At 38.9% G+C, this 70,898-nt stretch overlaps 5 protein-coding genes and 1 pseudogene across 5 annotated transcripts; 4 read left to right on the top strand and 2 right to left on the bottom strand.

Moving 5' to 3' along the window:
- Positions 1 to 123: 123 nt before the first annotated feature.
- LOC104418667 (QWRF motif-containing protein 2) lies at positions 124 to 5,792 on the top strand. Its single transcript, XM_010030069.3, has 6 exons — positions 124 to 2,060; positions 2,467 to 2,586; positions 3,360 to 3,476; positions 3,584 to 3,673; positions 5,202 to 5,309; positions 5,417 to 5,792. The coding sequence occupies exons 1-6, from the start codon at positions 597 to 599 to the stop codon at positions 5,495 to 5,497; spliced, it is 1,980 nt and encodes a 659-aa protein (XP_010028371.2). The 5' UTR covers positions 124 to 596; the 3' UTR covers positions 5,498 to 5,792.
- Positions 5,793 to 21,452: 15,660 nt separating this feature from the next.
- Positions 21,453 to 23,332, top strand: LOC104418666 (probable N-acetyltransferase HLS1). Its single transcript, XM_010030068.3, has 3 exons — positions 21,453 to 21,620; positions 21,806 to 21,990; positions 22,483 to 23,332. Exons 1-3 carry the CDS (start codon positions 21,453 to 21,455, stop codon positions 23,330 to 23,332), a joined length of 1,203 nt encoding a protein of 400 aa, XP_010028370.3.
- An 843-nt stretch (positions 23,333 to 24,175) lies between these two features.
- LOC104418665 (ATP-dependent Clp protease proteolytic subunit-related protein 1, chloroplastic) lies at positions 24,176 to 27,656 on the top strand. The gene is made up of 9 exons (XM_010030067.3): positions 24,176 to 24,478; positions 24,940 to 25,055; positions 25,205 to 25,408; positions 25,541 to 25,645; positions 25,780 to 25,842; positions 26,014 to 26,125; positions 26,675 to 26,736; positions 26,839 to 27,021; positions 27,103 to 27,656. The coding sequence occupies exons 1-9, from the start codon at positions 24,250 to 24,252 to the stop codon at positions 27,187 to 27,189; spliced, it is 1,161 nt and encodes a 386-aa protein (XP_010028369.1). The 5' UTR covers positions 24,176 to 24,249; the 3' UTR covers positions 27,190 to 27,656.
- Positions 27,657 to 27,856: 200 nt separating this feature from the next.
- LOC104420487 (mitotic checkpoint protein BUB3.2) lies at positions 27,857 to 31,656 on the bottom strand. Its single transcript, XM_039301832.1, has 9 exons — positions 31,416 to 31,656; positions 31,194 to 31,324; positions 30,935 to 31,017; positions 30,141 to 30,407; positions 29,836 to 29,911; positions 29,300 to 29,380; positions 28,664 to 28,742; positions 28,448 to 28,548; positions 27,857 to 28,292 (listed from the first exon to the last, which is right to left on the bottom strand). Exons 1-9 carry the CDS (start codon positions 31,533 to 31,535, stop codon positions 28,205 to 28,207), a joined length of 1,026 nt encoding a protein of 341 aa, XP_039157766.1. The 5' UTR covers positions 31,536 to 31,656; the 3' UTR covers positions 27,857 to 28,204.
- Positions 31,657 to 39,480: 7,824 nt separating this feature from the next.
- Positions 39,481 to 41,262, bottom strand: LOC120288470 (annotated as a pseudogene).
- A 4,444-nt stretch (positions 41,263 to 45,706) lies between these two features.
- LOC104418664 (zinc finger protein-like 1 homolog) lies at positions 45,707 to 51,912 on the top strand. The gene is made up of 9 exons (XM_010030066.3): positions 45,707 to 46,032; positions 46,487 to 46,567; positions 47,404 to 47,524; positions 47,647 to 47,741; positions 48,564 to 48,635; positions 50,040 to 50,258; positions 50,398 to 50,506; positions 50,855 to 51,041; positions 51,518 to 51,912. The coding sequence occupies exons 1-9, from the start codon at positions 46,009 to 46,011 to the stop codon at positions 51,603 to 51,605; spliced, it is 996 nt and encodes a 331-aa protein (XP_010028368.2). The 5' UTR covers positions 45,707 to 46,008; the 3' UTR covers positions 51,606 to 51,912.
- Positions 51,913 to 70,898: the final 18,986 nt, after the last annotated feature.

Genomic DNA, 70,898 nt, shown 5'->3' with positions numbered 1-70,898 from the left:
GTTTAATTTGGTAATTGATAAGTATAGGCTAACCGGGGAGGCAGATGAAACACTCCAATCAAGCCACTAAACTAGGTTTAAAAAAAGAAGAAGAAGAAGAAGAAGAAGGAAAACCTCCAAAATGTCAAATAATCAAGGATGGCTTGATAAATCACAAATTAAACCAACACAAGCCTCCCCCCACTGCATCCCCCAAAAAGATTCACAAGAAAAACCCACCGTTTCCCCAAAGAAAACGTCTCTCTCTCTCTCTCTCTCTCTCTCTCACTCTTTGCTACGCACTTTCCTCTACTCTCTCCCAAATCTTCTCCTCTTCTTCACCTGCTCCTCTCTCCCCTCTCTCCCAGCGCCAAATCCACTGCAGACCCGCGCGCACCTCCTTATTCCTCGCAAGATTTCTTGACTCTCCGCGTTCCAAGTTTCTTGATTTTCTTGGAGTTTCTTGGAGTTTCTTGGTGGGTTCTTTTCTTCTCCTGTTTTCTTTCAAGATTCTGGGTGTGAAGTGTGCTGGGGTTTGTGGGGGGAAGATAAACCCCCTTTTTTCTCTTTCTGCAACGCCATGTGAGGGAAGATTTTCGAGGGTTCTTCATTCTCTAATGGTAACTTCCATCTCCGAGAGCATCCGCAAACCGCCCTCGACCCAGGCATCATCCGCAACGCCAGCAACGCCGACACCTCTGCGTTCCGCTCCCGAGAAGCACAATGCCAGACGACCCAGATCAAAGCACGTCCCTTCCAGATACCTCTCGCCCTCTCCTTCGACCTCGAGCTCCACGACGACCGCCACGACGACGACCGCCACCACCACCGCGACCACGGCGACTTCGTCCTCTTCCAGCTCCCGGCGATTCGGTTCTCCGCTCATCTCTCGCTCCACGAACACCGCCCCTTTGCCCTGTACGGCCCCGAAGAGGTCCCAGTCGGCGGACCGGCGGCGACCCAGTCCGGGCCGTCCCGTGACGCCCGGTCCGCAACACGGCGCGGGCGAGCTCTCGGCTGCCGCCAAGCTTCTGGTCACTTCGACGCGGAGTTCGACCAGGAGCTTGTCGGTTTCTTTTCAGGGTGAGGCCTTTTCCCTTCCGATAAGTAAAGAGAAAGCGAATGCGGGTTCTGCGCCCACTAGAAAGGCAACCCCAGAGAGAAAGAGGTCGACGCCAGTGAGGGATCGGGTCGAGAACTCGAAGCTCTCAGATCAACAACGGTGGCCGGGGCGGACCCGGCGAGCGAATCCGGATATGGAAGTCAATTTGTTGTCTAGGAGCATGGATTGGGGTAGTAATAGTATCGATGATGGGAAGAAGTTCGCTGAGTTCGGATCTGGCTTTGCAGGGAAGATGTTAAGGCAGTCGTCAGTTGATGAGTGTAGGAGGGTTTCTTTCGATGGGAGATTGAGCCTGGATTTGGGTCATGCTGAGCTGATGAGTGCGGTTTCTCAGAATGCTCACCCAGACACTAGTTTTGTGAACGAATCCTCTTTGCCCTCTGAATTCACTGCTTCTGATACAGATAGCGTGTCTTCTGGTAGTACTTCTGGTGTGCAAGAATGTGGGAAGCCGAAAAGTGGGCCCCGTGGAATTGCCGGGTCTGCGAAATTTTGGCAAGAGACGAATAGCCGGTTGAGGCGATTGCAAGATCCTGGGTCGCCCTTTTCACCGAGCTCAGGGTCAAGAATGTCTGCTCCAAGTAAATTAGTTCAGTCGAGGCGGTTTAGTAATGAGAATCCAATTGTGTCTCCTAGAACCTTGGCTTCTCCCACACGGGGGGTCGGACGTCCTGCTTCACCGAGTAAGCTTTGGGCTTCTTCAGTCTCCTCTCCATTGAGGGGGATGCAAAGTCCATCTCGGGCTAGACCGGGGTCTGGTGGCTTAAATAGTAACTCTAGCAGTAGTTGTGTGCCTTCGATTTTGAGTTTTTCTGTGGATATTCGAAGAGGGAAAATAGGGGAAGACCGGATTGGTGATGCACACAAGTTGAGGCTTCTCCACAACTGCTACCTACAATGGCGATTCGCAAATGCGAGGGCAGATGCTACATTTATTATTCAGAGGCAAAATGCAGAGGTACTTAACTGTTTCCCAATTTGTATTAAACATATGTACAAAGCATCGTTCCTCATCTTTAATGCGATTCCTTTTTTGGTTAAGATATGTTGTGCTTGAGGTATTCTTGGTACCTATTTGTTTGGATAATATTTTTTAGTCAGGCAAATATTGATGTGGCAGAATTACCTTATTCATGTCCATATTAATCATCTCTAGATGTGAATGCTTAAACTTCCTTTCACTTCCTATACGTTCATTGTAAGTTCTTCATCATGCCCTATTTTCATGTTTATTTCGTTGGTTTACGGTTTCCACAAAAATTTTCTTTACTGGTAGCTCTGGCTGAGTTTACTTGCAAGATTCTTCTGGATGCATGTAATATTACTGTGACAGAGTCTTATTTTATGTTTCTCTGTCTTACCAGAAAGACCTCTGGGGTGCATGGATAACAATATCAGAGCTACGTCACTCTGTCACTGTCAAAAGGATGAAGTTGCTTTTGCTAAAGCAAAGACTCAAGTTGACTTCCATATTGAAGGGACAGGTCAGTTTGATCTTTTGTTGGTTGCATTTGGCTCTCTTACATTTTCAGTCTGTCATTACTTTCAGTATTATGCCTACTTGTGACTGAGAAACTTACTGTTGCCTCGTTGATCAGTACAACATGGATGTTCTTGTTTGTTAAGACCAAACTAGAGGCTTCCACTGGTGTTTACATACCGGTCACATCATAATGAATGTATCTGAGTATAATTTGAATGAGGCTGATCATTTTGATCTCCATTCTAAATTCAATATAAACGAGGAGGTTAACACTTGAGAGTGATATTGTGGTGATTTAGTTTGCATGTGCCCATTGAAGTTGGGGCTTGGCTGTTTAATGTCTAAAATTTGTTAGCATTCTTGAAAAGCACCAGTAAACAATTGCATATCAGTTAGCTTTTTCACCGATATGTGGGCATTCTCTTCTTAAGGTTCTTTTGCCATTGTGCATAGTATTCTTTCAGAATTTTCTCTTTGCTCTCATTTGGATGAGAAAGATTGACGTTTATTATTTGCTTCCTGAGAACTGTTGCTTCTCATGGTCATCACGAAGATGGAGAGGGAAGAAATTTACCTAACTATAGAACATTGAAAGTTTTGAAGGGCCGCATTTTCGGTGAGGCCAAGCAAAATGCATTTAGTGTAGATGAACTCCAGCATCGTTTTTTGCCATTTTTTGTGGCATGTTTTATGTGATGATTATGCAAAGACACATCTTGAATAGTCCCACAGCTATTTTCTTTCATTAAACTGAGCTTCTGGGGGTTAATGTAGATGACCTGCTTGGAAGAATGGTCTATTCTAGAAAGAGATCACTCAAGCTCTTTGCTGGGGGCCACTGAAGCTTTGAGAGCAAGCACTCTTCGTCTTCCAATTGTCGGGAGTGCAACAGTATGCATTTTACTTTTCACATGTGGTATTATTTCAAAGTGTGCAGTTTGTTAAATGCACACTGCAAAGACTTCCCTACCCAACTCTGTATGTTTTTTTCCCATCAGTTTGATATGCAGAACCTGAAGGATGTCATTGGATCAGCTATATCTGTAATGCAGGGAATGGCATCCTCAATATATTCCCTCTCGTCAAAGGTAAGTTATCTCCACATTAGTTTCTTGCTCTATTGTTGCTTCTGTGATCTTGTCTTTTGGATAGTGCCTCCTACTCTTTAAAATATGAACTTGTTGCGGCTTCTCATTGAGGTTTATTGTCATTAATTTTCATATTCAGCACCACCTTTCTTCACGGGCTAGGTCATGCAACATCATCTTCGAATCAAAAAGCTTAAGCCTTGTCACCAAACATAGGAGCCTGCATACTATTCTGGCAATGAAATGAAGAATCTCTTGTCTTAGGATAATTGATTGATGAGTTCTCACCTCATGCCATTCTTGTGGCTAGTCTTGTATATAACAAGGGCACATCAGTGTCATTTCCCGCAGCATCATGCAGCCCAAAGTCTAAATAGGGCATTCCTGTTGCATATGGGGAACAGGGGTGTTCAATGACTCCTTAAGATGCTGTCTGGCAGACGAATTAAAGAACGCTTCCCAGGATTAAAGGATAGATATACTCAAAATGTCCAGTCGATTTCTGTTGCTAAACTTGTCAAGGAATCTAGCACGATAGAATTTTTATGATGAGGCTCTAGTATGCTAAGGAACGAGAGTGATTAGACTTCTTGCGGTTTGTTCAATTTCCTTTATTGGGCGAGTCTATGGCCTAAGGAGCAATGGAGCATGATGTTTTGACATGTGCTGCTTTTGGCATGGAGTGGGTTGTATTTCTGACTCAGGATTCTGGTTGGATTTGTTGAGGATGTGAAGCGGTTCCATTTCAGAATCAGTTTGAGAAGTCAATTATTGCAGGATATCTGAGATAAATTAGCACAGCATATCTGATTGTGGAGATCCATCTCGTTTAGTCTGTAAGATTGGGTTCACTAAAGTCAGCCCGGATAGCTTCCTAGCAACTGTACTATTTTGCTATATGTTCGGTAGCTTGAGGATCCCATTTTCTCCCCTCTTTTATCACTATCCTGTTTGTGGTCTGAGAAGGTAATCAACCTCCACTTTTGGGTCTTTGAGGTTTTTGTAGATATGACTCTAACCTTCGAGGACATGCTCCTCCATACAAATATCGTTTTGGGAGAGTAATTATGGTAGGAAATTTATAGCTCCTCAAATTAATACTTGAGGCTTTTAGTTTGCCGGTGTAGATTTTTGCAAATGGAGGGGTTTAATTTCATCATAATGTAAGGCGGTTGCCTCAATATTCTCTATAACCGTTTGCTATTGTTTTTACTTCCATAGATCAAATAAAATCTCAGCAGCATGCTTAATGCCCTGCAGATTTGCTTGTGACATTGTCCAGCATTCGATAGTCGGATCCTTGTTATTAAAAATTCATTTTTTCATTTTTATATGTTGCTCTCGTCGATGTTTAAATGTAATCTTATCAAAATGTAATGTTACCTTTCTTGACCATTTATTTCCACTAAAAAGGTCTGTGAGTTAAACTTAGTTGTGTTTTCGCGTGCTCATGTCATGATCTTTTACTATTTATTTGATTGACCATGTTTGTTGCAGCAAGACAACTAAAAACTATCTTATCTGACAGGTTGAGGAAATGAACTCCTTGGTAGCTGAACTGGTAGACGCCGCAGCAAAGGAACGGTTTTCCCTTGAAAAGTGTCGAGATTTATTATCCAGCTTAGCAGCCCTGCAGGTAACATTGGTTCTCTCTATTTCTCCTCTCTTCTATCTGCTGCTGGTAAATGATTCTACCCCAAAATCAATATGACCAGTTTGTAACTTGATATTTTCTTTTAACAGGTAAAGGACTGTAGCTTGAGAACACATATACTACAATCTAATCGTGTACCAATTTCCAGTAGCCTGACGACACGTGTGTAGAACTGACTCTTTTTGACTGCTCACCAATCTAACAATTACATCCTACCAATTCTTTTACTACTGGTGGAGGCAGTTCGGCTTCTCATTTGACGCTCCTTGGAATCTATGTTAGTATTTTAGTGTCGATATGTTGTACTCAGTCTATTTTTGTTTAAGGAGGTAACTGATGACGGCATTCGTCTTTACTAATTAGCTGTGTATACCGGATGCTCCTTCATGTTGAAGGGAAAAAAAAACATTGTATATAAGGATCATTTAATGGGCATTTGGTCGTGGAGATTCTGGTCTCATCCCATATTTTTACTCGCAAATGTTTCGTGTAATTACCATTTTTGTCCTCGCTGATATGTTGTGAATTCGTAGATTCTAATTGCTCTGGATGGGATTCGCCTATGCTGATGCAATAGGCTAGAAATTTTTCATTGGTGTGCTTGGTGGCTCTCGCGAAGTTTCTAATTTTTTTTTTTGCTCTTTTTTGTGCCCTTTGTTTCTTTATTTTCCTGATTTCCTGTAATCAATCACCTGGTGTATTGGCACAGTAGAAGCAGCATTTATTTTATCTGTTGCATATGCAGGAATAGTCCATTGTTAATTTTCCCGAAAGGTTATGCTGGACAAGGAAATGTTTTTCCTTAGTGAAATATTGTATTTCCGTCATTTAAAATAAGGGCAGTGAAGTTTGAAGCTTATTCAATACAATGCCGGTCCATGGTATTTCGAGTGTATACAAGCGATCTTATGTGAAAGTGTGCTTTAAGCATGTGTATATGTGTATATAGGAATACCTCAGAGAGATTCTAGTGGATCGGTCTGTTGCTGAAAGTGGCAAGAACTTCTGCACTTGAACTGGAACGACTGCTAGCCACAATCTCTGGCAGAACTGACTTTAATCAGAGATCCAGATCACAATCTCCTGATTTTGCCTCTTCTCCGTACACCATTCCCTTATAAACAAAACTGACCTTAGGCATATGATATTCTGTACTCTGTTGCTCTTAAGTGGTAGTTCCACGAGAGATTCCGATGTCTCTCTTCATCGGGACATAGAAACTCCGCTCGATGGGTCTAGCTCCGGGCATAATGCGTTGCTGGGAAGCACCATCTCCACCACCTTTTGGCGCACGTGCCAGTTCCCCGTGAACAAAAAAGCTCCACCGCTCCTCCGGCCGGATTCATGGTCCTCTCTGCTGCTCCAAATAGTAGAGATTGAAAGAAGACAGCAGGACACAACGGCGCGCAACGGAATTTTGCATTCAGTTACTGACTTTGTCATGTCAGCTATAAGGAAAAAAACTTCCCTATGAAGTTTTTCTCAACTCGTATAGACATTCGTTTTTGTATGCTGTGAAATCCAGTTAAAGAATGAAGACGCAGCATCTAGTCGCTGTTCGGTTCTCGGGCAGGTTTCTGGTAGAGGGCAGGATACGCAGACGGCCAAAGAACATGGCCTTGAAGAGGGTGGCACGAGCTTGAGTGACAGCCAACTCTATCCATTTCGAGCACTTATCAAGCATGCAATTCTCACTGTAAACCTTTTCATAGCTCGGCATCCGCTGCGACTCACGATTTCTTCTTTCAACGATCCTCGAGATCTTCTAGTTTGATGCATGACGAAAGGATTAATTCTCTAGCATCCACAAATCATGTCTACATTCTAAACTATCTAAGAGAAGGTTTTGCACTGAGTGTGCATAAAGAGATTTACATAGTATCACATGAGATGGTATTAGTTAGGCTGAAGTTGATGTGGGCAATTTTAAATAATATTTTATTTTTTTCCCATTTTTTGATTTATTTTTTAAATTTTTTTCTACCGCCAGCGAGGGTCGCCGGAGCTAGCCGGCCACTGGGCAAACCTAAGAAACTGGTGGAAGAGGGGAAAATATTGGTTTATTTGAGAAGAACGCAAACCCAATTAGGCGAGCTCACCCAGTTTATCCCATAACAGCAGTACAAATGGAGGGGTCTTTCTGGACTCGTGACATTGAGGAGGAGATGGTTCCATTTGTGCAGGCTAGTCAGTCCACAGTAGCATCTTTTCCTTCATCGATTCATTTCATACGTCTCCCTTTAGCCCGCGATATTCGTGTAGCATTGGTCTGCTGCCATATGACCTCTCAAACAACTTCACGTCGCAGCTACACGCTCGGTGTCGACATTCTTCATAACGTATCCTGACCAAAAGATGCTGTCTTGATGTTGCTAAGTGGTGGACTGTAAAAGGGCTTCCGTCTTCTCTAAAATAATGCGAGGTCGGTGCTCTCTCTCTCTCTCTCTCTCTTCTAAATGCTTCGGTTTGTCCTCACCTGCGAATTGGAAAGATGCTGCTCTGCTTTGTTCCCATCTGTAAAGCGACCGTTCTGTCTCGTTCGCAAGTTTAACGTCGGCCAAGAACCAAAAGGGTGGATCCAAAATCAGCTGCTCGTCCTGGTATCGCCCGACCAAGGAGGCCAACCGAGGCTGTGATCGAGAAGAAGCGCGGGCGGAGCAACCCGAAGAAGCTGCGCCCGTGGATCGACCTCGTACGAAGAGCTCTCTAACCATGAGCAAATCAAAATTCTAGATAAAAAGTTTCCCTAAACGGGCAGGGCACGCGCTTGCAAATTATTTCACGTCGAACAAACCACCTACCATCTCGTTCTTGCGGTCCGGGCAGAAGTTCCAAATCTCAGCACACGTCTCATCGTCAGCTCGATCGTAAAAATTGGTCGCAGCCAAATTCAACTTGCCGTCAGTAATACCGAAGAATATGAAAGTTGATTGATTTAGAGAATCAACTTTCCATCTCGTAGCTATGGCTTTTCCAAAGCACTTTGTTTAGTAGATACCTTTAGGTACCACGTCAAGTACTCCTAGCGGTATTAGTTAGTAAAAATTTGGAACTGCTCGTTGAAAGTATATTGAGAGGAGGGTCTGACAATACTAAAATGAGTTGCATTTTACTTTTAAAAAACTTAGTTTGCCATCAATATGATGTTTCAAACAAATAATACACAATGACTTTTCTACTGTGAATATTAAAAAGTTTATTCATTTTTATCTCACCTCCTCATGAGTAATTTTATCTGGCCTATATTCCTCTTATATCCGATTTTATCATATCTTAAGTATGCACCATACACAAGATAAGATATCTCGATTATCAAATGTAACTTTATTGGCTTGCTAATTTGGGATATTAAGCACAATTTAAATTACTATCTACAATTTAATATATTATGAAGAAATTCAATTGTAAATTTTCGTGTTAACATTTACGTCTTCCAAAGTTTCTTCATATGGAATCTCAGGTGCGTCATTAATTTTGGGATGAATGGAAAGTGGGAAGGACGATTTTCTGCAATCTTAATCATTGAAGTGCGATTCTTTACGATTAAATTAATAGAGTTTAAGATGTGCATTGATTGTGTAAAGTAGCGATCATTAACCTATTGCCTTGGTACGTGTTGATAGGGATCGATACCCTCTAAAATACGTATTGAATGGTTTTCAAGTTTTAAAATTTAGCGAGTTGAGATTTTCCTAACATTAGTTATTTTCATTAATGACTTTAGGAAGCCCAAAATGTTTTGCTGATTTATTAGTGCTTGAAATGGACACTGACTTTCTTGTTTACGTGATTTACTTAATATTTTGGTAACATAACAAATATTTACTTTGGAAACCACGTAGATGAGCCATTTGTTATTCTTTTAACTTGCACCACCTCCATTCATGCTCAACCAAGCACATGCTCTTGCTACATTGAATCTAGTCTAGCTTTGACGTCATGCATTACTTCACTATCTTAACCTTAACCAATTAATGCTCTTGATAAGCCTAACTCTGGTCCATTCATTTTTATGCCAAGAAGTGCCTCTCCCTCTCTGCTCATTTTTGCACCAATTATCTTTAACCACATTCTATTGTGACATTGAGTCTACATTAGTTTTGAAGTCATACCTCACATCACTAATTTTATCCTTAGCCATTTAATGCCCTCATGAATCATCCTTTTGCTTTGCCAAGAAGGAGTTCTTTACTTGGCCAAGAAGGAACTCTCCCAAGATATCTCCTTGTCGCTAATACTATAAAACCATTTGAACCCTAAGGTTGCGTTTGGCGGTCATGTTGAAATTCGGGATATAATAAAATTTATCCTATCTTGTGTTTGATGTCTGCTCAAAACAGGATAAATGGGGATATATGGGGGATATAGACCAGATAAAATTATTCCATGGGAAATGTGAGATAAATGTGGATATGATTTTTAGCATTCATAATAGAAAAGTTATTTTTCTCGAATGACAGACTTTTAAAATTAACAAAATTAGAATTATGTCTCAATATAAATAATATTTGAATTCTAATATAAGAAATTCAAAATAAAAAAAATAACAATTAGCTATTTTAATTTAATATTATTATTTTTATTTTTATATGTTTGAATTTAATTATTTTTAAAAATAATTTCAATATATAAATATAAATTATTTATTTATTATATATTTTAGGTATTTTAGTTTTTTTGGTTATATTAGTATAATCTACTATTTAATAAAATTTTATTAGAGAATGATGGGAGGGGAAAATAAAACAAAAAAGAAATTAATTAATAAAAGATAGGAAAATAAAATAAAAAAACCAAATAAAATAAAGTACGTAAGAGTGACGCAAGAGATATTATTTTTCTCAAAGGACAAATTTTTTAAATTAACAAAATTAAAATCATATCTTAATATAAATAATATTTGAATTCTAATATAAGAAATTCAAAATAATAAAAATAACAATTTAGTTATTTTAATTTAATCTTATTTTTTATTTTTGTATGTTCGAATTTAATTATTTTTATAAAATAATTTCGATATATAAATATAAATATACATTTATTATATATTTTAGGTATTTTAGTGTTTTGGTTATATTAGTATAGTCTACTATTTAATAAAATTTTATTAGAGAATGATGGGAGGGGAAAATAAGAAATTAATTAATAAAGGAGAGGAAAATAAAATAAAAACCAAATAAAATAAAGTAAGTAAGAATGTTGCGAGAGATTTTTACCATCTCTATTTGTAAAATTTTTGGTTCATTTTTACTAATGTGTTGTTCATACCAAATAAAATACATGGTATGATGTGAATATATACGACTTTATTACTATAATCACCAAATAGTAGATAAAATATATTAAAATCCCATAGATTTCATATCATATACTATCAAATCTTATCCTAATTGAAATTTGGACGATCGAACGTAGCCTAACTACTTATTAAGGGTCACTTGAAGCATTTTTGTTGGAACACACAAACCCTCATACTTGTAGGTCTAATAATTTTAAAACAATGATATTTATGTGCCCTGTCTTAACAACTCTTGAGTTTTACCTTGGTTAAATATGTCGGTTTTCAAGCTTCAAAGTGAGAATTTGCACTCCATTAACTTCGAACTACCGACTTTCTTCTTCGATCTTTCGTTTCCAATTCTCGCAAGTAAAAGTAAAGGCCCAACTTTTGTGTTGTTGGAGCTTCTAGTTTTATCTTTTCAAGTGATCACAAGGTGAATTAGGCCTTGTTTGGCAACGTGCCAAACAGTGACTGATTCTGATTTTTTGTTCCCAGAATCAGTTTGGGAGAAGATTTGAGAATAAAAAAACAGTTGATTCTGCGTCCGAGAATCAAAAAAAGAATCAACACAATAAGGCTCCGTTCGTTTCGCGGAAAACAACTTCCAGGAAAATGTTTTCCGAAATTTCCGGTGTTCGGGTGGGCGGAAAATACATGGTCAAAGAAAACATTTTCCAGTCAATATAAAATTCCCTCTTGACATTGTGGAAAATGATTTCCTCTTTTGAAAAGAGGAAATCATTTTCCCGGCCTCTCTGCACTCTCTCTCTCTTGCTCTCCCTGCTACAATGGCTTTGACGACGGAGAAGGATCAGCCTCCACCCTCCCCAGCCGCTCTTGCCCGCCTGCTCTGGCCGGGGCGCCGCCGCCGCCGCTGCGCTCCGCTTCCCTGGCGGCTCAAAGCCGCTCGGGAGGATCCGACTCAAGAGGGAGCACCGCCGCGCTCCGCTTCCCCGGCGGCTCGAAGCCGGATCCGGCTCAGAGGATCCGCTTCCCGGCGCTCAAGCCACTCAAGGGAGCTAGCTCAAGAGGAGCACCGCGGCGCGCCGGAGGCTCGCGGGGAGCCCGCCGTCTAGGCCGCTCGTCGTGCGGTGCGAGGCTTCTGGTGGACGGGTGATGCGATGAGGTCGCGGATCTGGTGGCGGAGCTCGCGGCTCGCTGGATCTAGCGGCAGAGCTTGGGCTCCCGATCCAGGCGAGCTCGAGCTCTATCGCTAGATCCGGCGAGCTCGGGTGAGATCGGCCAAGCCTCGAGCTCGCCGGATCTGGCCACCGGCTCTTGGTTGGCCGGGGGCCCGGCCATCGTTAGGCATGAAGGAGGTGGCGGCGGCGGAAGGAGGAGGAAGAAGGAGGAGGAAGGAGGCGACGGCGGAGGAAGGAAGAGGAAGAAGGAGGAGGAAGGAGGAAGGAAAAGAAAAAGAAATAATAAATAATAAATAATAAAAATTTCGATTTTTAAAAATATAAATAAATAAAAAATCATTTTAAAAAATATATAAAATAAATAAAATAAAATTTTTTTAGTCAATTAAAAATATTAAAATTCAATTTTTGACAATTTTTCCGAAACATTAAATGAGCTAACGAATGGTGGAAAATATTTTCCACTCAAATTTTAGATTTTGACCGAACACCGAAAATAGAATCATTTTCCGGAAAATAACTTCCAAGAAAATGTTTTCCGAAACATGATATTTTCCGCGAAACGGACGGACCTAAAACTCTTCTTCTTTCCTTCCCCCATCCCGCAACCGTGCCCGTCGCCGCCCGCCGCCGTCTCGCCACCGCACACCACCGCCCGCCACCGGTGGTCGTCGACCGCCGGTCCGGCAAGCTCGCCTCGGCCGGGGCGAGGTTCGGCAAGCTCGCCGGGCCGGGCGAGGCCCGCCCGGCCACCGGCCGGGCTCGCCAGCTCGACCGTGGCCAGCGGGCCTCGCCCAACCCGGCGAGGCCCGCCCGTCCACCGGCGAGGCTGGGCAAGGGCCGCCCGGCCATTGGCGGGCTCGCCTAGCTTGACCGGTGGCCGGGCGAGGCTCGCCCGCCTTGGCGAGGCCCGCCTCGTCCACCGGCGAGGCCGAGCCTCGGCGGGGCGGGCGAGCCTCGCCCAGCCGCCGGCGAGGCTCGACCGATGAGGGCCGCCTCGCCATGGTGAGGTCACCGGCCCTCGTCCGGCAATCGGCCACAAGAAGAAGAAGAAAATAGGAGAAAAAGGAAAAAAAGAAAAGAAAAAAAATGAAAAAAGAAAAAAAGAAAAAGGAAAAAATAATTTAGAAAAAAAGTAAAATAGTAGAAAAAATAATTTTAGAACAAATCAATAAACACGTTATCAAAAAACGCAATTTGTATATTTGTGACAAAACTATTTTTTTGACCGTGAAAAACTCCAAACCGAATTAGAAATTTTAACTATAAAAATCCTAAAATGGTACATTTATGACAAATTTACCCCAAATTAATTTATTCACGTTTTGTGACTAATTTTTACTCACAAAAATTATAAACTATAACAAATCAGAGTGTAAAATCCCAAATTGAATACCGGTCAATAAAAATAATCATTTTAACTAAAACTCGAATCAATTTGTCCCTTAACAAAGGTAATTGGGGTTTTGGTGGTCAAAAAAATAGTTTAGGGTAAATTTGTCACATGTGTACCAATTTGGGGTTTTTCAAGGTATTAACCCAAAAAATAATCATTTCTTGTCAAAATCAGTTCCCGGGAACAGAATCGTTACCAAACGCGCCCTTATTGTACTTCTCTTCATCTTAACAAATTAGTTTGTTGTTTACAAAGATTAATGGTTATTAATTGGTGTTCTTGATTATTTTGTTTTCAAGGTGTTTAAAGCTTTGATTTGCTCAAGTCATTTTCAAGATAAGTGAAAACTCTAGGGGCTAAGATAGACTTGTCTACTTAGTACTCTTGAGCTTGGTTGCTTGATTGTTTGTTTATTTAGTTTAGATTTTACTCTTGTGTGAGTGAGTTTCAATAATTATATGGTAAGCTATTGTGATTATTGGGCTTGAATTTGAAAGCTTTTCTCATGCCTAGAATGTCTTTGTGAGATTACAAAAATATTTTTTTGCAACTTGTATGGGAAAAATATGAATATGGTAAATCTAGGCAAAAAAAGGGGTATTTTGATAAATTCTTGACAAAATTAGGGGCAATTTTAAAATTTCCAGAACTGAGATGGGGCTGTTAACAGGGTTATTTTATGATTTTTTAGTGTTAATTAGTGGGTTAATTAAACCGGTTAAAAAATGAGTCTAGAAGCTTTAGTAGCAAATTTGTAATTTCACCAACTTGAGGGATAAATCTGCAAAAACTGAAAGTTCTAGGGGCTAATCACAATATGAGGAATTTTATTTTGATAAGCGGTTAAGTTATTTTGAGATATAATTTCTTAATCTAGAAAATGTGCCTGCTAGCGTGGGAATTTTTTTTTTTTTTTTTTTAAAAAGGAAGAAAAAGAGATTAAAATAAAAAAATTAATAAAAAAATTATAATTTTGTTCACCTCTACGCTAGTCATACCGTGTAAAATGATTGGCATTTACATCAATGATTTTTGGCCAAAATTGGCTAGATGGACTTAGTTGTCAAAATGTGAAAATATTTGGGACTCAATTGGCGCAATTGAAATGATTATAACTGAATTGGTAAAAAAGCAATAGATATGAGACTTCTTCCCCAAATAGGCTAACAAATTTGGCAAGAAAAGAATGAGAGTGAAAAAGGAAAGGAAATGACACAGATTATTCTTGAACTTTCGCCTAATGTCCAATGTGGTCCATGAATTTTTGGTACATATTTAATTTAGTTAATGAATTATATAAAAATGTTCGATGTTGTCCCTCATATTAAATTAATAGAATAACGGCATTGAAGATTTTTATATTGTTTAGGAACTACATTTAACATACATTAAAAATCTAGAGATCACATTGAACAAATTAAAATTTTATGGACGACATTTCATTTTTTGTTAAAGTTCAAGGGTCGCATTTCGGGACCTATTGTATATTGACTTAAAATTTATGGATCATTTATGTTTTTATCTTGAAAAAAAGGGCAAATGAGACATAAGAATACCATAATTTTTTTATAATTTTTTTTTTCAATTTCAATTTTACTTTTTTTTTTTGGTAAGGGTAATAATATATAAAGCTAACTAAAGAATACACAAGATTCGGCGCTACAAAACTTACACTCCAAAGACAACAAGTTAAAAATAGTGGAAGGGCACCGAATGTAAAAAGCCTCTAAAAAGGCGGCAAGAAAAGCAGGCAACAACAGCATTGCAAACAACAAAATAAGAAAGAAACCAAAAGAAGCCAGAGCTCACAATGACCCGCATCCAATCCAAGCTTCAAGAATGGCAACAAAGATAATCGAGCGAGCAGACTAAGAAGAAGCAGACGACCACGTCAAAAACCTCCACCCGAAGGACATCTAAGGGCTCGTAGGAGTAGAAGAGAAAATACAAGAATCAATCTCCCATTTACGTTGTAATCTTATATTTCTCGGGTTGTCCTCGACATTCTTGAAAGTTAAGGCCTTGTCTTTAACAACTTTAATGATATAATTTTTTACGGCCGGAATCACCAACATATGGCTTCTAAAAAGGATGTCGTTCTTGAACTTCCAAATGATGTGGCATAAAGCACCAAACGAAAAACGGGCAATTGAGTGATCAAAGTCCTTACCAACAAGAAATTTCATTGCCCATTAAAGATTTTCAGACCAAGTCCCGTTGCGCCATGGAAGATTGCATCTCACCACCCAGAAATCAGCAAAGCTAGTATTGATACAACATCCAAAAAATAGATGATCGATTGAATTCGGAGTCAGCTTACAAAATGCGCAAACTACATTACCAATCCTGCCATATGATAAGAGCAAGGCTTGGGTGGGAAGACGGTTCTTGGTAATAAGCCAGAGATTAAATTAATATCTCGGATGTATAACTTTGTTCCAAATGAAGGAAGCCTAGACAATCCGTAGCCTTTTTCCTTCTAATAGTATGCTACGCTGAGGCTATCAAGAAAAGACCTGAAGAGCTATCTCCCCAAATAAAATGATCCGAAACCTGGGAAAGAAAAGGAAGCGGTTGATTCCATGAATCTAACACTATCCTCATAAACTACCCAGACCGAGAGAAAAGGTTAGCCACCGTAGGCTGCCTAGAAAAACCAGATCTATAAATCATTGAGTTTGAAAAAAGGATATCTAATGGACCTCTTGGGTGCCAGTGATCAAACCAGAAAGAAACTGATTGACCATCCCCTAAAGAAACTGATTGACCATCCCCTATTCTCTAGTAGAAAGATAAATGAAACTCCGTTTGGAGGTGGAGGATTCTCTTTCAATTTTACTTTTTTTCTTTCTTTTTTCTTTTTTTTTTTTTTATTGTTAAGGGCCACAAGGGTCGCCAAGCTGAAATTATATCAAAAGAGTAAAGAAGGAAAAAGAAAAAGGAAAGAAAATGAACAAAAAGAATTGAAACTTATTAATCATTAAATATGTCCACGTTACGTTGACCGTGCCACATAGAATGGCCAATACATTTCAGCGATTTTTTTACCAAAATTGGTTGATGACTCAATTGGCAAAACTTGATAAAGTTTATCACTCAATTTGTAAAGTTAAAATGTTTAGAACTGAATTATTAAAAATACAATAAACTTGGAATTTTTCAAATAATTTTCTCGTGAATAAGTAGCCAACACGAGCACGCGTCCATTGCAGACAGTTTTGGCTGTTCTCCATTCGCGGTCATGATGTAAATGGAAGACTCCTAGTTCTGAGTGTATCTGTCGCTGCAGGAAAATCTAAACCTCGTGGCTCATGCATGATTTTTGTGCGATGCATCGACAGCAAATGCACGGATCAAAGTGACGTCCTCTGTACTCACAGCCAGCGAACCCAAGCAATCAGTGAAAGCAGTCATAATACAGAGAATGCAAAATTCGTTCTCCATACATATTCGATTTCTTCGTATTACTACAGAAGTGCCGGCGTCGGCGTCGGCGTCTGGTGATGGACCGGAAACGGCCATGAGATCGGCGGCTCCAACCATCCGGGGCCCGTTGTTGTCAAGCACGAACAGTTCGTGGCAGAGAGACGCACTTTCCTTTCCCGTTTCGCCCAATCCATCCCTCAAACCACCTGGTCTTTCATGTCCCCTTTCTCCCTTTCAAAATATAAAACGTCGAGCTCTTGAAGAAAACCATTCGTTTCTCCAACGGACCCAAACGCCGCCGGATCTGGTGGCGAAATGTCTCCGGCACCAGAAACATTTAGCTGATGCCACTATGTTGCCGATTTCCTCCAAGAGGTAGTGAACTCCGACTAGATTGTACACTGCAAGTTAGCTTCCTTTACCACGTTGCCTATTCACAATGCAGGTTATATCAAGAAAAGACCAAGAACAATATCAGCAGCATCCTGAGCTACCGCAGTTATGTATCGGTCGATGGGTTCTGTAAAAAGTCGAAGGAATCTAATTGTGGGATGAAGGTAGATCAGGAGCTTTCAGACACGTTTGACAGGTCCGTAAGTTACAAAGATGCTCTTTCTTTCAGTGTGTACTCTCTGTCCCGATGGGAACTTCTTAGAGCATGCACGGCGAGTATGCCTATGAGGTCCAAATTCTAATCAATCTCCCTGATTTCAGACATACATACATACATACATACATACATACATACATAAAAGGAACTTTAGAAGTTAATTATTGTCGTTTCTTTATGCAGTTTATTTTTATTACATCTATCACGATGACTATGCTCTTGCAAACTTGGATGGTAATAGATGTTTATATATTACTACATATAATATGGGCAAAAATGCGAACTATGATTACTGAAACCTGTCTCTAGTGATTAAGAAACCGTTATGCAATGTATGATAAAGTGGGATTATATGAGAATTAAAGTTCAGAATCACATAACGACTGTAGCTTAATGACTTTTAAGTTTAAATTCTAGTCACGCCCATATTTTTCTATTCATCTGAGCCCATGGAATTTTAATAATCAACCTATCCGTTTGCCTTTTGAATTAGCTATTGGGAAATTTCTGTACATCATCATAGGAACTGTCGGATATTAGGGCATCTTGCTTCCCCATGAGCACGCAATTATATGTCATCTCCTCTTATAATACTGGAAGATTCGAGTACATACGAAAGGCTCTTCCAAATAAATTGCATAAAGATATGCCATTTGCTAATCTCAACCCAATAACTTTATAGTGGCAAAAAGGTACCCTTGGCCAGACGTTATTATGATGTTGTGACATGATACTCGTGTTCATCATTAAGGAACGATGGTCCTGCACCTGATAACTTAATGAATCGAAATATGGTACCTCCCACTTAGGAACATCAGCTTTGGACCAAACATCCTATTATTTCTCTTGTATATATATATATAAAGCTTATATATATATATATATATATATATATATAAAGCTTCTCTACCTGTGATAATGATCATCAGTTGTTTAATTTTATGCAACATGATGGCATTAATCCGAGAACTGATTTAGAGGGGGCAGAAGGCATCTTTCATATGTACCAGAAGGAATTGTAATAGAAGAAAAGAAAAGAAACAAACGAAATGGTGTTGACTGTTCTTCACGGGCTTCCATACTTCATCTGCTCATTTATAACCGAACGAGTCTTTTAGCTAGCTTAGGAGCCAACAGAAGAAAGTTCAGGTGCTGCAAAATCTTTCTTTTCCCTCAGAGGAAACAACATAAATTAATCAGGATCAGAGGCGGAATAAATTTGGAACTTTTTACTAATTGATTGACTAATAAAAAATAATTATGTTTGCTTACTTTTTTTTTTTTTTTTTTTTTAAAGTTCTTTTTCCTCGCTGTCTTTACTTCCACAGTAAAAAAATTCCTATTTCTTTAATTAAGTTGAATACTTTAATTCCCTTTTTTTTTTCATTCTTTCACAAATAATTGAGATAAAAGACTAGGAAAATCCTGAGCTTGGCCAAGCATTTATGAACTAATAAAGTTTGGAACGACTGTTCAACCAGAGTTCTGTCAGACTAAAAAATCTCTAATTTGTAAAATAAAGTTATCTAAAAATATCCATAAATCTTGTAAGTGTTCACATAAACCTCTTTATTCCAAAGTGAAATTCTTCTCTAAAGAATGTACACAAATCTTATAATTGTTCACCAAAACAATTAAGGTGGGCTAGAGAATTTACCATTCCTCGTGAATCCTCTATTCACAGAAAATGTATATTAAGACAAACATAAGAATAGTACTATGATATTTCCAGAGCAAATAGTAAATTGTATCTTTTGGTAATATACTAATAGAGATTCTTCTGGAAACGTGCCCCTAATAAAAATACTAAGAAAGCCCTGATTTCATAAGTAAAGAATGGGAAAGGAGCCTTGTCAAAATCGTAATATTTAACAAAAATATCAGATACGTATTTGAACATTGACCATAATCAAGTATCGCCAACTTACCAATTAGCTGGATATTCTCGGATTTTATTCTTCCGTTGGTGGAATTCGAGTTACACGGGCAGTGGACAGCACGATAACTCCACAAGTAAATCATAGAAAAAGAAGAATCAGGACCAAACCTACCTTTCTCTACTTGCCTCAATTGACACGAAGCCCATTTTCTTTTTAACAACTCTCGTGCTACGACGGAACTTGGACTAGGATCCTTGTACTTGTAACTAGCTCTAAGAACAACCTGTTGTCGTGATGTTGCTTTTGGAGTAATAACCCCACTCCACTAATTAACTGCAAACAAAGAAAAGTAAAGAAGGGAAAAGAATAACAAGGGAAGCATTAGAAGCTTTTTTTCTATATTATATAACTCAGGTGCTGATAATTTCTATCTTGCTTTTTGGATTACTAATTAATTTTAATGGCAGGTCTCGCGATTGCTGTCTCTCTTTCTCCAGCAATCATTAGGAAATGGGAAAGATTATTTGCGCAGCCATTTCCACTTATTCTCTCTCCCCTTTGTTAATTGTAAGTTGATATAATTTGATGGGTGGGGGTTCACAATTCATTCGCTTTTTCTTTCTCAGTTATTCTTTCTCGATATCTCCTTTTATTCCAAGTACCGGTCGATTGGATCAAGTATCTGTGATATTTTAGCATAAGTTCATTTAAGTTCATTATCTTGAAATTGCGCAACTCTCTCTGTAAATCTTCCTTATGCAAGTGCATAGTCGCCGATCCATTCTGCCCTTTCATCATAAAGATGCTTGTACCGCGGTTCTTCCTAGCGTACCCTTGTTTATAGGGCAACTAACTAGCATTAACTCCTGATTGAAAAATGTTCCCCAGCACACGAAAGACATCACTGTTTTGAGTCTATATCCCTATGGTTTCTTTCACAGATGCGATGACCTTTTTATATCTTCTGTCGCATGGATTTCATCGAGTGTACACACATCATGTGTGCCGAGAGAAAAGCATGGCCTCAATGATTTCTCAAGTAATTGATGTAGAACAACAAGCAAATATTTTTATGGAAACATTGAAGCGTCAAAGAGCGGGTGGTTCCACAAATTAAAGAGAATTGTGTGATTTTCGAGATTACAAATGTTTCTCTTTGATTCACACGTTTCCCTTTAATTTACGAAATATTTCAAACGCGTTTTGCAGATTTTCTAGTTGCATTTTGATAACTCTCTTTTAACAATATATTTTCCTTAATTTTGTTATTAGATTTCGGTTATTTGGTTATTTTCTAGATGGCGACCTTATTATAAATAGGCGCCTAAAATATTGTAATCTATACTTCTTTATTAGAAAAAAAACACTATGTTTTGGAATTCTTTCCAAGTATAACTTTCTCTACATAAGTAATCTTGTGCATACACGCATAAATGTACTGTGCGATTTAGGAAAACCAAGACCAGTATGTGATACCCAGAACCATAACACGCTCATTTGTCTCTGTTAAAACTATGCAATTACTATTGGTAATTTGTTCCGCCCGTAATGTTCATGAGTCGAGGAACTGGATCTTTCCCATGAATTCTCTCCATGGGGTTTATATATACAAGACCCTGTTCCCAAAAATGTGACCATTATCCTTTCGAGCATTCCCAGAATAAAGAAAAGAAAAGGGCTTGGACTTCACCTTATCAGGGTTTGATTGCATCCCTTGGTAGTGTTAGGCAAGGCGCATAAAGGCACAAACCCTAGGATCAAAGCATTTAAGAGCCCTTCAATTTCGAGAATTCGCTGATCTCTTCTTGGATTTGCTGATGTCTTCTTGCGATGACGCTTGATTGTCGGTTTTAGTGCAACGCCACTGAGGTTTCCTTTTGTCTCAGTCCATGTAATTGCACGTCCAACGTGCTGGTGTTCATTCAGGCGAGTTGACGGTAGTTTCTTGGCCACCTACACCGCAGCTGCACCCGGTAGTCTTGTCACACCTCCATTAAGCTTTGCCGCAGCTGCGCAGCCCCCTTTCGCTGCTCTGGCACTAACTCAACTGTACCGTTCTTGCAGCAATCTCCCAGTGTTATTGTCGCTCCGGCTCTGGAGGTGGCAGACCAGCTTTAACCGACGCGTCCGAGACCACTTGCCGATCTAGTTATTGCTCTTGTTGCAGTTTTTACTATTGCTGGTCCTCCTTGGCCGAGTGCTAATTTAATAGCGTCCTCACAGAGGAGAGTAAAAAGCCCGGTGCAGCCATTAGTTCATCGTTTACTGCACCAAACCTCCGAGCAATACACTTGCTGAGAAGCTTCTGTTGAACTAAAACACACAAGGCCAACAGAGGTCGTCACGCAAACCTGCTTTTGTCGATGGCGGAAAAGAGATCGATGATGGGGATGACGGCCTTTGTGGTGAGAGAATTCGATCCAAACAAGGACTGCAAGGAGGTCGAAGAAGTTGAGAGAAGGTGCGAGGTTGGCCCCGCTGGCAAGACGTCCCTCTTCACCGATCTTCTGGGCGACCCTATTTGCCGAATCCGCCATTCGCCGCCTTATCTCATGCTGGTATGCGCATGTAAATATAACATTTCTCTTCCAGGGTTTCTTGATGAAGGAGGTCCAGTCTTAATGGTCGAAGTTTTCGTTTTGGTCCCATGTGAAATTTGAGATGATGAAGTTTTTTTTTTTTTTTTTTTTGGTCGGTGAGATGATGAAGTTTAATTAGTGTGCTTTTGGATATGATCAAACAGGTGGCTGAGATGGAAGTGGAGGGAGAGAGGAAGATCGTGGGCATGGTTAGGGGTTGTATCAAAACCGTCAGCTGTGGAAGAGGAAGCTCGAACGATGATGGCGAGGATGATTCTACTAAGATCATGACTCCCATCTATGCCAAAGTCGCCTCCATTCTTGGCCTAAGAGTCTGTCCTTCTCACCGGTACTCATCTTCTTCATTACTTATATTGATTTCCGGAGTTCATATTGAAGAAAGGATCCACACGGTTCAGATTTCAGAATCTGTCCTGTAGTACGTACGAATTTAAAGCAAATCAATGTTAGGTAAACCGTCACTCTGATAATAAGCCTCCACAGATTTAATGACATTTTCCTGAGACAAGACCCTAAGATCAATAAATCACTAGGAGGAAAAGCACTGTAATTGACTTCTGTGAGAACCATCAAGTTCAAAAATACTTGGGAGTTTCCTTCATTTGTTAATGGACGGTAGACAACGGGTACTTCTGCGAGAAGATCTTCTGAAAAGCATCAACACCCAAAAAAGAAAGATCTCGTTTGTCCTGTCCTTCCTAGGGTTTCTTGATAACAAGTTAGGATACCACGTCCATGCCCCATAACTTACATGTAATTAACTTCTAATATACAATTATGTATCATAAACTGTAACAAATCTAGGGTTTTGCTTGGGCAGAAGAATTGGCATTGGTTTGGCTCTGGTGAAGAAGATGGAGGCATGGTTCATCCACAGTGGTGCTGAGTACTCTTACATAGCCACCGAGAACGACAACCAAGCCTCACTTAATCTCTTCTTGTCGAAATGCAAGTACACCAAATTCCGAACGCCTTCCATGTTAGTCCGACCTGTTTACGCTCACCGGGTTAAAATCCCTGATCGAGTTGCCATATTCAAACTCGACCACCTGGAGGCCGAGTTGCTTTATCGGGCCCGGTTCTCCACCACCGAGTTCTTTCCTCGCGACATTGATTGCGTCCTAAGTAACAAGCTCAACCTTGGCACATATGTTGCCATGCCAAGTGGGTCATGGCCTAATTCCGGGCGGTTCCTCGCCAGCCCACCTGAGTCGTGGGCAGTCCTCAGCATATGGAATTGCAAGGAGTCGTTCACGTTAGAAGTAAAAGGAGCGTCGCGCACCCTCCAGTGGATCGCCATGGCAACGCGCACGGCAGACCGCTTGCTGCCATTTCTGGGCATACCGTCCGTGCCTCAGCTATTCCAGCCGTTCGGGTTCCACTTCCTGTACGGCCTTGGAGGGGAAGGCCCGCAAGCGGGGAGGATGATGGAGGCCCTCTGCGCGCACGCACACAACCTGGCCAAGGAAATGGGCTGCGCCGTGGTGGCGACCGAGGTGGCGAGACACGAGCCGCTGAGGCCGGCGATCCCGCATTGGAAGAGGTTGTCGTGCGAGGAAGACGTGTGGTGCATGAAGAAGCTGGCGAAGGGTCATGGCGATGATCCGGTTGGGGATTGGACATGTAGCCAACCTGGCTTGTCTATATTTGTGGACCCTAGAGAAGTGTAATCAAGCTTGTTGATCATACTGATTGCAGCTTTCCCTTGCTTTGGTAGCTCATCATTTGGGAACAGAATATTAGCTATATAAATAAGGGGTGTGGTTTTTTTTTTTTTTTTGGTCAGAAAGGGGTGTGGTTTAATCTTGGACATTGTAACAGGTTTTGTGTGGCCTTAAGAATATTGACCAGCAAACGTAAATTTGGTTTTCTTCTGATTACAATGCTAATGTATGTGAATGCATGTTTTTCGATCTTCTTGGTTGTTGCTATAATATCTCTTGAATCGAACCTTTTATGCTTACCACTTGCATGTTAAATGTATGCAACGCAACGTGTGTAAATTTTCACCATTGGTTTTGGTGAGTACGTTATGAACTCTAATGTTGTCATATTAAATAAGGTTGAATCGTTGCTCAAAATTAATTTCCATATTGGTTCCAATCTAAAATATTATTTTTTTTTTTTTTTGCCGAATTGTCTTTATATCTAATTAGCCCACTTGAATGACATAATGTCAACTGAGTGGTTTCAAGGAAAAAAAAAATTGTTAATAAGAAACTTTTGAGTGTCCCTCAGGCAGGGACAGGTCTGGAATCACATCAATGGTATGGAAAATAGCCAAAAAAAAATAATAATAATATTGTTTTAGCTTTTGTCCTCGCGGAAGAACTGGAACGCGTTGGACAAAATCCCACCGTTTGTGTACGCGGCCCGGCCCGGCCTAAATCCCGTGAGCCCACGGGCCATGAACGGGTCCAAGATGGTCCGAAGCCCAGGCCCAAACCGCGGCGTGTCCTCGCAACAGCCACCGCTTTCGCTTTCTTCTTCTTCTTTCTTCTCGGTTCGCTCCTCCTCGCTTCTCGTCCTCAGCTCTTGCTGCAAAGAGGAGAGAGAGAAGAATCTCCATTCTTCTTCTTCTTCTTCAATGGCGACCACCGCAGTGGCATCCATGGCTTCGGCCGCGCCCGCTTCCACGCCTCTGAATCGGGAGCTGAGCCTCCCGAAGTCGCCGTTTTTGCACGGCGCCAAGCTCCTCGCGGCCGCTCCCCCTCCGCCGCTCCCCCGGCTGAAAAGCAGGGGGCGGCGAAGCGGCGTCAGGGCGTCGCTCGACCATATTCCGAAGCAGTTCCGGCAGGAGAACCTGAAAGAAGGATGTGAGTGACTCGCCGGTAGAATTTATTTTCCGTTTCGGGCCGATTGTCATTCGATGGAGTCCAGGAGGAAGTAGATGAGGATGATCGATTGGTCTGTTGGTGGTGTGATTGTTGCTTGCGGATATGGTTTTGCTTGGGCGATTGAAACTGCTTATGGAGCTGAATTGGAGATATTTTTGTGGATTTTTGTTGCTATTTAGTGCAGTTGCCGGAGCTTGATATTAGGTCGAGATTGACTTAAATGATTCCTCTTAAGAATTTTTCCCGATTTGAATATGAGAAAATGAGGTTGGAGATTGGGGGCGGGATTAAATCCTCTCTGGAAGTAAATATGAATACTTAGATAAATCTGGGCCTTTTGATCATGTTATGAATCTACTTGGCCCTTCTCATTCGGGTTTCCATTGGAAGGAAGCACGTTTCTGTTTGAGTGATTTTCGTGTCGTTATTCTCTTTCGCAGTGGCTGAGAACTTCAAGAATGTGCCCCAATATCTTTATGGCCTCTCACCATCCCAGATGGATATGTTCATGACAGAAGATAATCCTGTTCGTCGTCAATCGGAGAAAGTTACAGAGGTTATTAATTTAACTTAGTATTTATCTAGTTCTAGACACTTGAGAATGAGATTTATAAGTTATAATCATATCAGCTACTTTAGACTGCACCTAAGGTCTGCACTCCACAGGAGACTAATTGCCTTTTCCTTCCTGGTCCATCTTCACAGGAAAGTATCTCTTCAGCAAGAAATTATATGGATAACGGAGGCATGTGGAGCCTCTCTGGAGCGCATGACAAGGGTCCCTCTAAATACAGTATGAGTGTAAGCATGTACCGAGGAGGCGCAAGAGGATACGGAAGACCTAGAACTGCTCCCCCTGATTTGCCATCGTTGCTGTTAGATGCTCGCATATGCTACTTGGGAATGCCTGTAAGCCCCTCTTTATATCTCACTGAAATGTTTTCTTTTCCTTGCAAACCATCTAAATGGTGTCTAGTGTTATTACATTTTCTCCTTTATTACATTTCTATATTATTGATAGACTCTGAATGATTGCTGCAGATTGTCCCAGCCGTGACCGAGCTCTTAGTTGCTCAATTTATGTGGCTGGATTATGATAACCCTTCAAAGCCTATATATCTTTACATTAATTCATCAGGCACACAGGTAAGTGAAATGCGCCTTGCCTTGCTCTGGCTTTGGTTATTTCATGAAAGGAATCTTCTCAGACTCCATGAGTTATCGATATGCCATTTCGTTTTCTAGCACCATTTTAGCTTATGTTGGCTTTCCCAATTCAGAATGAGAAGATGGAGACTGTTGGATCTGAAACCGAAGCATATGCGATAGCTGACATGATGGCTGTGAGTATCATGTCTTACCTTATTGCCACTCAATAGATTATCATTAAAGCAATGCTTTCTTTTTAACAAGGTTTATACATGTATATCTGAGCCTTCATTGTTGTTTCCCGTCTTTTGATTTTATTGTCTACTGTGTTTTGAATCTGATTTGCTGTTTCTCGTCATTTCAAGTACTGCAAATCAGATGTTTATACAGTGAACTGCGGAATGGCTTATGGTCAAGCAGCAATGCTGTTATCGCTTGGAACCAAGGGTTTCCGTGCTCTCCAGCCAAATTCCTCGAGTATAGTCCTTCTCCCCTCCCCTTATAGTTTAGAGGACTGTAGTTGTGCATCAATTGGGACTTCTAGGGACTGAACATGCTTGCCTTTTCCCTTATCTTGCCATATACATGTTAATAGCTACTTTGCCATGTATATTTTCCGGTGATGTGTGGCGTGATGTTCAGCCATGACCACTTTGAAAGTCATCTTCACATTATGAATACATTGAAATTGACTGCTTGTAGTTGCCGGGGTAGAGCTTCATATATCTGATACATGCTCAGTCTTTGAGATGGATAACATTTATGGCTCTTCTTCGTGCAAATGTTTCTAAGCATCTCCGAGACCTTTCTAAGAAGAAGCATTTAGCTTCTAATTTCAATGGCATTTCTTCTGTTAAGTAATAAATGATGATAATAGTTTGTGCCTCTTCCTGTCATCAGACTATTGTATATGCTGTTCACATGAAGAACTTACCTCTACCACTTCCTGAAATTCTATTTTAACTTTCTTTGGAGTATTTGATGGCCATTTTTGTCTGATTTGCAATTTTTTACTTTGAAATACAGCAAAACTATATTTGCCTAAAGTGAATAGATCTAGTGGAGCTGTCATAGATATGTGGCTTAAGGTAAGCACTCCCCACACCACCCCCCGAAAAAAAAAAAACCCTTCTTCTTCTCTTCTTTCCCTCCCTCCCTCCCTCTCTCTCTGAGCAGTGAATGTTTCTCAGGCTAAAGAACTCGATGCAAACACTGAGTACTATATTGAGCTGCTAGCAAAAGGAATCGGTAAACCCAAGGAAGAAATTGAAAAGGATATCCAGCGACCTAAATACTTCCGAGCGCAAGAAGCCATAGAGTATGGAATTGCTGACAAGATCATTGACTCGAGGGATTCTGCCTTTGAGAAGAGGGTATGATTGCATCACTTAATTTTTCCTTCCTTCTATTTTAATGAAAAAATTAATTCTAATATTTGTTTCGATTGCAACCAGAATTATGATGAAATGCTTGCTCAGTCGAAAGCTATGAGAAGAGGAGCTGGCGTTGGTCCACAAGCTGCTCCCTCTGGATTTAGGTGATCATCGAACAGTGTAATCCCCTAAGATGTACAAAGCTAGAACTTTGAAGCTACTTTGTTCCCCTGCTACATGGACTGATCTTTAAGGTGTTAGTAATGCACTGCTTCGACAGAAGGTGGCAAATGGTTGGTCTGAGCTCTTTGAGTGGAATGGTTATCCCTTTTGAATTGCAAGTCCGAAACCTGATATTTTGCTTCTGAATGTTCCTATTAAATAGTCTGGCTTTTGTCATACATCACATACCTTAGCCTAGCGCTGTCAGATGTACTTGCTCATGTAGAATGATGTTATGCTTTGTAACTTGGAGAGATTCGGAACTCTAAGCGTACCCCGTCTCTCAATCTTCCCTCAGGCTGCATTTGTGCTACCCGTGCTTATGTAATTGCCCATTAAGGGAGACCAACACACCAAGGCTTCTTTTCTCATATTCTCCAGATAAAATATTAAAGTTAAGATGTTGCTTCCAAGGCATTCTTCAATCGGTTCCGCACTTGCCATCAGATTTGTATGTTAAGTTTTGAGGTTGGAAAGCTGCAACTTATTGATGAACATTCGATCTACTTAAACCTGATTCCTCAGATGAGATTGGATCCTCCAGATGGTTCGTGAGGCCCCAATCCCTTTAATCATTTTCAATTTAGGATGTACAAAGAGATGGAACACAGAAGAAAACGAGAAAACGATCGGCAAATTTTCACGAGAATCCAAAATTTAAATTACAAGACATCACAGAGCATTCCAAATGAGGATCGAGATGAAACTCTTCTAGTATCTCACAGTCGATAAGTTCTGCAACCATCCTTTACTCCTCATTGATGAACAGTTATAGATCGTGGTATTTCCATTGTGTACACTTTTTCTCCAGCTCATCAGGATTAATGGACTGGCAAGCAGACTAGAGGGGCAAAGGATAGCAAAGAACAGCTCTAGCTCATACGGGAAAGACGAGGCTTCCCACGGAATCACATGTCAATTCACAACACTAGCAAGGAGAGCTAATATACCAAACTGCACTTTATGCAGGAGGATTGGGGTACACTTTTGGCTTTGGCTTGACCTCTATCTCGTTTACACTACGCACAAAGATGGCATCGGGTTCATGACTGCAATAAGAACAAGCAAAGTTACAAAAGATGTTGGAAAGGTGTACCAGTAAGGTCGGAAACAGACAAGTGCACCCATGTGGATGCACAAAGTCACTTGCACACGATATATATATCTACGTATACAGAGAGAGAGAGAGAGAGAAGACACATACGGCTTATCTCCCTCTTCAAATGTGTAGCTCGATCCCACTGCCAAGAGACGGCCATCTCTGCTGAACGAGAGTGCTGCAATGCTTGTTGGATATTTTGAGTACTGAAAAAAGAGAACAAAAGTCTGAAAATCAGAGAACCCTTCACGAATGACTGGTAATGAGTATTAAGAACAAAATAAAGATAAGACTGATTGTTTTGAAGGCAATAAACTTTACTTGATACAGCCTTTTCTTGTTATTCCCATCCCAAACATTGACAAAACCATCACAACCTCCTGTTGCAAATGTCCCATAGCTGCAAAATAACATTTCAAGTATTAGAGAATAACAACCAAAACCAGAAGACGCCATTATCATGTATTTAAGGAAACATCTAGCCATTACAAGCTACCAATGCCAGAGCCAGAATTGGGGTAAAAGATATGGCAAGTGAACTAAGCAAGTTTCTAGTGCTTTCACTGGAAAAGACAAACCAACGGCCATAGAATGTTCATTTCTGGGCAAATTCTCGGTCAGATACAACAAATCAGGTGTCTCCACATCCCCAGGAAGAAAAATAGAAAGTTGGTTAGGTTTTGCAGTTAAGTTCCAGATAAGGTTCCTTTTAAAACTATGCCCCTTTAAAAGGCCAGTCTCAGAACAATATTTTTATATGCACTGTTTCTACGCAAGTCAGTCATCACTTTTCCTGACTGGAGTAGAAACATCAGTTGTTGTCCCAGTAATGCAAGTGCAAGAAATATGCCAACATGATTGCAACAGGGTCAAGCCTTCTTTGTTCGAAATCTATGTCTCAGCAAATTATCTGGAACTGATGAGCGGCCTACATCACTAGAATGGTCAAATACTCACATTGGGTGGAATGCAATTGCATTAACTGGGTAGACAATGTCCCTTCCTGCCTCTGATTTTCTGTGACACTTAAAAGCATATCTGCAGCAAGATAAAATTTAGAATAAGTGAAAGAAAGGTCGAGAAAATGCCTTCTACAAAAGCGCAACACCTTGCATGATATCTTATGAGAATAAGAGGCATGGCAACTACAACAAACACTAAGGTTCCATTTGGATTGCCTTTTAATTTCTACTTTTTGCTCAATCAAAATCTTGCCACTCACACAATTTGACTTTCTTTAAATCTGAAACACTTGAAACCTTCACAAATTGTAAATGTTGAGATGTAAATGCATAAATATTTTTAATCATAGTTTTTTAAAATTTTAATAATGTTTTAAATTCTGTTGGGAAACTTTTCTGCTTTTACTTAATCGTAAAAAAAAGGCCCTAAACCACCAGAAAATTTAACTATAAAAAATGTCATCGCATCATGGAAAATTTGAAAATGACAAAAGATGCTCTTTAATAGCAAATATCTGGTGAAATTCTTACTTTTTAGCCTGACTTGCCTCTGAAAGATCGAAAAACTCCATGGCAACTCGTCCCTCCACAGAACTGAGAGCATATCCTGCATAAAAAAGAGGGAGCTAAGAAAAATAACATGGTAATTTACATATATGGTGAGACTATGGATAAGCTCAGAAAGACATATCAAGAAGCCTCTGATAATAACATCTGCCGGTGCAAGTATTGCTTTATATGTAACTTATTACTCCATCCACGAAAGTTGGCACAAGGTGATTGCAAAATAATGATATAGGACTCAAGAAACCTACAGGATAACAAAAGATATATACCTGTTCCATTTGGATAGCACCGCACACATCTGGTTTGATATTTCAGAGAAGACTCCCTACGCTGCTCAGGTTGAGACATGTTCCGTAAATCATATATGTTCACATGTCTTCCAGCTGTTGCTACCACAAGTCGATTTCCAACAAGTGAGAGAGAGTAGACACGTTCAGGCTGTGGATATGTCCCAACAAGAGTGCGATCCTGCCCACTTGCACCTCTAGGATCCCAACATTTCAATGTTTTGTCCCAGCTACCAGTGATGACTTGCCCTGTTGTTGATGATATGCACAGAATTTTGAAAAGTAGCACGCACCAAATGAATCAAATGAAAATAAGAGAATGCAGCTAATATCAAATGTTGTCCCATGAAATGGATTTTGTGCAAGGGTCAATATGTCGATCACAAGCATCTTCTCTGTAACTTGTTCTTAGAATTGAGACCATTTGTTGCATCCCATTTAGGAAACTAGTGAAAGTTAGCATGTCTAGTTATATTTGTGACTATGCCATTAGCTGGTTGCACTAGACATGACAAGAAACTGAGAAACCGACATAGTATAATGCATTTTTGTGATAAGTGTTGACAATCGCAGGCAATATTCTGTCAAGAAAGCTTCATTGATTCTAGCATATATGGACCACTGAATTGAAAATGCTAGAAAGGAATTTCTCTAGGTAAGGGAGACTTGATATCGAGGCAAGAGGCATAAGAGTTATCGTCCAATTTAAAGATCTGAATCATGTTATGAGAGAAGTCACAGAAAATGTTAGTGAAGCAAATTATACTATGACAAACCTGCTGCATAAGAGTACTCAACACAACGTACAGGTGCATCGTGTTTCCCCAAAATATCCTCCTTCCCAGCGTTAAAAACAAGCCTGAAGCACGAAAAACCCAAATATAACTCCATAGCAAAATAGCAGGACTTGTGAAATTGATCTCGACCAAGGCCATGCGCATTCCAAATCAAAAACTCAGCTTCACTCTGATACACACAAACCATCTAACCATTCAAGCGGAAGATTTAGCTAAAAAAGTCGACAAAGTGACGAACCGGCGAACAGCATGATCGGCGCTGGCGCTAAATCCAGAGGAATCATCATGGAAACAGCAGTCGAGCACCGCGCCTCCGTGCAGGAACTCCCCTCTAAGCACGTTGGCGCTGGCGTCGTACAACCGCACGGTCTGAGCATCCACGGAAACGAGGAATATTCAGCTCCGGAGCTCAAGTACGGGGCGCAATCGAGACGAGTTGAAGAGTTTTTCGGCGCGTTACCTTATCCCAAGAGGAGACGAGCAGGTGATCGCTGTGGTTGGAGAACCTGAGGTTGGAGATCCCGTCGGACGGCGGGCTCGAGAGCTCGCGCCCCGGCGCCGGCGGCACGGCGGACGTCATTTCCCGGCGGCCGGCTGGGGGGAGGAGGAGGAGAGCGGGAGATTTTTTAGGGTTTTGGAGATCGGGGCGGGGGGAGAGGGAAGCGAGATTTGAAATCGGGGAGGGCTGATGGCGAGGAGTGGGTTTGAATCGGAATCCAGTTTTGAATTTGAATCGCCGAAGAGGGCCGGAGGCTGTGAAATAACGTCTGAGGTTGGAGGGAGCTAAGAGCCCAAAAAAGTTTTTTGGCCTTACTGATGCACCGCCTGAAATCAGAATTTCAATAGTATGATACTCGAAATTTACTAATTTTGGATGTTAAGTGGTTTCCGCACTGAGTCGGAGGCCCAAAGTTCGATTGGATGAATCTTCAGTGCTGAGATACGAAAATGTATTGTGGACTTTTGTATAAAGAATATTGTGAAAGTAATCGATTGAACAATAGAATTTGCAGAATAAAGAAATAGGTCGAATACCAGATTTTCATGATTTGATCGTAGTCACCTATGTTGATGGAAAGAACGATAACGAGAATTTAATCAACTTCAATATTAAATTTCTCAATGTAATTGCACGACAAAACCAACGCCAAGCACTGGTGTGGAAAACCACCCTTCGAAACTCCTTACGTCAACTGTCAATCAACGCATGAGGTGAGGAAATATAATAATCCTCTTAACCTTGGCCGACTTAAACTAGGAAAGATATCCATAAGAAAATTTGTATACATATTCCCACCGCTTCCAGGGTCCAAATCGAATTGGTCAAAAGGCAGTTGACTTCGGTGTAATTCTTGACGCCGCAATTTGATAAAATACAAAACAATAATCCTTCTGTAACTTGGACCCGTATCGTTGGATCGGAAATCTTAATTTCTGTTGCACACAATTCGATGTTCATAATATTGCAATTTTCACATTTTCCTTTAATTAGTCGGCCTTTTTCATTATTTATCTCAAATCGGATTTCGTCAAACTCAAATTCGAAACAAATTATAATAGAGGATGTCGAGGAGATAAACTTTCAATGGATTTGATGCTTACCGAATGAAACACGATGCTTACATTTAAGCCAAGAACGAAGAGTTTCTTCTTCGATTTTTGCAACTTACTCTTTGACAAGAGTCGATTGATATGACTAGTTGTTGGCCTATGCGTTTGCGTGGACATTTATGAGGATGAATGCTCGAGCAAAAAGTTTAGGCTATGTTTGATAGTCAGGATAAAATTCGTGATAGGATATGATAGATATGATAATCATATCCTAAATTTAGTGCTTGCTCGGGATATGATAAAGTCGAATATAAGGAGATATATAGGGATAAAATTATCTCATGAAAAATATGGAATAAAGGTGGATAGGATTTCTAATGTTCATAATAGGAAAGTTATTTTTCTCAAATAACAAACTTATTAAATTAACAAAATTAAAAATATGTTTCAATATAAATAATATTTGAATTATAATTTAAGAAATTTAAAATTTATTTTTTAATTTAATATTATTTTAATTTATATATTCAACTTTAATTCTATCTTATAATAAACATTATATCTATAAATTATATATTTATATTCATTATATATATTTTAGGTATTTTTGTATTTTAGGTATGTCAAGTACAATTTATTATTTAATAAAATTTTATTAAAGAATGGTGAAAGGGGAAAAAATAAATAATAAAAATGATATGTCGTTTATATTTAAAAAAATGTACATGATATAATGTGAATATATCCGACTTTAATACTGCAATTCACCAAATAGTGGATAAAATATAAAAAAATCCCAAGATTTCATATCCTATCATATTCAGTCATATCCTAATTAGAAATCCGGACAACCAAGCATGGGTTGGGCTTTCTTGCCAATTTGCAATTGAAAGATTTTGGAAGTATTGTGTAATTTGAAGTTCAAGACATATGTATTGCAAAATATAAAAATAAGTAAAAAAATAATAAAATAGAAGTCATTTCAATAAATTAAACAGGAGATCAGTTCTAGATAATAAAACACTTTGGAGATTTGTATTACTATTCGTAGTATGAATTCTAGGATTTTTACAATTATAATTACAAAGTATATTAGCATTGATCAAGAAAAGAAAAGAAAAGGTGAATGTAATAAAATTTAATCGAAGATTATTCCAAGCATGCGAAAATAATTAGAGAGTATATTAAAATTGATCAAGAAAAAGTGAATATGATAAAATTTAATTTCGGATTACTCAAAGAATACAAACAAGAAATATACTAAAAAGGTAATATACAACACTTTGGAGATTTGTATTACTATTTGTAGTATGAATTCTAGGATTTTTACAATTATAATTATATAGTATATTAGGATTGATCAAGAAAAGAAAAGAAAAGGTGAACGTAATAAAATTTAATTGAAGATTATTCCAAGCATGTGAAAATAATTAGAGAGTATATTAAAATTGATCAAGAAAAAGTGAATATAATAAAATTTAATTTCGGATTACTCAAAGAATATAAAAAAGAAATATACTAAAAGATTGATATCATTTCTCAATGTAAAATAACACAAGGCCAAGATTATCTTTTTTATATCATTCCAATTTTATCAAATATCTACCGAGACTCGAACTTTTACCTCCTACTTGGACAATATAAACTGAGGTGCATGTATGCTCTTGGTTAATGTGGGACTCTGCCTGATTTCAACTTATTATAAGACTAGCTGCTGGGTTCTCGTCGCTTTACTCTTCTTTTATTCATATAAGGCCCATATTTACTTCGAAAGTTTGGACATGTGGTCCAAGCAACTTGGCCATTTGAAAAAGAACTATAAGGGCGTGCATGGAAACACTCCAAAAAGTGTTTCCGCACACTTCGTACGGAAAGTGTTCCCGAACAAAAAGGAACAAACGCGTTTGGTTGCGTTTCTTCTTTTTTGTTTTTTTTGTTTCCGAACGAAATAAGAACAAAAAAAACAACAATTTGTTGTTTCTTGTTCCGAATCAAAAATGAAGAAACATTTCCGGCGAGCTTCTTCTCTCTCTTCTTCTTCTCTTCTTTTTTTTCTTTTTTTTTTTTCTTCTTTTCTCTTTCGCCGGTCGCCGGCCTCGGCCATGGCCGGCGATCGGCGTCGAGGCTCGGCCTCGCCGGACTGGCGAGCCCGAGCCGCCGCTCGCCCGGCCAAGGCGAGGCCGAGCCTCGCCCAACCATGGCGAGGGCCGGCGAGCCTCGCCGTGGGCGGGCGAGGCCGGCCCCCCCGTCGGCCGGTCGCGGAGGCCGGTGACCGGCCGAAAAAAGAAAAATAAAAAGAAAGGAAAAAATGAAAATAAAATAAAAATGTTTAAAAAATTAAAAGAAACAAAAAAGAATAAAATTTACCAAATGTGTTTCTTCATTTTTTATTCCCTGACCAAACGTTACCAAACGCGTTCTTTTGTTCAAAAATTGTTCCCCTAACAAACACTTTTTTTTTTTCGTTCCCGGAACAAAAAAGAACAGAAACGTTACCATTCGCACCCTAAATGTTCTGTTTTCTCTCTTTCATGCCTACTTTTCCAAAATTCGTTTTATCTAAAGTAATCTGTATTATATGCCCCTTCTTTAAGTATATAATGCAAGACCTAAGTATCTGCTTTTGTGACCCTTTCTCTTTCAGTGTATTGGGTATAATGTAGTGTCTTACGTATCTTCTTGTCTTCATGGTTCATCTTGACAGAATCATGTTCTGCTGTTATCTTCCACCTTATAGTGCGGTATCTGCACTATAATACACTAGAAGAGTAGATAATGCTTTCCCGCCTTCTCATACTCTCTCATGCTCCAAGGTAGCTTTATCTAAGTAATTTACTTAAGAAAACCATTTGAGTGTTATTATTACGTATAGTCAAGGTAATGCCTTCATCAGTTGCTAACATGGCGAATATTAGAAAGTATATAACTCAAGCTGCCAAACAAACAATAAGCAGTGATGACTTAGGATGCACTCGGAGGCTGATCTCTTGCAAACTTTTAGAGTATGGAATGAGTAGCAACGATGTGTTTGGAGGCGAGTACTAGGTGTTTTTGAGTTTTAGAGGATCGGACTCTTGCCATGGATTCACCAATTGCCTCAACCGTGGCTTGGTGGATGTCACGTTATGTGTTTTTAGAGACAACGATGAATTCCAAGTTGGCAAAAAAATGAAAGAAAACTTCCCTGTGCGATAGAGAATTGCATCATCTACATAGCTTCCAGCCATTTATGCCTCTGCGAGCTCACAATCATGGTGCAACGAACTTCTAAATTGGAGGGGTTGAAAGAGATTCTTCCCATTTTCTGTCACGTGGAACATGAGGATGTCAAATTTAAAACTCCATTCTACCGTGATGCCACATTGAAATTGGAGCAAGAGCAGAAGTTGAGTATTTATGAGATTGAGGCTTGTAGAAAAGCTATTGAAGAAGTCGATGAACTAAGATGGAACTTGAAAATGGATGGCGGGTGAGCTCTTCTCACCTTTTTCTTTTTCATAGAACATGTTCTTGATGAGCAACTTTACCGTCAGGAAAAAAAATTGTAGTAATCAAGATTTCTATTGTTTAGTATACGTGGCGTTTTTGTGTTTTGCTTAGTTTTTGCTGTTTTAACTTCTTCTTTTTTAAAACCCCTAGTCTTTTACTTGGAAAAGTACTAGTAAATAAAGCGAGTACAAAAATGAAGGGATGTAGTATTATGATCTTTTCCCACTAAAATTGGTTTGCAATTAATTGTGACAGCCAAGGAGGACTGATCAAACTGGTCGTTGGGGTGGTTTTGAATAAACCCAAGACAATACACGAGTTTGCAATTGAGCATTTAGTCGAATGGATGATGAAGTGGCAGATATGAGATGAGATAGTTATTATATATCAAAGTAAGTGGTCTCTAGCTGGCCGTAGTTCGTAGAATGGGAGGCATAGGAAAAACAACTCTTGGCGAGGTCATTTTCAATCAATTGTCGCCTCATTTTGGAATGTGCAATAGTTTCCTTGAAGATATCCAAGAAAAAGTCATCAAAAAATGAAGGAATAATCAAGTTGCAAAAAAGGTTATCATAGGATATTGTAAATCTTCTGCGGCGAACAACGTTGATGATATTGGTTATAGAGAGCAGAGGATAGGAGAAACACTCCACAAAAAGAAGGTCCTCATTGTTCTTGATGAGGTAGACAAGAGAGAATAAGTCCATAAATTAGTCAGCAAGTGTACCTTGTGGTTTGGGTTTTAGAGTTATTATAACTAGGAATAAAAAGGTTTCCACAATAAAGAATTAATGTGAGTCGTTCTAGATTATGAAATGGAGGAAATGAGTTTTGATCATGGACTGCGGCTTTTTAGTGGGCATGCCTTCAATAGAGATACTCCTTTAGATGATTGCCACATCCTTTCAAGAGACATTGTCTTCATGACTGGAAGACTTCCTTCGGCTCTTGAAGTGTTAGGTGTGTTCCTTTGTTTGAAAAGGAAGGAGATATGAAAAGAGACAAGACAAATTCAATAAAGTTCCTCACCAAGATACTTTTGGAAAGTTGGAGATCAGTTTGACGCCTTAAGTACCGACTGATGACAAATATTTTTCTAGATATCGCTTACTTTTTCATTGACGAGAACCAGAATAAGGCAATTTTTTTTTTTTTTGGTCAGAGAATAAGGCAATTCACATGTGGAAGGATTGTGCATTTTCTCCAAGAATGGGTCGCCAAGAAGCATGTCCTCAATAAAGGTTTAAAATGATGAGGTGTCCTAGATGGATGACCAACTAAGAGATCTTGGAAGAACAATTGTCCATCAAAAAGCTCCAATAGATCTTGGAAATAAAGCAAAGCAACATCCATCAACACACGTTCTTTTTTTTTTTTTACTAAGCATCTTTCTTTTGATGTGTTTCTTCTTCTCTGTCACATGTGATTGTTGAACAGAGAAGAGGAACTCCAACTCACTGACTAGTTTTTGCTGTCACAAAGGAAATGAAATGTGCAAGCACTCCATCTAGCCTTGAACAGAGGAGGAACTCCAACTCACTGACTAGTTTTTGCTATCACAAAGGAAATGAAATGTGCAAGCACTCCATCTAGCCTGGCATAGTTTTCCAAGATTCCATTTTTTTGTTGGAAATATGGAAGAATTTGGACAACCAAGGTTCCTTAAATTGGACAAAGGAATTTTTCTTGGGGACTTCACCCATTGACTTTCAAACTTAAAGACGGATTTCTTGGGCTTTTCCTCAACTAGATTTTAGGGTGGCCAGTATGCATTAAAGAATAAAGTATGGAGCAAACTTAAGGTATTTTTGGATGGCCAGTATGCCTAATTGTCTCATCTTGTAACACTTTTTTTTTTAGTTGTGTTTCATCTTCTAGTATGTATATATTTTTCTTTCCTTAAGTTATATGATCCTCTATAAGATGATATTTCACTCTTGCAATTCATTGTTCTGTTTCACAGATTGTAAGTTCTATGCTGAAAAATTGTTCTGGCATAACTAAAACTCCAGACTTTTCTAGTTGCTCTCAAGTTTGATGGAAATTGATTGCTCCACTGGAAAACTGAAGTGCTCGACCGACTTAGGTATTGAAAGTTGCAGGCATCTAAAGAGTTGCCTAAAGAAGGTGGAGGGCTGGTGAATCTTAAGCGCTTCTCTTTGAAGGGATATTTTATGGAGAAGAAACTCCTTGACTAATTTGGTAAGTAGCATCATTGAACAAAGTCTTATGTGTGGAACACGGTGATTCGTTGCTTACTAGATCCTATTAGTGGACTAAACTGCTTTGTCAACTCTCAGCATATCACACACGCCACTCATTGAACTTCTGAACTCTATTGAAGGGCTGGTGAAGCTGGAGTACCCATCTTTCTTTCACCAACTTTAGGATACTTTCTAGTTCCATTAGAAACTTAAAATCATTCAGCGTGTTGGAATTGTCAATGCTTGGAAACCGATGGGAGTTTCCTAGTAATATTGGAATGCTGGAATATTTGGAAGAGCTACATGTCTATAGTTGTCTTGTGTTAGAGGTCGAAATCCCTGTCGAACTCGGGACATGGTCCTTGTTGGAATCCTAAATTTATCACGTATAGGAACTGTTAGTTTGCCAAGTACAATGAATCTGCTTCCTCGCCTTGAAAATTTGAACTTAGTATTGTGATCGAAGAGTTGCTAGAGCTTTCCATGAGATTGATGTATTTACAATTCGAATCTAATTTGTTGCAGCTGGTTCCTAACCTCTCAAATCTGTCAAATTTGGTGGAACTAATTCAACAGGCTGGCACTGGTTATACATAAGGATACTCCATAATCCCCATAATCTGAAAAATCAGGCCCTCTTGGCCTCTTTTGCTAGGGATTGGGCCCGTTGGATGGAGCCCAATCCAAATTGGGCCTAATCTGGCCCTTTCGGGTGGATTGACCGGCCCGCCCTAACTGAGCTAGATCGGACCGGACCCGGCCCAATTGAAAAAAAAGAAATTTTTTTTTTGAAAAAAATATTTCTAAGTAACCTTTTACATCATGGTCAAGTACACAACCTTATCATAAGGGTAATTGGGGCAAGTTTAAATGCAATCCAATCTAGATTTGATGATTTACAAGGGTTGGGAGTTAGGCAGACAGTACTGTATAGAAAGTCCTTTCTAGTTTAATTCGACATTGTTTGCAACTCCATTCCTTTGGGTCTATTTTTGTTGAATCCGATTAAACTACAAGCTAAAATATGAAATTGAAGGATCTTAGATCTTCTTAGTTTGTCTCTCCTATCGTGTTCATCTTTTCCTTGGAGATAAATAAAGTCCGTAGCTCTTTTGCCTTTTTTTTTTTTAATTTTTTTGATCAAAGTAGTGATGGCATAAATTACGAGGAATGAAAGCTAGTCTATAGCTTGTTTTAGTCAAATATTAAAGTAATTCAACTAATTGAAAACAGCTTCTATATACTAGTAGGGGCTTGCTTATAGGAGACAACATGTAACAATTAGTTCACCGTCCCTACTTCATCAGGCTAAACAGTATTTGAGACAGTAATTTATGTTAATATGGACAATCTCGGCCATTTTCCTGATACCTATTTTATGGTAGCGATGAGAAATGAAATGACATTTATCCACAATTATTTTGATCATTGTAATTCGTTCTCTTTCTAGTTTTTTCAAATCAGGATAATCTTCATAGGTACTCTCTTCCTTGCCAAATAAACTTCCAGTGTTTTCTAAAGCATCTTTGGCTGCTCTATTTAGCGCAATGTCCTTCTTGGGCTTGTATGTGGCTTTTCCCACAAACTGATTGTTCATAAACACAACGAAACTCGAGTTTTCATTCCACAGATCCCCAAATCTCAACTTCAAACTCTTCTTCTAGCACAGATCATGTAGCTCAGTAACCGGATGTTGTTTGAGGGCCAAAGGACTAATTATTGGCTCCAACAACCTTTGAAATACCTATCAAACCACATATGGAGACAACATCAAATTGGTTCAACATTTTCATGGGCTTCACAAGCAAAGATTGGATGGGCCTAAGCGAGCCTGATTGGGACCGATTCAGCCTAACTTTATTTGGTCCTACTAGGCCCAAGCTCAAACGTCCAGGCCCGTCCATAGAAAACACGGGCATCCTAACCCCACCCACACGGCCTAATGTAGATATTTCTAACTCATTTATATAAATTTAAAAAATAGTAGATTAGTAATAAGTACAAAAAGCAAAATAATCATGTATAAGTCTAAAATTGAATAAGAAAAATAATAACGACAAAATCTATTTTAGAAAAAGCTCTAGAATAGCACAAGCTTGGGCCCACCTATTCACGGAAAAAAGTCCAGGCCTAACTTAGACATCATAAGCAACATAAATTGAGCGAAATTTTTTTTGACAAAACTTAGGAACATAGAGCATGTGAAAATGGTCCGAAAGATCGGAATTTTTATTTATACCTTCCACACGGTGTCCAACGAGAAATTGCAATCAATAAAGACAGCACCAATGGTCGACTCAACAATATTGGCTAGGGCCTTGGGCACGTTGATCAGACCACTCAAATGCAATGAATAATCTATAATTGTCCTTTTGAATTCTTCAATCTAGGGAAACACCCCTAAATTTTATCAATAAAAAAGAAAGGAAACATGCATCAAAAGATTATATGTACGTAGCTTTAGTGCTCCTCGAAAATGGTCTTCCTATGACGGAGGTAGCGATGCAGCTCGTGCTGGATTGCCACACAGGCGAGCTTCTTGATGTCGACGTTGGCGGCCCAAAGCCTGGTCAGCGAACCAGGCTACATGCCTGGGTACCTGAAATACTAGTCCTTGGCAAACGGTAGGTTGAGCATTGAGTCACCAACGTACTCTAGTCGCTCGTAGCAGAACGACTTATTGGTGAACGAGTGGTGGGTGAGGGCTTCCTCTAGCAATCTCTTGTTGTTGAACGTGTACTGCAGGATCGCCTCGATGTCGTCGAGGCTCGGCCAGCTCTCGGCTTGGGCTGGCTCGAGCTCGAGGCCGCCGCCTTCTTCTTCCTGCTGGCATATGTTGAGCTCTCCCAATTCGACGGCCAGTGCTTCCTCCTCCTCGTGATCGAAAAGCAATTTTTCTTGTTTGCCTTCTTCTTTCCGAGCTTCCATGGCGAACAAGAAAAAACCAAGTTGATCGAGAAACTCCAAGAATTCAAACGATGGGAGGCTACACGAAGCGGTTGTTGGCAACTCAGTGCTCAACCTACTCTTTGCCAAGGACCAGTACTTCAGGAACCCGGGCATGTAGCCAAGTTCGTTGACCAGGCTCTGGGCCACCAACGTCGACACCGAGAAGCTCGCCCATGTGGCGGTCCGGCATGGGCTACATCGCTACCTTCGTCATAGGAAGCCCGTTTTCGAGGAACAGGTAAAGTTGCGTAATTAATTTTTCGATGCATGTTTCCTTTCTTTTTGGTTGATAAAATTAAGGGGTGTTTTCCAAAGGGTGATTCTAGATTATCCATTGCATTCGAGTGGTCATGTGCCCAATGCCTTAACCAATATTGTTGAGTCGACCATTGGTGCTGTCTTTATTGATTGCAATTTCTCGCTGGATATCGTATGGTAGGTATAAATAAAAATTATGATCTTTTGGACCATTTTCGCATGCTCTATGTTCCTAAGTTTTGTCGAAATTTTTTTTGAATTTATGTTGCTTATGATGTGGCCTGAACTTTTTGCGCAAATAGGTGGGCCCATGCTTGTGCTATTTTGGAGCTTTTTTTTTATTTTTTGATTTTTAATTTTTTTTTTGGTGTCTTTCTAATTACTACTAAAATTTTTAGACTTTTCTGAATTTTGGAATTTCTGAGTAATTTTGCATTTTCCTTAATTTTCGTTTTTAATTAATTTTTAAAAAAACTTGAATTTTCAATATTTTCTTAAATTTTTTGAATTTTCTTTTAATATTCTTTGAAAGTTGTTGAATTTTCGGAAAATATTTTCGGAAATATTTTTAATTTTTATTATTTTTCGAAATTTTTGATTTTTTTTTGATTTTTTTAATATTGAATATTGAATATTATTATATTCGAGAAAATGGGTTCGGACCGGGTAAACCCAATCCTGTCCGTGGACCCAACCCAAACCCGGATCGAACACTTTTGGATTTTCTTTTTAAACGTTTTCATTTTTTAAAAATAAAAATTAATTAAGTAATTTTTTTATTTTGTCTTTTCTCATTGCACCCCTTTTCCCTGCACCATCTGCTTCTGCGACTCCTCTTTTCCGAAGCCCTTTTAATTTATTTTTCTGTATTTTGTTTTACTTTTCATTTTTTCTATACTTTTCTTTTTCTTTTGTTTCTTCTTTTATTTGTTTTCCCTTTTGGTCTTCTTCTCTACACGTTCTCTTCTTCAGGCGTCGTCTTCTTCCCCGACGCCTTTTTTCTCTGCAACTTCATCTTATTCTTTTTTTGCTTCGTTTTAAAAAAAAAAAAAAAAAAAACCACATAACCAGACACTAAACTATCCTTTACGGACACCGCACGGCTCCACCATCGTTCCGGCCAACAGCACCCAACTCCGGCTAACAACACCCAACCTCGGGGACCACAACAACCAAAGGAAATAACCATGCCGAAACTAACATTTTCGATCCCAGGTTTTCGCCAGACAAATAGGGTACACTAAAATGGGAAGAAGTGCCGTGTAGGACGGCCTTAAATCACAGGACCCGCCGGAGAGGGAAGGTAGTTCCGCTGGAGGTCCTTCCCGCGATAGCTAAAAGAGATGGTAGACATGCCACGGAATCACAATAAAATATACGGAAAAAAGTGACAGTAGACATGGTTCAACAATAAAGGCAAACAGTCATCAAACTGGATTATTGGACATCAAGGACTTCGGCCATTCAATTTTATCGAACACCTAAGACGCACTAACTAGAGAGATAAGCATAGATTCGATCGGGGCTTGGGTTCAGGCTAAGATCATCACACGATACACAAACACTATTCTGGATTGACTCGGGGACAAGTTTATCAGCATTTATCTTGAGTTTAAACAAAAATGACAAGTCTCGGTCATAACACCAAACACAAACAAATATTTGCATAAAGCATTACAAAAAGCACGCATATGCTTTGTTTGGAATGAACACGAGCACAACAGAATTTCGGGCGGCGACTGAGACTGAAGCTCGTGCGAACTGGTCGACCACGAGCTCCAGCCCGACGCCCCGCCAAAAACAGGGCAGACGTACTCGGGAATGACCTACCTGGTTCGAAGGGGAGCGCTGCGGTGGACGACGACTCTCGGGCGGACGATTGGCGACGGCGAAGCTGTCCTTCAGTCTCACTCTCTCCCTTTGGCTCGCCCTCTACTCTCTCGAGCTCTCTCCGGTGCTCTCTGTTTTCTCTCGACTCCCCAAAAAGAAAACAGCCGAACTCCCCCCTTAAAAGCCTCTCCCCCTCTCGCTTTTATGCTCGGCCAGCAAGCGCGCATGGCCCCTTGCCACCGCCAGTTGCCTTGCCGGCCTGACTCCGACCCTGGGATCACGCTGCGCGATCTGCTGCTCGCCATCCGTTTCCTCTCTGACTTGTACTCCTCTTTTTGCAGGGCGTGACCGGCGTGAGGAGGAAGAAGGCTACCGCGCAGGCTGGGCTTAGAGAAAAGTAAATGAAGTTGGGCTTGGCCCAAGCGAAAACACATACAAAAGGAGTGGAGAAAAGAGAAGGACCAGACCAAGCCCGGTCCGCCCCTTTTTTTTTTTAATATTCGATTTTTTAATAATAATATTTTTTAATTAAAAAATTAGTGACAGTTATGTAAATGCTCCTAATATATACGCGTAATAGATTTTAAAGGAAACATACATGATGCATTTTAATGAAAGTTATTTATTTTACTCTTTGTTTCCTCTCTTTTTTTGGTGTCTAATTCTTAATATTATATGTGATTAAGTCCTAAATAAAATGATAAAATTTGGGTGTCAATAAGTAGAAGAATGATTTCTTTCTCAATTGCAAATTATATTTTGAGAATACTTTTGGCGACCCATCTAACCCAATTTTCAAGTGAGTGAAAATTATTGAAATTCTCTTGAGTACCTCTAGTGGTCAAGTGATCGGTTTGTTTCTTCTACATTTGTTCTATTTTATATTTGTGGAAAGAGCAATGTAAGACTCCTTGTCGGCACCACATCACTATTCAACGGTGACTAGTCAACCACATTAATATTTTAAAAAAAAAATGTTAGGGTGTTATAATCCTTTTCTTTCTTTAACTTCCACTGTAAAAGTAACTAAAGGCGTGTGTATTTTGTAAAATTTATATTTAAAATTCTCCACAAGTCCAATCAGTTGCCATGGATGAGGACCATTGTCATGGTGGTTGTCTTGATAGGCGTCCACCGCAATAGTGGTTGTCTCGTTGACATATTCTCACCGCAAATGGGGGTCATTGATAACCGGTGGCTACTGTGGTGGTCATTAATGTAGGTCGAGATCAAGATTCATATCTAGCTACGGATATGATTTTCCATGTTTATATCGTGGTTTTGATGTAATTTCACATTGGCAAAATGCGTGGTTATAATGCACTGTACATACATGTAGTTTTCCACTGTTAGGCGTAAGCTTTTGCGCTAAATATTATGACATAGTATTAGAGCATAGGTGAATAGTTTAGACTTCAACACTTTAATTGGCTCACACCAAATAAGAATTGTGTGTGTTTTACTTTCACAAGAGTCAAACCGAGTTAGACACTTGCGCGGGAGGGGCTTACACACAAGAGAGTATTAATACAATCTCACATCACTTAAAGGCATTATAACAATATACCTTATATAAATAAATATATATAAATATATAAATATATATATAAACGATGTAAGATTTTACTAATAGTTTAACCTAAAGTGATCATCCTAATAGATGCAATAACCACCATAGTGGTTGTCATGAACAAGCGATCGCTAGCATCGAACTAACCACCACAATGATGGTAGCTTGTTGTGGTTCCACTCCCAGTTTTTATTTTTTAGTTTATGTTTAAGTTATCAAGTAATATTTCAATTTTTCCTTTTACATTGTATAATTATGTTCGATAATAATATCCAACGTTTTGCCGAACAAAAAAAATCGTAACAATTCCTTACATTTTTTATGCTAACTAATTTTATCATGTCCTGATCATAATTTTGGGATCAAATATATCGAAAAACGTTATTATTTCACCTTTTTCCCAAATAATTTGTGAGGGAATTCTTAAATAGAATATTTGCTAAATCTACTTACCAATGGTCAACTTTGCACCTTTATGAGCTCGCTGTTTGCAAGTTACTTGTCAAGGAGAACTTATGGTTTATATTCCATCATTATCTCTAAGAATGATAGTATAATTTTCTTAGTCGGGCCTCCGTGTTTATAATGAGAATATATTTTTACCATATTGCCTCGTTTCAAAATATTTTAGAATACACAAGAAGATTTTAATTTTGTTTTTGTAAGAAACTCAAGGAGATTTGAAGTTCGCCGGTTCTTCATGAAATGATCACCTTCTTCATTAAGAAAACCTCTGGATCGTACCGTTTCCTTGGCCACGACACAAGGCTGCCGGTGCTCATCGAAGTGTAATTTCATTTATTTATTTATTTATTTTCGAATGCATGTGACTCGGCCTGGCTTGACGTGTAATAATCCGTCTAATTATTCCTCGTAGAATTTTAATTGAAGGAGAAAAAAAAAGAAAAAAAGAAAAAAACAACGGAGAGAAATGAAACCGATCTGCAAGATGGCAAGAAATTCCATATCCTCCTCCCCAGTTCGCAACAGATCGAGTTCCACCACGCTCGTCCCGCTCCCGCATTTCTGAAATCGCGATCGCCGTCTTCAACCTCGGGAAAAACCCTAGCGGATCCCCTCCGGTCGCCAATTCGTCTCCTGATCCCCGCCGTCGCCCATGCCGCCGTCGATCCCGCCGCGCCCCCTCTCGCCGTCGATCTCCAGCTGATCGCGTCTCCGATTTTGCTCCCCGCCCCGGCGCGATGGTGGTCTGCAAATGCCGCAAGGTACCGCCGCCGCCCCGATCTCTCCCGTAGCTCCTCCGTTCTTCGGTTTCGGATTCGGCGATTGCGGTGCGCGCGAGTCGTCGGGTGATTGCGGTTTTCGTCCTCGGGGTTTTTTTGGGGGGCGGAGCCGTCGGAGGATTAGATCCGATTGGATTCCTCGTCCCGGATTGATTTTAATGGCGGATTTCCGAATTGGCAATTCGACGGTGCTTCTCGTCGCCCGAGAGAATGCCGAAGTGAACCTGTCGTTTGGTAGGGGAGTGAATTGATGGAGATGTTTCGGTCGACATTGGAGTGTTTGTTGCGTGGATAGATGAATCTCCCAGGACCTGAGCTGAATCAGTGTCGTATTTGCGCTTTTGATTTTTCTGCGGATGGCGCGAGCTACTGCCCTTCTCCCATGCTTTCGGGATTCTAATGGAGACTGATGTAGTTTTTTCTTTCGTCATTTCAGGCTACGAAGTTATACTGCTTCGTGCACAAGGTCCCTGTGTGTGGAGAATGCATATGCTTTACGGAGCACCAAATATGCGTGGTAATTGCGTGGCTTTTCTTTACTTTTGATATTAGTCGCTAATGATCACACGGTTATTTTCTTGTTGTACAGTCATTCTACCAATGATTTGAATTCCATCTCTAAGGGGAGGGATAATTGTATGCTTTACACATGCAATTCCCAAATCAACATCCTGCGCAATCAACATGCTTTGGCTGAGAAAGACCTTCACTTGTTAAAGTATTAGCGCCCAATGACATTGGTCACTTCATTTACCTGATTTCTTTTTGTGTTTATTGTTGATAATCTTGGATTAGGTGTCGTTGGGTTGATATCATGTTAGAAAATCTTTTCAGGTGATTAAATCTCAATTATTAATTGGATGGAGATTAGTGAATTTGGAAGATAGATAAAATCTTATAAAATAAGATATGTTGTGGATTTCGAGAATTTGACAAAAAAATTTGAACGGCCTGAATAATACTGAAATTCCAAGGACTGGATGGTTAGTATATTTGCTCTTTCTCTTGAATGTGAGATTGTTATAGTTCCCCCTTTCTTCTTATATCTGAAAGCATGGTGACATGGCAACAAAGGGGGTATAAGGTCCAATGTCATAGAAACCTGAATATTTCGGGTATGAGATGTTCTAGTCATTGCCCTCCCATGTCATTCCTACACATGGGCTTGTCTCAGTGATTTTCCATCAGGTGTATCTCATTTACTTGGCGCATGGCAAACACAGAGATAATCATGTCCTTCAAGTGATGCTAGTTGATATACTTGTTTCTACATCGAATTTGGTTCTTTTCTTTAATTTAACCTTTGTTCTTTAGTATGATCGGAGAATTTTGTGATGACCGTTCTCTTTGTAGGTTCGTACTTACTCAGAATGGGTTATAGATGGCGAGTATGATTGGCCTTCTAAATGCTGCCAGTGTCAAGTTGCGCTCGACGAGGGGTCTGGCCCTCAAACTACTCGACTTGGTTGCCTGCGTATGTGACTTGACGTGACTGTTGTCATTTACAATTTTACCTGCAGAATATTAGTCATCTAGAGGGTTTATTTCTTAGCAACTTGATAAGTAACTAGCTTTATGTTTTATTGGGTACTTCAGATGTCATACACACAAATTGCTTGGTTTCGCATATCAAAAGCTTTCCCCCTCACACTGCTCCCGCTGGTTACGTATGTCCTGCGTGTTCCACACCGGTAAGACCAGTTAGATGCTGGAAGCATTCATTGTTTCATCCAGTCAATATGAAAATCATATCCAAATTCTTGAGTTGTTGATTACGCTATCTTCTATTTACCCATTATTCACCTTGTTCTGCATATCTCTCTGTTTACTGTTCCGTTGGTAGACTCAGGAAGGACATTATCTTGAGGCTGAGTTTTGCGGTCCTAGCTTTGTCACTTTGTTCTTAGTGCACTCAGTTTTCATAAGCCATTTGATGGCTGATTGGTCTATAATTTTGTCTTGGGCTGATTAGGATGACTTATATCCATGCTTCTACAAATGAGTCCAGGCCTGATTTGTAGAAGTGAAGGGCTGATAAAGAAATAAAAATGCGACATTTTTTTTGGGTTAATCATGACCACATTCTCATGGTTGATATTGTAATCTATTAGTAGGTGTTATCCATTTTCTAGTTGACTGTCACTCCATGGTGCATCAAATTAGATGTTATCCACATTTGGTCGCATTGCTAGTGTTGATATTCTATACTTTTACAGGTTTTACTTTTTGATGCGTGCTCTGATTGTTTCGATCATTAGGCATTTGCTGTGTTATTTTAGATGGTGTGTTCTCTAATGTGCTTTTTACTCCCATCAAGAGAAACATCCACTTTCCGGGAAATATGCTACTCTGTGCCACTCTATTACTCAAGCATTAAGTATGAATGTAATTATATGTGCATGAGCAGTGAAACACATATCCTATCAAGAACATGAATTTGTACACTTTGAATAAGGTATTCTTCCAGTGCGCTGTGAAGTGTGGCTCATTTTTTTCACTTCCATCTCTTCCAGATATGGCCTCCCAAGAGTTTTAAAGATTCAGGATCACGTTTTCATTCGCAGCTGAAGGAAGCTATTGCGCAGGTGAACTCTTCCTGCTTATCTCTAATCTTTTACAAATGCAGTTTTAGTTTATATTTGGTGACAAATGTTGTCCACAACCTGCTTAAACCATCTTCAGATGGTTGGTTAAATGGACTGCACTTGCCTTCCTCTTAGAAATTGTGTGTTTTATTCACTGTGCCCAGACTGAATTGACACCTCTCCAAGCACCACTTCACGGTAAACGCTTTAGTGTTCTTTCTGTGTCCTACCTTTTTAGTTTCTCAAATTCTATGTGCTGTAATTTTAGTTGATGTCCATTAAAAATCAAAGATTAATTGGACATGGTTACAAATGTGCATCTGTCATTTCTGACTGAGGGTCCACCCTACAGAATGGGGTTAAAAAGCCAAATTGAATGATTTTTTTTTTTCACTGGTCCAGTGGTCCTAATCATCTCCATGCTTCTATTTAGGGAGGGTCTTTTTCATTTACCTTGTCCCTGTTTTAATCAAATATGAGACAGCTTAGACTAAAGTTTCGAGGACCTCAGTTCTGAGTTTCCTGAGATGCATATTTGCTTTCTTCAAGATTCCTTGTCTCACATTTTGGACTTGTTAACCTAACACACAGATGATTTAATAATAGGTAATTTATCTTTACTCGATAAGATCCCTTTCCACATCATGGTATTTGGAGTAATATGTTTGCTCGATTCACTTCGCCTTCTCCTTTATTTCATGATACGTATTATTGTCTTTAGTCCCATAGGTGACAGCAGATGTCAGTGTGTCATAAGAAACTGCTCGAGTTTTAGCCAAAACTGCTCTCTGGGGCCGTATCGATTGGTTGAAAGGCCTAAAAGAGAATGTTGTTATAGGAGGGATGATACCCATTGGTACCGGATTCAAAGGATTAGTGCATCGTTCAAGGCAACATAAGAACATTCCTTTGAAAACCAAAAAGAAGAATTTTTTCGAGGGGAAATCGGAGATATTTTGTTCCACCACAGAGAATTATTTGATTCTTCCATTTCAAAGAAGTTTCATGATACATCAGAACAATCATTTAGAGGATTTAATGATTCCTAAAAGTATTACTATATTCTGAGATACTATTTCTGTTCCATGTTCATCTGGTGATTGGTGGACCACTTATGATGGTCCATCTTTGTATATGGGCGATTCAAGACATGGAGGGCTGGCGAGATTAGGTTTCATTAGCCATTTTGGCGTCCTGTATGTTACTATTCATTCCCTGTTAAAGATCTAGCAGTAGTGTAAGTTTGACAAGAGTACCTCATTGGGAATTAATTCATAAACATATTAGGCCAAAGTGAGGATATGCTGATCATGGAAACTGGAAGTGTCTAATAAAGTGGTTACTTTTTCCCAGTCCTTGACTTGAGTTCATTAGAGTATTGATTAATGTGTTTTTATTTTTCAGAGTGGTATGGAGAAGAACTTGTTTGGAAACCATCCAGTTGTAAAAACAGAGGCCTATGGACCTCCACATGCCCCGGATCTTTCAGTCTCTGTGCCATCATCTTCTGCATCCTCGATGTTAAAGGATGGAATGTATGCAAACGGATCTTCTTCAGATATTGTGGAGATAGACGTTCCCAGTTCAGCAGGGAATTTCATAAAAAGCTCAAGTCCTGTTGGTGTAAGGTTCTTTTTAGTAGCAGTAGCATTTATGATTCCTTCTTTGGTTCATTCATCTTTTTGGCAAGATATTGATGGCTTTTTGTGGAACATTCAGCTTGACATATATGTTATCTTGCTTTGACGATATGGCAATGCAGCCTGGCGCTACGACAAGAAAAGGTGCTCTCCTAGTTGATCGGCAAAATTCTGACATGTCATATTTTGCTGATGATGAAGATGGGAATAAGAAGAAGTACAGTCGAAGAGGTGCGGTGGATGTGGATCATATAAATTATCCATTTTGTTTATCGTCCTTCGCCTTACAAAGTTTTGTTGGTTTCTTATCTGGATTAGTGAAGCTGTTTACCATTTGAAGTAGTTTTAACTGTGAACACCAGCCTGATGTTTCAGTTTCAGTGATGGGGTCTTAAACTGTTAGATGCAGTGTGGTCTTTTGGATATTACCACCTCAACATGACTTCCCTTGAAAAATGGATGAAGTTAAAGTGAGAGAGCAGTAAAATAGGAGATAATATGCATGCACTTTCATTTTTTCTGATATACTTGGTGAAAACCTCCCTGGAAAAGCTTGATATTTAAAATATTGCTTTGCAGGCCCATTTCGCCATAAATTCCTTAGGCTCTTGCTTCCTTTCTGGTCAAGTGCATTGCCTACTCTGCCAGTGACTGCACCTCCACGCAAAGAGTCATCACATGCAGATGATGCTCCAGAAGGTCGCACGCGGCATCAAAGACAATCGAGGATGGATCCAAGGAAGATGCTATTAGTTATCGCAATCATGTAATACCTACCACTTTTTATCATGTGATTCTCTTGTTTTATGACTTGTGGTTGCTTTTAAAAATGGGGTTGAGGGGTCATAGGAAGATCTGAATGGGATAAAATATGCTATGATTTGTCTTGCCCCTGGATTTACCTGATTTTTCTAGGCTGCTGCCATTTGCTCCCTGGCGGCCGGAAAAAATTATTGCTATTCCAATTTACTGTTTCTTAAGTTCTCTGAAGTACTCATACGAGATAACATGCAAAAGTTTCCAGCTTTTTCATCATTCTACAGCAAAGAGATGGGCTAGTATACATTAATACCATGTGGCTTTAATATGATTGTTACTCGAGCTGCAACATAACAAATTATTTCTATCTTTGGAGTTCAATCTTTAGTGATGTTTAGCATAATATGTAATCTATCAATAGAAATCTTATGTTTCTTAACATCCTCTATTGGTTTTGTGATGGAATTTTAAAAATCTCTGCAGGGCTTGTTTGGCAACTATGGGCATACTGTATTACCGAATTGCACAGAGGAGCTTTGTAGATGACCTGCACCATGATGAGCAGCAGTGAGCGCGATTCAAGGCAATGGAATTGTGTGCGCAAGTTTTGTTTGTAGACATCCCAGTGAGTGGTATCTGCATCTTCTGTTGTTCCCTGCTTGTCTCTTTAAATGGATCCGGTTCTAGTCATCTCTGGTAGGAAGGGAACTTCTGCGTCTGTGTAGCATGAGACCATAATTGTTTAATTGATGAGATTCGATAATGGTATTAGTCTTGTGCTGAAATGAGAAATTGGTTGAAGAGAGAACCATTGGGGATTTTTTTTTTCATGTGATACCTCCTCTTTAGTCTAAACCTTGCACGAGCTCCATTTCTTACTTATGTGACGAAAGTAAGATGCTTCACATTCGTACTGGACTGCTTGTTTGCCAAACATTTGGTACCTTTAACAATGGCCTTGGGGGATAGTTCCTCTGAAATGCCCGAGATAGTGTTGGCGACAGCTGCACTGTGCACGTCTCCTGGAGATTGTTGTACTTGAAGTATAATGGTGGACCGATGGCGTAGGATGCATTTGGTAATCATTTTATTTTTGGAAATAATTTTTGTTAAGGAATAATTTTTTTTTTTATTCTATTCGCGGGAATAATTTTTGAATTTTTTATTACCTTCACCAAAATAAAAATAATTTCTGAATTTTGAAAGTGTTTGGTAATTGTGTACAATTTCTATTTCTAGGATGGAAATGTGTTTGGATTATTATTATTTTTTTTGTTTCTTTTAATTTTTTTGATACGTTTATTGTATTTTTATTTTTTATTTTTCCTTTTCTTTTCTTCCTCCTCCTTTGTGGCTAGTTGCCGACCAATGGCTAAGTGAGGTCCAACGAGCTCGATGTGGCTCACCTAGCCATTGGCGAGGGACTAGGCGAAGCTCGCCCGGCCATCAATGAGGCTTGACCTGGCAAGGTCGAGCCTCGCCCTCACCATGGCGCTTGGCAGTGGCATGGTAAGGCTTGGTGGCCCTTGTTTGGCTGATCATTTGTCATGGTCGAGGCCGGCAGCTGGTCAAAAGGAAGAAGAAAAGGAAAGAGAATAAAAGAGGAGAGCAGAAAAAAAATTAGACTTAATTTTAGGAATTGTTCCTGTAAGAAATTTTTTTTCCGCTTCTTGATTCCGTTTTAAATCTATTCTTGGAAAAAAATGGATTTTTGTTCTCAGGAACAAAATATTTATCAAACTTAACAAAAAAAAAACAAAATATTTATCAAACAAATTTTTTTTTTGTTTCGTTTCTTGGAACAAAATAATAAAATCAATTATTCTTTGAAGTGTTATTAAAAGAGTCCATATTCTGGTGTAATCCGTTGCAATCTCTGAAATAACTTACGAGCCCAATCAAGGGATGAAGATAATTTGAGATATTTATCCCTGCACTACTGTAGGACGGGAAAAATACCAAAAAAGTCATAAAATTGGCACCAATTTAATCCTAAACTTTTCAATCAACCAATTCAAATAAGCTAAACCTTTTATTATTGATACCAATTCAGTCCATCCGGCCAAATTTGGTGGTAGATGCTGAAGTGGACATCGGCCGGTGGCCGACGCGACGTGGTAATTTTTATGATTTTTTAATTATTTTTTTTCGAATTTTTATTATTATTTTTATTTTTATTTTTTTTCCTTTTTTTTTCTGTCTTCTTCATTGCGTTGGCCGTTGGGCCGCGACCACCGCTGCCCGGCCTCTCCTGGCGCGGGTGAGGGCCCCAACCCTCGCCGACTCGCCCGGGGAGGCGGCTCTCCCGAGGCCGCCCGGCGTGGCCCCAGGTGGCCCGCCGCGCCGGCAAGGGTCGCGGCCCTCACTCGGCCATCCTGGGCGCGAGCGAGGCGGCTTAGCCGGATCTAGGCGAGGCGAGGCCGCGCCCCGGGTGAGGCGCTTGGGCGTGGCCCGAGGGCCGGGTGCCTAGGCCGAGCGGGCGAGGCTGGCCTCACCCAGATTCGGGCGAACCTCCGCACCGGCGGCCCTGGCAGAGGCCGGGTGAGGGCCGTGACCCTCGTTGGCGGCAAGTGAGGGCTTTGCGGCCCTCGCCTAGTGGCCTCACCGAGCTCACCGGCCACCACTAGAAAAAAGACAGAAAAAAAAATTAATAAAAATAATTAAAAAATAAAAATAATTAAAAAATCATACAAATTTCCACGTCGCATCCGGCACCGGCCAACGTCCACGTCAGCGTCGGTCGATCAAAATTGGCTGGATGGACTGAATTGATACCAACGCAATAGGTTTATGACTTTTTTTTGGTACTTTTCCCCTGTAGGACTTGACATCAATAACGTGCGAATTTAACACTGGTCATGGCCTGGCCACAAAGAACGAGCGACTGGAGGACAGATGGACATTGCACGCTTGAACCTGTCTTTTGGCCATGATCCTTTACTGTCAAGGCCGTCTTCCAGTAACTCTTTTGCCAGGATGGAACTGAAAGATTATGCAACTTGGGATGATTACCAATCGTATCGAGAGATGAACCCTAAGTGGCATGGAGCTTATACGGCAAGCCTGGTTAGTCTAGGACATTGTACGCACCTTACCTACCTACGTTGTAAAAGTCGTTCATGTGACATTTCGGCCTGTACCCGGGGTGACGGTAGTGCTATGCACCAATAGACCATTTGGGTGCTTCTACTTTCAATATAGGACCTCTAAACAAAGATTTACCTTATTATTCCTAAGCCGAGACCATTCTAATTGAACAAGGAGTGGCATAGCCCATCTGAAGCAAAATGCAAAATGATAGCTCCACACCAGAAACTAAGAGCTTGCATGTTTGTGTTCTTTTTATTTATTTTTTATTCATGAACAGATTTTCTGTTTTTTTATTCCCAAGAATAAAAAAAGAACATAAACGCGTTTATTTATGTTTTTGTTCAAAATATATATTTTTGTTCCAGAACAAAATTAAAACAGAAATCAGAAACAGAAAATAGTTATTTTTTTTGTTCCAGAAACACTTTTTGAAAAAAATGAAAGAACAAAAACATAAGAAACACTTTTTCTTCTTCTTTTCTTCTTCTTTATTCTTTGGCCGCCATTGGCCTTGACCATGGCCGACGATCGGCCGTCGAGAGCCGGCGACCTCGCCGGAGGGTCGTTGGCCCCGGCGAGGGGCGAGGCTTGGCGAGCTCGGCCTCGCCGGATTTGGGTGAGCCCGAGCTCGCCTAGCCAAGGCGAGGTTGGGCCTCGCCCCACGCCGAGGCTCGGCCTCGCCTGTGGGCTCGGCGAGCCTTGCTGTGGCTGGGCGAGGCTGCTGGCCCTCGTCGGTCGGTCACCAGCCATGGCCGAGGCCGGCGACCGGCCAAAAGAAGAAAAAAAAAAAAGAAAGAAAAAAAAAGGAAAAAAAGGAAAAAAAATTAAAAAATTAAAAGAAACAAAAAAAAGAATATAAATTTACCAAACGTGTTTCTATTAATTTTTTATTCCCGAAAAGTTTACAAACGCGTCTTTTCGGTAAAAAATTGTTTTCTGGAACAGAAATAATTTTTATTTTTATTTTTGTTTTCTGGAACAATTTTTGAACAGAAACATGAACAATTTTTGAACAGAAATATGAACAAACGCATCCTAAGCTTTGTTTAGGCAAAAAAAGGAAAGGGAAAACAAGTTGATAAGTGCATCAACCCACAGATTATGGCTGAAGTCTCTCTCATGCAGCCCATAAAATTTCAATACGACACCGCTAGGTTAGACGAGAGAGCTTAGCGTTAGTGCTAGTTTTGGTTCCTGCTCCACTTATTGACATTGTACGATAACATGACTGGCCAAGATCCTCCGATGTTGTCGAGGATCACAAAAACTGATGCCTTCCTTTGATCTCTCCATTGTCCCGCGTGGATTCGCTGTTGATAAGGATACTGGTAGGAGGCCCATATACCCCTTTTGCAGAACCTGAGATTCGATAGGATGTCTCCGAAGGCCTGGCCTAATTCCTTCAATGATCCTTGGAATTGGGCTCATCAAATGGCCAGCCTCACGATATAAGTATTTGACTAGGAAACTAGGTACCTTGGTGCCATGGTCAACTCAAACACTCTTGAAGCGCGGAGTTCCGTTCTTAATCCTAGCTGCCACACCAAAATGCAGCCTTTCTAATGCTTAGTTCTACTTAATGTGTATGTACCCGACACACTGTTGTTTTTATTATGTGATTCATTTTTTTCTTGCCCCTTTATTTTTGGAAGATATCATTGGCTGCACGTTGTCTAAGCTCTTTAGACCCGACGATCAATGTTGACTCTCATTAGATTGGTTCAATATATTATACATATTAGGTCCTAGTCATTCTCCAAACAATGGGCAGTAGATTAAAAACATTAACTAGGAAATTACAGATCGAAACAGAATTATTCTTTTAGATGAAGGCAAAAATTTAGTCTCCTTCCATCAATCTGAATTGATTCTTTGGCCTTTTCGATCTTTTTCCTGATACCCCTAAAATGCATTTTGCTTCTTTGAATTGAGCAACTGCCAATTAACTTTGTCCCCAAAAAAATAAAAATAAAAATAGTAAAATAGTAAAATCAAAGTCAAGAAAAATATAAACCGGATGAAAGGCATGGCATTGTACTACCAGTTTAAAAAAGCTGTACTATCAGATATGGCATGGAAAGATGTGCTGAAACCAATTTCTTAAATCATTGGGGGAAAACCTGATAGAAGGCATGGCATTGTACTACCAATTTAGAAAAAGTTGTACTATCAGATACGGCATGGAAAAATGTGCTAAAACCAATTTCTTAAATCATTGGGGGAAAACGAAACATGTCCATTGGTTTGATGTTGTCAAATTTCAAAGATTCTCATAATCGTGCCAGCAAATTGGACTAACCCGAGCACAGATGTCGGTGACGCATCCATGGCTAAGAAGAAGAAGAAGAAGACTACATCTACAATCAATGCTTTTGATCTAGTTTCCTTCTTTCTATGAGGGAAGATCGTGTTCACGTCGGGCATTTATTGCAGTGGACCACCGATAAATTAGTGTCGTACGGAGGTTCCGGGAGCAAAGGAAACGAAGGAGTAAGACTTATTCATGTTGGTCCACGTAGCCAATCCATTATTCAATGGAGTGCATTGAATTAGGGTTCATGAAGTAGTAGAGACATGATATTAGCATATTTCTCTTTTTAAGGGGAAAAAATCTTCCACTTCCATGTGGCTTATAAACTACTTACTCCCATCACAGAACGTTGAGGGGGAGAAACTTAACTTTAATGAAGGTAAAGATCGCAATATCACATCATGCATATAACGGGGCAATTACTTATTCGGTCATGATCCTATTGTACGAATGCTGATTTATTTTTAAACTTTTTTATTGTTTCAAACGAGAGTTGATAATTCAAAGTTTGCAATTCAATCACTGAAAAATTTAGTAAGTCGTTAGTAGTTTATGTAGGAGTCAGTGAATTTAAGACTTTAGTAAGAAATATAGATTAATGTTGGTAAATGATAACAAAAGTTTGTAATGACAAAAAACAAAATGTACATAGGTAAATTACTCAAATGAAAGTTGGTAATCGAAAATTAGTAAATAACTAAACCAAAGAAAGTTAACAAATCACTATACTTAATGATGGTGATTCTTTACAGAGTTGGTGAATCAAAATGGTTGTTAAGTGAGGCAAATGAAAGTTCATAATTTAATAGACAGTGGTAAATTAAATAAACAAACAGACAAAACATTGGTAAAGAAATCAAATAAAAGTGGATACTCAAAACTAGTTGGTAACTTAATCGGAGAAAATTCGTAGAGTACTCAAATAATGTCAGTAAGTTTATTTAAGAGTTGATTAATTCAAGGCCATAGGAAGAAAGAAGAAAATCATTCACAATTGACTAGATCATTAATAGAAGTAATATCCAAATACAAAATCCGCCCTCCAAATAAACATTGGTCAAGAATTTACATGATATTGGTATCCAGAAACTTATTAGTAAGAAGAACGACTAGTAAGTTACTCAAATTGAAGTTAATAACTTTTAGAAAGTAACAATATATAAAGGGGTTGGTCACCAAAATAAATGAAAATTGACGACTCATTTGAAAAGATGGTAAATTTTGGACAAAATCAAATATATGTCTGCAAATATATCAAATAAACTGATAATTCAAAACTAGTTGCTTGCTTAGTTAAATGGAGAAAATGTTGGTAAGTCACTAAAATTTAGGTTGAAATTTTATTTAAGAATTAATAAAATCAAAATGTCGATGAACATGCAAGTAAAATTTAAAAAGTATGTATAAAACTTAGTAATTTTATAAAAATATTGGTAAATCGTTAACAAATTACTGAAAAAAAGTATTGGTTAGGTTGTTTTGTATCAATAACTTTTCATAGTTATAAACATTTAAAAATTTACCGGCATACAAAAAATTATATATATTTTTGAAGGACAAGAATTTGCCACTTATCAACTTGAATATGCCGAAATAACTGACCTCCTTAGTAAAAATGAAATAAAGAACAATTTCTTCCCAACTTCACGTGACCTTTTGTACTATAACGATGCACGTTCCGTGGCAGTGGGATATGCTAATGAACGATGTTGTGCTTGGCTTTTAAAAAATTGGGGTTTGCGGAGCTCACCAACTTGATGATTAGCTTGGTGCTTCTGAGATGCTGATCTCAAGCAAGTTTATGTCGGAACAGTCCAATGTCTGACCTATAAAAAACTATATTTGTTGACATTAGGAGGGTTGATCAACATTTATTCTCTCAGTCCCACCATGTTGCTCAAAAGTCAGAAGCCCCTTGATATTATAATTATCTGTGTTGACATTAAGAGGGGCTCGACTTTTCTTTTCATTTTCAAAAGAAACTCCCATGTGGTGACATTGAATGCCTCCAGTTCTTTGCCGTGACATTAAATGTCGTCGTTCGTCTCTTCTCATGTATGTCTACATCGCCAACATGCATCCCACGGTCCCTTCAACTTGTTTATATTCCGTAATTCTGTTGAACTTGTCGTATGAGTTACGCAGAGCTCATTGCAGTGTTATGTTGACATTGAATGCGTCGTTCCTTTCTTGCATTTTGTCTCCGGCAAGTATTCCCTCGGTACTACCACAGAGAATGCTAAAAGTAAATTGCTAACCTGATTATACAGTTATTCATGGAAAGAAGCAATGCTTCTTCAGGAAAATAAACAGTGCAAATGACCCTTCGCTTGAACTCAGCTCACACCCGAATGTCATGTATCTATGATTTGCATTTACCTCACTGCTGGCGCTGACAAGAGAATACTTGTGCAGACGAATGCATGCTATGGACGTAAGAAGTGCAGCGCATCCGCATATGGTGTGCGTTCAGACCTGCATTATTCATGCATTCAACATGTAAAAGAGACCATATTAGCAAAGGCATTCTATGAATTATATGCCCTAATTTTATGCACCGATTGGAGTTTTTTCCATGCTACTAAATTTATTTGTGATCGTGTACTGATCAAAATGACAGGGAAGTATGCAGATTGCTTGGCTTTTCTTTTACTTTGCATATTTTTACCGATGTATCACCACACTAGTTGATTCTCTGCATTAGCTTCTTCTTTCTTAATAATTAGAACAGATATGGTGAAGAGCACAATAAATGGTAACATAACCATCTTGCGATCAAAAGGAACATGCGATCAAAACAAAAAAGGAAAAAAAAATTTCACTACTTAATCTGTTGATGAGGTTAATCCAGCTTTGAACTTGTAGCTATATCTGGACCTATTATTTTAGTTTTAGAGAGATTAATGCTAAGTCGTGACTAACATAAGAAAGTCTGAACTGAATCAGCATAGCCATAATATATTTCAATAGAATCGAATATGTCAAAAAAAGTAATGAAATGTCGCAATACTTCCACATGTTTCGCAGCCGGTGTAGGGGTGATGCTCGCACGAAGATACATCCTGACCAATGTATCCATAATTAGATGGAGTAGAGAGTTATTCTAGAATTTAAAAACCTCACAGTTGCTGAATTGATTGCAAGCTGTACTTTGAACAATGATGAGTCAAATAGATTAGGAGATGTATGGTTAGCCTTGCTGATGGTAGAGATGACACAAAGCTGAGCACGAATCGCGATTAGCAAATTGTCCACAATGATTGAGCTCAAAAATGAATTGAACATATTATTGAATGAGGAATATCCTCCTAAAATTTTAAATTTGTTGAATTGCTTGATTCACAGCAAAGGTAACTAATCATTAGTAGTACAAATTCAACCCCAGATGAATAATATAGTGATAGCTTAGATTCTGTTAATCAAACTCGACCAAAATGGTTGTGGAGACAACTCAATATGGAGTTAATGTTATGTCAATTTGATTCTAATTCACGAAAACTATGCTCCATTAACAGCTTATTAGTGACTTGAATATGCCTACTAAAGTTTCAAAATGAAATCATAAAAACTTTTGCTGCAATTGATAGATTATCAAACAAACTGCTGTGGTTGGTTTGCTTCCTATATTGCATGTTGAGCAGTTAAAAGAGTCCACTGGTTTTATGGAGTATTCATCCTGCAAATCATGATCATAAGCAAAAGTGAAATGAGATTTTTATCTTGTAGCTTCACTTGTTGATCGGGAGAAACACTTCGTTGTTTCTATGTACTTTTCTTGGGGGGAAATTCATATTTCCTTGCAGCTGGCTAGGTAGAAAGAGAGAAACATAATGCACGATCACCCTGGATCTCTCGTTTTAATTAATTGCATTAGGAACATGCGCTCTCTGATAATCATAATAACTCCCCAACTAAGCACTGATTAAGACGCTTTAGAAAATTCAAGACCCAATTTCTGCAAACGATGGACCACATACAAAGCCAAATCCTAGTTAAAATTGAAACTCCTTACCTAATTATTTTTCTTGTGTGAAAACATATGGTTCCAACGCAAGCATAGAGACTGTAAAAAGGCAGCACAATGAAATCTAGCACTTGCATGATGGCCACTGTAAAAAAAAGGTCTAAAAACAATAAAGAGATTGAGAGAGAGAGAGGGAGCTAGGGAGGGAGAGGGAGAGGGAGTTTCGAACACCAATTTGGAGTACTTTGTCATTGTGAATATCTTGTCCTTTTCTCATTCCATAAATGACATAAATAAAAGTAGGGTTAGATGGGCTTGACCAGAATCTTTCCATACGTGCAACTTTAAGATATTAAAAGATTGCTTTTGTGAGGAGTAAATTGTTATTTTCTTATAAAATAAAGTACTCCGCACGTCTTTGTTTAAATTAATGTAGGAAATAAATATAGTACGTGGATCATGTTGTAGACATCTCTAGGATGATCAGTGATCTTCACCGGCCATAAGGTGGTCCAGGTTCGGTGATCAAATCAACAAAACAATAAATAAACATAATTGCTCATTCATAAGAATGAATTGGGAGTTATAAAGTATACCACGACTGGCCAAATAAAATACAATGTTTGTTTAAGGCACAACCAACAGGAACAAGGACTTTGCAGATTAGATAGATCATTCAGATCCTCTTGAGAGTAAGCTGTTACAATAATTACTAGAGTGAAAAGTGTCAGAAAAGTTTTAAACTTATTATATTTGCGCCAATTTAGTTATAAACTTTTTATTGGTACCAATTTAATTCTAAATCTTTTGACTTTATGCCAATTTAGTAATTCCAGCTAATTTTAGTTGGATTTTGCTAATGTGGACGCCTGCTGGTTCATGTGGTATTGTCGGTGTTGATGTGGATAATTTTAAATAATATTTTAATAAATTCTCAAATTTTTATTATGCTTTCTTTTTTCTTTCCTTCATTTCTTCTTCCTTTCACCGATGGCTCGCCGCTTGCCATGGCTGCACGGGCTGGCCTCCCCTAGCCATGGTGAGGCTGAGTCTTAGCAAGGGTTAGCCTCGTTAGATCAAGCCCGGTGAGGGTTGCCTTGCCGTGCATTGCCTTCGCCTGAGCGATGCCCAGTGTGGCCACTTGGGCTAGGCGAGGGTTGGCCTCGCTAACTTTGGCAAGAGGAGTCCTCGCTTAGGCTACCCTCTCCCAGGCCAGATTTGGTGAGGCCAACCCACGTGGGGCTCAGCCTCACTATGGCCTCGCTATGGCTAGGTGAGGCCAGGTTGCTCGGCCATGGCCGGTGGCAATCACCAGCAAGAGGAAGAAGAAAGGAAGGGGAGAAAAAAAGAAGAAAAAAAGAAGAAAAAAAGAAGAAAAATATTAGAATAAATAATAAACAATCGAAAAATTATTAAAATATCATTATAAATTATTTACGTCAATGCTAGCAGTGCCATGTAAGTCGCTTGGCATTTAAGTCAATAATATTTAATCAAAATTAACTGGAATGACTGAATTGACACTGAGTCAAAATGTTTAAAACTAAATTACCACTTGGTCAAAATGATTATAACTAGATTGACACAAGTATAATAGGTTTGTGGTTAAGTTGATACTGATGTAATAGATTTTAGACTTTTTTGACACTTTTCCCTATTGCTAGATGAATGAATCAGGAGTTGCAGGAATCTAGCAATTTTATGGAACCAAAATCTGGTTTTTCATGTTTGCTCGTTCTCTATAGCTATTAGAGTTTATAATAGTGTTGAAATATAAGATATTATCATCGATTATGTTAGAGTGTCGTTGAAGCACTTGTTAAATATAGTTTATGTGGAATAATTTGATTTTTAGGCATTCTTTGTGCACAATACGAATGCAATTAATACATTGAAAACTATAAAGGTTGTTTATTGGTTGCTTAACAAGCGCCCTCGGACACTAAGCTCGTTAACATAAACGCATTATCATTGATTACTACGACTATTCAAATGATTGAGCATGAAATCAGCTCATAATTTCTCTTTTGAACATTTTCTGTTCTCCAAAGGGTATGCATGCATTCGTAAAAGAAAATCACATAATACTAAAGAAGTATCATAGAGAATGGCTTAAACGTCTTTAGAAATCATATATTGGTGAAGGATATGGTGATTCGATCAATACAAACAACGCTAACTAGCATTTAGGAACTCGGCAAAATAGCCCGGTAACTTTGGGAGGACCTTCAAGAAAAAGGTACCTATACCCGAAATCCATATAGGTGGTAGGTAGAGAATAGCGAGGGACGTACCATAATTGATCAACTAATGAAACTAGTAGATTGCAAATGAGTCACTATTCAGTGAAACGTTCTTCATCCCTTTTGTCTACCGATTAGGTGAACCATTCCTAGTAAGTCAATTCCATTCTAAACGTTTTAATTTGGTTAATTTAGTCAAAAACCTATTATATCCGTGCTAATTCAATTCTAAACATTTCAATTGTGCTAATTTAGTCATTCCCATCAATTTTGGCTATAAGTTGCTAATGTGGTGGTCTACTTAATGCCAATTGTCCTAAATGACACAAATGGCATTGACTTGGATAATTTTTAATTTTTTTATTATTCTTTTCTTTTTCCTTTCCTTTTCTTTCTAAGGTCAACAACCCTCGCCTAGCTTGGGCGAGGCCACGACTATCACCCATTGGTCGGTGAGGGTGCCAAGCCAGTTGTGTTATTCATGGATAGTTGCGTTAGTTGAGAGTCCCTCCCTCATCGCTAAGGTTGATAGTTCGAAACCCGCAATTGTTAGCGATTTAAGTGAGGGGGCCCTAGTGGTGGGTTGCTAAGCTAGTCTCTCTAGAGGTATAGGGGCTCGACCCTCAGGAGCCTTTCAGGCACGGGAGGCCCGTGGTTGAGTCCTTTGTTATCAAAAAAAAAAAATTGGTACAATTAATAGGTTTAGGAATGAATAAGAATAAGTACAATAGACTTTACCAAAAAAAAGAATAAGTACAATAGATTTAGGATTTTTTTTGGTAATTTCTCCTCAATCTTAGCATATTCATCAATGTTCATAAAATCAAATAGCTAGCACAAATGGATTTGACCTTAAAAAAAAAAATCAATGGTTTGACATTTGCATTAAGCAGCTAGCACAAATGGCTTTGACATTACAAAATATTCAAGGTTTTGACATTTGCTCAATTGTCAAACTTATGACTTTTGCTCAAGTTTATAACTTATGCCTAAGGGAATAAACTGATGCAATTAGTCCGATGCCAAGTTCGATAATTTAATGCACATTGAGACACACTTTTATTAAAGAATGAACATTACATTTTCAAGAGGTCTTAGAGAGTGAAAATAACTTCGGCTGAGAAAAAATATATACTTGTATTTAGGCCAATAGATGGAGAAATATATTATTGACATCACAAGGTGCATATGTTTTGGAAAGCTTGAATTGGGTGAGTGTTATGTATAAAGATATGGGCTACCATCATTAGGCGCATATGTTTTGAAAACCTTGAAACGGTGTTATGTATACATATATGGGCTACCGCATCTAACGGTTTTTATGGTCAGTCCTACTTTACTCTGACTCTAATGCATACTTTCAAACTTTTGTTTTGCCTACTTATATGGTGTGAGAATCAAAACCCACACATAAAACTAAATCATCTCCATCCCAATCTCTCGAGAAAGTATAGATTCAAATCCCCTACCTCTCCCATCCTATGTAGGAAGGGTGGCCACTGCTGCAAACTGTAGTAGTTTACCACATCTTACGGTTAGGATGGATTAAATGGTGAATTGATCGTAATAAACAACTCAGTAAGACCAATTATCAATGTTCATCTAGTTTCATACTTCTCTAGAAAGGATTTAGGCTTCGTCTATTCCGTAAAAAATGAATGATTTGGAAAATATTTCATAAAAATGATTGTTTGTATTACTTGAATAATTAGTCAATAAAAAGTGTTTCCATTAACAAGAAAAATTCATATCTAAACATTTTTTTTTTTTTTGTAAATAATGAATATATTTTTCGTTCGTTCATTTTGTAATTGATACAAGTGATTGTCTTTAGAAATATATTTTTCAAGTTATTCATCTTTCGCGAAACCAATGGAACCTTAATCTAATTAGTGTGACCTGGCTTTTCAAATGGATTGAGTTTCACGAGATACGGTGAAACTCGAAAGCAAGAGACTGGTCCCTGCATCGGCAACTATATTAACTAAACACAATAAATGCACATGGCTAAGTCAACTCAAGCCAAAAATAAGTTTCCATGCGGCAAATCGTCGGAGGTTTTATTGTTACCCCTGCACATTGTAATAAATAATATTTGATTATATTCGGTGACATCAATCCTACTAGATGTTCTTTGTATTTTAATGAAAAAAACGGAAAAAGAAATGATTGGAAGAACCAGCATTGATGTATCAACATCTTGATAATATTATTAATATTATCTAAAGATTAATAATAATAATAATAATAAAAGCAGCAGAGACCATCAACTTATTTTAAAGGCATTGGAGTGCGCTTGCCATAAATGAAGTGTTCCTTTTCGACATTTTCTAATGAGCTTACATGAGGACGAACCTCGGGTTCTAATTGAGGCTGCCAATACGTGTCATGCAGTCGTAATTTCTAGGATTCTCTTTTATTTATTTTTTCCCCTTTGGCCAGTTATTTCCGGGGCTTATATCTCACTATTCAAAGCAAAACCACCCAACACTCCATGAATTTCTGGTTATATATGTTATAATAAGTTTACATATATAAATTAGCCAGATAAATCGACATATATATATTCTGTTAATGCAATTTAACATTCATCTAAAAAGAAGAAGCTGAAGTGTCAGGCATTCATGTTAATATATTTTTATTCTCGATATTTTTTTTTTCATGAGACAAAACCTATGAAATATTTTTAGTACGTTGAATTTGATCTTTTCTTTCAGGCCAATTCGTCAAATTTAGAGTATTCTTCCTATATTTTACTTCACCTTGAAGTTCGTTCATTTGCATTGGATATACACGGATTATGCTAGGACACTCTTGCACCAAGTATACTATGTCCTTGTTTAAATTAAAACCCTTATCTTCTTTTCATAGAGCAGCAAATCATCATTACCGATCAAATAATGAAAGCTTGTTAAATGATCGAATCTCCCCCGCATATGCTTGTGCTCTCAGACTATTTGATTTCAATCAAGTAGTGAGATGAACATGAATTAATTCTTTTCATGCCACCAATTATACAGCTCAATGCAATAACAAATATAGTATTAGTCATTCAAACACGAACATATTGATGATATAATTAGTGATGTAAACACAAACTTTTTTTAATCGCACCCCTTTTGTAAGGGAGAAGTTGAAAAGCAAAAGAAATCTTGCTTGCGATTATATGAGATTCTAGTCTTCATCAATGACGTGCATGAGTCTTGCCTCTAAAAGAAGCGTTTACTCAAGTAGGGTCGGTGAGGCTTTTTGTCTATCATACAAAAACACAAAGAAGAAATCGATTTTTATGAATATACATGGAAAATGTGGCTTACGTGTATTCATGGAGACGAGTCAAAGCTGAAAGATTTGGATACTGCATATTATTCACACAAAAAGAGAAAAAAAGAAAAAAAATAGGGAAGACCGTCACCATAAAATAATACATAAAATTGGGGACTGCTAGTATATGAAAACAAACACAATTTCTTGACGCCCAATAAACATGCAATGTTGCTCTCTAAGATATCATATTTTTATTTAGCTGAAGAACACTAGCTAGAACTTTTTTACGTTTGAGAAAAAATCATGCGGAAAAAATCTAGATGGTAACTTAGGTTTCACGAAATGGGTATCTAAGCAAACTACAAAAGGCCCTACTAACAAATATGATCAAGTTTAATTTTAGGCAAACCCTAGTATGTTTTGGCGCGTTGGCCTGGGCTCAGTAGGGTTTGAGATCCTGTGCCAACAGCTCCTCCGTCCACGGGACACTAATCGGGGGAGCTTGCACGTACATATCTCAATTTTTCCCCATCTGACATGGACTTTAGTTATTGGACCACTTATTATCATTTTAATTGGCTCCTTTTAGATAAAATATATATAGAGTTTTACTGACGAGTGTCTCAAAACATTTGTTAAACATATGAAAGCATATCGATTTTCATAGTATTGATAATACAGATCGTGATGACAATTAATCCATTCATAATTTTGATATATCTTATTTGGGTGTTCAATAAGTGTCCACAAGAAATTCAATATTTATCATATATATAAAAAGTGAGACACATGTTATTATTATACCATTTTTCATTTATGAGAGCTAACTTTATGACAGTTGGCACATGCCCCCTTTTCTTTAATTAAGACAATATTAAGATTCTAACCACGAAGGAACAACCTCGACGAGGTAATCATAGTGGCGCTCCATTTTACTTTCAATCAAAGCTGATTACTTCTCTGGTAGTTCCATATTTATAACTCGCTTGTTTTTTCACGACAATCCGTTATGTGCATGCCCATATATTAACCATAACTCGTCGTTTTAGTTTTGTTTTAGGCTTTTTTCCATTGATTGTAGCTTATCTTACGCATTTCCTTTCCAAAATATTCCTAGGTTTATAATTGTGAAAGTCATAAATAGGAGAAGAAGAGCATGCGATGTTGAACCTGTCCTAATTACTCTCTTAAAAGAAATCTGACAAAAATGGTCATAGTAATGAGTACGCTAGCTCACTTGTTTACATTAAATAGACAAACTTTCAATTCTAAAAGATTATGAATAAAGGCATTGCGATGGAAATATCAGTTAAGTATCACTTTATAGCGCTATGCGAGGTTTGGAACGCATGCATGCATGGTTGAATATGAAGTGGAGCTCGAGAAGATGAAATTGCAATGGTGTTGAGATCTTAACTAAGGGACGTACGAGGTAAGAGGCATGTATGAGGTAATGAGGTAAGAGGAATTAGTTAAAGTTACAAGTACACTAGAGCACGCATCAGTTAAGGCTCTTAAACATGCTATAAAGCATGAATAAAATTTAAATTACTAACGCACAAACCATGGTACATAGGAATTAACGTGAGCTTATTCATATCTTAACTAATGGATGAAGGTATAATTAATTAGTAGGTTCTCAAAAAGTACGCTCACTCTCTCTTGCATGTCATAACCCATGTACATGCGGGACTAATCATCGTATCATTAGCGCGTAAGAGTAAAGAACTATTCCGTCGAAGGACAGGATGGTTTCTCGGGTGGTGGATACTTGTGACAGAACCCAAACGGAATCGATCTCATCCATTGCACGTTTTCCAGAGAATCTTCATGGGTAGAATCACCGCGAGGTGGTCACTTTAATGAAGTTTGATGCCGTGAAGTGGGGTTATCAACGATTCTTAAAGTAATTGCCCTGCCATGTTTTTGTCACCTTTGGCAATACTATAATGAGCATCTCGATATCAGTCCCAAGGGACCATTGCATTCGCCGGTAAAGTCATGTTCTCAATGACACTTACACATCTCTCGATGTCAAAGTTATAAAGTAAGCACATATAGAAGCAGTTCCGAAGTGTGAACTGTCTGAAACATATTATTTTGAGGTACCTAACCTCTTTCTTTCTTGATAATCAACAAGATGCCAAAAAGTTGTAGCTTTTTTATGTGAAAACATGACCTCTTAGGGCAAGTTTGTATAGAATATTGAGTGTTTTTATAATATAACCTAAAACGCGTATGCGGTTCCTCTGTGCAACTTCTCTTCCCTTTTCTGTTTACTTCATTTCTCACAAAATCTGAGTAAATGTTATGACAAGTTGGAAAGAATTTTTTTTCAAGTTGCTATTGAGATATAGCAACTTGATAAAAGGAGTAAAACTTGGCCAGCTTTTTCCCACTTAGCTAAGGAGTGCCTGGATGACTGCGACTCATCTTAACATCTTCTTATTTAGTTTTATACTTTAAAAAGATGTCAAACTGTACTTTTGTTTCCTTTTTCTTTTTTTGTTAAAGATTAGAAGAACACTTTCTCTAATTGTTTGAACATATTTTGCATTTTTAAACCGCTTGATTTTTCAACAGGAAATTTGTTCACGGCAAAACCTATGTGTGTCTAGGAATTTGTATAGATATAATTAAAAAGGGGCGTAAATCGAAGAGGAGAACTCTTTTTTTTTTACACTCTTTTTATTTACTCTCATTCTTCCTTTATTGGTATACTCGAGTATGGATGACAATTATAGGAAACAAAAGATCTCGGTGACTACAGAGATGACCCAAAAATTGTTCCTCGAAAAAGAGATAATAAATCTGTGAAGACATTTTATTTATCTTCCTGAGGCCAGTAGAGAATATAGTCGGTCTTTAATACTTGACAATTAATGATCTATAGATAAGATAGAATTAGAGTACATCGATGAGATGCGGCTATCTGAGATTGAGATTCAGGTGTCTCTTTGGCCTTTCCTTTTGTCTATGAGCTAACAGGCAAAGAGCTATGGTTACGTCCGAGGTACGAAGTATTTGCTTGAATAAACGAGGAGCAAGAACCTTTGGTTCCTCTACTGTGATAGGTCGAAGAACATGCAGAAAAATTACGCGGCCCAAGCTCAAAGCTTTAAAAGATGTCTCGTGCCAGGAGGCCAAAGAATATACAACACCGATCGCCATAATGATGTCGATCGAAACATCTTATAGCTGAGTTTGTCAGGAAAAAAAAAGAAAACTTGGTCTATGTTGAAACTCCCATGTGGTGACATTGAATGCCTCTGGTTCTTTGCTATGACATTAAATGTCGTCCTTTGTTTTTTCTCGTCATGTATCTCTATATCCCCAACACGTAGCCCACGGTCCCCTAAACTTTTCTCTATTCCCTAATTTGTTGAATTTCCCATGTGAGTTACACGTAGCTTATTGCATTATTAGGTCGACATTCAATGCGTCGTTCCTTTTTTGCATTTATCTCCGGCAAGGACTTCTTTAGCACAACCATAGATACCATAGAAAACTTAAGATGGATTAGAAAAAATTATCAGGCCCTAAGTTTCTCTTTTGACATTTATTTTGACGCTAAAGGTAATTTCAAGGAGGGGATGCTAAAAGTAAGTTACTAATCTGGTTATACAGTTCTTTCTTTGGAAAGTAGTATCGCTTCTTCAAGAGAAAAAATAGTGCAAATACCTCTTCGTTTGAACTCACCTCATGCCCGAACGTCAGGTATCTGTGATTTGCATTTACCTCACTGAGGTGCTGGCAACAGAATGATTACGTAGAGGAATACGTATATATAGTGTAGCGCCTGTGGTGTAACTTTAAAACATGCATTATGCGGGCATGCAATTCATAAGAGAGCATATTAGCAAAGGCATTCTATGAGTTATAAACCCTATTTCCTGCACCAATTGGAGTCTTTTCTTTAGTTAATAAGTTTATTTGTGATCGTTTACTGATCAAACTGACTGGGAAGTATGCAGATTTCTGGGCTTTTCTTTTACTTTTCGTATCGTTATTGATTTATCATCATGCTGGTTAATTCTCTGCCTTAGCTTCTTCTTTAATTAATTATTTGAATAGATATGGTGATATAAAGCACAATAAATGGGAACACAACCATCTTGTGATCAAAACGAACAAAAAGATCTTCACATTTGTCTGTTGATGGGGTTAGTCTAGCTCTGAACTTGTAGCTGTATCTGTACCTATTATTTTAGTTTGAGGAGAGGTTAATGCTAAGTTATGTCTAACTTAAGAAATGTCTGAACTGAATCAGCATAGCCCTATGATACCTCAATTGAATTTAATATGTTAAAAAGTAATCTATTCTCACGATAGGTCGGCATGTTTCGCAGCTGGTATAGGCATAATGCTCACACAATATACCTTGACCAATCTATTCATAAACTAGTTAGAGTAGAGAACAATTCTGAATTTAAAAACACCGCTTGATTGCAAGCTGTACTTTGAAGAGTGATGAGTCAAATAGGTTAGGAGATGTATAATTAGCCCTGGTGATGCTAGAGATGACGCAGAGCCAAGTACAAATCTCACTTAGCAAAGAGTCCACGATGATTGAGTTCAAAAATGAATTGAACATATGCTTGAATGAGGAAATTGTCCTAAAATTTTAAATTTGTTGAATTGCTTGATTCACAGTGAAGGTAACTAATCATTAGTAGTACAAATTCAATCCCAGATAAATGATATAGTGATAACGTAGATTCTGTTATCAAGCTTGACCAAAAAGGTTGTGGAGGCAAGTCGATATGGAGTTAATGCTATGTCAATATGATACTAAATTCACGAAAATTATGCTCCATTAACGGATTATTGGTGACTTGTATATGCCGACCAAAGTTTCATTCATTGCAATCTTAAACTCTTACGCGACATAGGTTATCATAAAAACTGCTGCGGTTGGTTTGCTTCCTTTATTGCATGTTGAGCTGTTAAAAGAGTCAACTGGTTTTGTGGAGAATTCATACTGCAAAT

The sequence above is a fragment of the Eucalyptus grandis genome, chromosome 9 (genome assembly GCF_016545825.1).
Source record: "Eucalyptus grandis isolate ANBG69807.140 chromosome 9, ASM1654582v1, whole genome shotgun sequence".
In the NCBI taxonomy this organism is placed as follows: domain Eukaryota; kingdom Viridiplantae; phylum Streptophyta; class Magnoliopsida; order Myrtales; family Myrtaceae; genus Eucalyptus; species Eucalyptus grandis.
This window is presented reverse-complemented; position numbering and strand designations above follow the sequence as displayed.

Excerpts from the sequence above, each read along its gene's own strand:
- LOC104418667 (XM_010030069.3), top strand. The coding sequence starts at position 597 with ATGGTAACTTCCATCTCCGAGAGCATCCGCAAACCGCCCTCGACCCAG. Across the intron at positions 2,061-2,466 it reads TTCAGAGGCAAAATGCAGAG|AAAGACCTCTGGGGTGCATG; the intron begins GTACTTAACTGT and ends CTGTCTTACCAG. Across the intron at positions 3,477-3,583 it reads CAATTGTCGGGAGTGCAACA|TTTGATATGCAGAACCTGAA; the intron begins GTATGCATTTTA and ends TTTTCCCATCAG.
- LOC104418666 (XM_010030068.3), top strand. The coding sequence starts at position 21,453 with ATGACGGCCTTTGTGGTGAGAGAATTCGATCCAAACAAGGACTGCAAG. Across the intron at positions 21,621-21,805 it reads CGCCGCCTTATCTCATGCTG|GTGGCTGAGATGGAAGTGGA; the intron begins GTATGCGCATGT and ends ATGATCAAACAG. Across the intron at positions 21,991-22,482 it reads AGAGTCTGTCCTTCTCACCG|AAGAATTGGCATTGGTTTGG; the intron begins GTACTCATCTTC and ends TTGCTTGGGCAG.
- LOC104418665 (XM_010030067.3), top strand. The coding sequence starts at position 24,250 with ATGGCGACCACCGCAGTGGCATCCATGGCTTCGGCCGCGCCCGCTTCC. Across the intron at positions 25,056-25,204 it reads AATCGGAGAAAGTTACAGAG|GAAAGTATCTCTTCAGCAAG; the intron begins GTTATTAATTTA and ends CCATCTTCACAG. Across the intron at positions 25,409-25,540 it reads TATGCTACTTGGGAATGCCT|ATTGTCCCAGCCGTGACCGA; the intron begins GTAAGCCCCTCT and ends TGATTGCTGCAG.
- LOC104420487 (XM_039301832.1), bottom strand. The coding sequence starts at position 31,535 with ATGACGTCCGCCGTGCCGCCGGCGCCGGGGCGCGAGCTCTCGAGCCCG. Across the intron at positions 31,018-31,193 it reads GCCGATCATGCTGTTCGCCG|GCTTGTTTTTAACGCTGGGA; the intron begins GTTCGTCACTTT and ends TTCGTGCTTCAG. Across the intron at positions 28,549-28,663 it reads ACAAGAAAAGGCTGTATCAA|TACTCAAAATATCCAACAAG; the intron begins GTAAAGTTTATT and ends CTCTTTTTTCAG.
- LOC104418664 (XM_010030066.3), top strand. The coding sequence starts at position 46,009 with ATGGTGGTCTGCAAATGCCGCAAG. Across the intron at positions 50,259-50,397 it reads AAAGCTCAAGTCCTGTTGGT|CCTGGCGCTACGACAAGAAA; the intron begins GTAAGGTTCTTT and ends ATGGCAATGCAG. Across the intron at positions 50,507-50,854 it reads GAAGAAGTACAGTCGAAGAG|GCCCATTTCGCCATAAATTC; the intron begins GTGCGGTGGATG and ends ATTGCTTTGCAG.